General features: G+C 33.3%; 1 pseudogene; it reads right to left on the bottom strand.

Moving 5' to 3' along the window:
* Positions 1-32,780: 32,780 nt before the first annotated feature.
* LOC138397097 (small ribosomal subunit protein uS10-like) lies at positions 32,781-35,531 on the bottom strand (annotated as a pseudogene).
* Between the last annotated feature and the right edge of the window lie 36,558 nt (positions 35,532-72,089).

The following is a 72,089-nucleotide window of genomic DNA, read 5'->3' on the forward strand; positions in this document are numbered from 1 at the left end:
AAACAGACATCAAGGCATGAATAACATACTGGAATCCCATGCACTATTATCTCCTATTGAATGAAAATTGGAAATTAAGAAAAATACTTATATAGGTTTTTTAATCTTAAAATCATTTAAAACAACATATATTAAATGTGTTTTCTTAATAAAACTACAAAATTAGTGCTATGTTCAATAACCACTTATTTTCAGGAGAGGGTACACTTATTTGTAGAATCCTAATTTAACAAAATAATGTGTCAAAAGTTGTATAATATATTGTGCTTGTGAATATATATTTTCTTTTATGGACAGAGTAATACAATTTGTAACCTGGACAAGTTCAAAAATCATCCAAGAAGTATACTCCAAAAATAAAGTGGAAATTATCATAGCGACTGTCACAACCTATATCTAACAATAATAACTTGCTGATTCTTTGACTTTATTCAAGCAATATTTATTCAGTGATATTGTGTACCTGGCATGTGCTAGGGCTTGTGGACACATGAAAAGTACAAAGACATGCAAAATATCCCTACCTTCATTGAAGCTAATATTTTGGGAGGTAAATTGCAAGAGAAAGTGAATTCAGAATATATACATTACCTACAAATTGCTATAAGCTCTTAGGAGGACACAGAGTGTACAGGCAAAAAATGAAGGGTGGTCTACCTGCAATAATCTGACCAATCACATCTTCTTTGAGGAGGTTTTAAGCAAGCTAAAAATCTCAAAAATGAGAAGGACTGAGGTATATCAAAGTAGGGTAAAAAGAAAACTCTAGGCCAAGTGAACATTGGATGTTGAGAACCTGATGGAGAAAATATACAAATATATAAATTTCTGCCTTTATACAAAGCAGAAATTTGTGTCTATTTGTGGCTCATGTGAGTTTCTAATGGCCTCCAAGCTAGGAGCAAGGTGACTGCTTTAGCAACACCTGTATTCTTTGTGAATCAGAGTTTCATAATTATTTGAAAATATTTAAAAAACATTCAAAGTCTATTTTCATTGTAACTAGAAACATTAACATGATATATTTGCCAACAGAAAAAAAGGAATAGCTCTGAGGTGTTTTAAAATAAAATATTAGGCTCTGCCCTTCAGAATTTCCTGGTCAAACATCACATTCTCCCTCTCATGAAGGTTCAAAGACAAATGTCTTGAAGAGAATCCAGCCGTGTGCTTGAGTTCAGCTACTTCCCCTCAGCAGGACTTTGTTTCTTAAGCACTCTAGATTCCAAGACATTTCAAAACATTTTTCTTAACTCCCCTGACCCCCACATAGTCCCAGAACTCATAAAATGTCCTGTGGAGAGAATTGGTCAACCAGTTAAGGCCTCAAGGTTTATATGTTCTGTTATTCTGGCATTCTATATCAACTAAAAGCTCTGTGGTTTCTCCTTTTCCCAGCAGAATGGCTCTGCTTGAGCTAAGCCTGCTCCAAAGCCTGTGCCAAGAATCAGCAAATGTCCAAAGGAGTCTAAAAAAGAATGTAGTTTTTCAGCTCACTCAGGAAGAGTTATTCTTTTATTGCAATTTTTGTTTAGATTTCATTTCTTCTACAGCTACTCATGCCTTTGAAAATATGCTTTTTGTGTTTTGTACAAATTTCCCAAGTTTTTGCAGCAGGGACACTGGCTTACTTCTACTTACTAGAACCTACCTAGAAACGGAAGACTTTAGTATTATTTTAATTTGCTATTTTGGTGTGGGAGACTGAGATTCCATTGTCTGCCTCTTAATTATCCTTCAATAATAGCTCTCACAATTTGGTAGCCAGTGTGGGTATTCTGTTGTTGTCACATATTTCTATTGCAATTAATCTCTTAAGAACTCTTAGACATTGAAATGGACTTGAGGCAACACTCCGTTTATCACCTTATCCCCATAAAGCACCATTCTCCCTTTTGGCATTTTAATTCATCAGGGATTTCTGATGGTTCAGGACTAGCATTCCATAATCCATGAAATAACTAGGCATTTCCCTTTACCTAATGCACCAATACTCTGTTTGATGTCTATGAGTTCTTTTGGGGAAACAAACAGAAAAATATATGCTACTTTTTCATATGTTATCGTATGTTACCTCATTGACTAGATCAGCCTTATCCTCAGTGAAGAGGCTCCAGTTCTTGGGATACTTCACCTGACTGGAGTGAGGTGATATCTCATTGTCGTTTTAATTTGCATTTCTCTGATGATTAGAGATGTTGAGCATTTTTTTCATATGTTTCTTGGCCATTAGTCTATCTTCTTTTGAAAAGTTTCTGTTCATGTCCTTTGCTCACTTTTTAATGGAGTTATTTGATTTTTTTTCTTGCTTATTTTCCTGAGTTCTACACAGATTCTAGTTATTAGCCCTTTATCAGATGTATAGCATGCAAATATTTTCTCCCATTCTGTAGGTTGTGTATTTACTCCAATGATAGTTTCCTTGGCTGTGCAGAAGATTTTTAATTTTATTAGGTCCTATTTATTTTTATTTATTTTTTTTGAGAATTGAGATTTCTTTATTAATACTCTATATTTTACATACATGAAAATATTCCTCTTAACTTATTGCTACATATTGTTTTCTCATTAAATTTCTGTGATTTATATGATAGGCCCTCAATATGTGTTTGTTCAAAAAATGAATGATTGGCTAGTTCAAGCCTATGTATTGTTAAATTTTGAAACCATTTATTTATTTTAGTTGTTGCAATTTTATTTTCTTTGTAGCTATATGAAAGGTATTGGGTCTTTAATTTGACTGTCAGCTTGACTGTTATTGGTGTACAGAAATTTTATTGATTTGTATACATTGATTTTGCAACCTGAGGCTTTGTTGAAATTTGTTTATAAATTCCAGGAGTCTCTTAATGGAGTCTTTGTGGTTTTCTAGATATAAAATCACATCATCAGCAAAAAGCAATAATTTGCCCTCCTCTTTCCGAATTTGTACACCATTTATTTCTTTTTCTTACCTGATTGCTCTGGCTAGGACTTCCAGCACTATGTCAAATAGAAGTGGTGAGAGTGGGCACCCTTGTCTTGTTCCAGTTCTTAGGGGGAACGCTTTCAACTGTTTCCCCATTCAGTATGATGTTGGCTGTGGGTTTGTTATATATGACTTCTGTAATCTTGAGATATACCTCCTTCTATGTCTAGTTTTCTGAGGATTTTTATCATGAAAGGGTGATGAATTTTGTCAAATGTTTTTTCTGCATCTTGAGATGATCATATGGTCTTTGTTTTTGCTTCTGTTTATGCAGTGAATCACACTTATTGATTGACGTATGTTTGTATGTTGAACAATCCTTGCATCCTTGGGATGGATCCCACTTGGTCATGGTGGATTATTTTTTTAATGTGCTGTTGAACTTAGTATTCTAGTATTTTATTGAGGATTTTTGCATCTATATGCATAAGTGATATTGATTTGTAGTTTTATTTTTTGTTGTGTCCTTTCCTGGCTTTGGTATCAAAGTGATACTGGTTTTATAGAATGAGTTGGGGAGGATTCCATTCTTCTTGATATTATGGAATAATTTCTGCAGTATGGGCACCAGCTCTTCATTGTGGGTCTGCTAGAATTCAGCTGTGAATCCATCTGGTCCAGGGCTACTTTTGTTTGAAGATATTTTATTACCACTTCAATCTTGCTGCTCATTATTGGTCTGTTCAGAAGCTCTATTTCTTCCCCCTTGATTCTTGGGAGGTCGTGTATTTACAGGAATTTGTCCATTTCCTCTACATTTTCTAGTTTATGTGTGTAGAAATTTTCATAGTATTTAGAGATGATATTTTGTATTTCTGTGGTATCTGTTGTAGTATCTCCTTTTTCATTTCTGATTGAGCTTATCTGAGTCCTTTCTCTTCTATTCCTGGTTAAGTTAGCAAGAGGTTTATCAGTTTTGTTTACCATTTCAAAGAACCAACTTTTTAAAAGAAGATAGACAAATGGCCAATAGACATATAAAAAAAAGCTCAATGTCACTAATCATCAGGGAAATGCAAATTAAAGCCACAATGAGATATCACCTTATCCCACTTGGAATGGCTTTTAATAAAAAGTCCAAAAACAATAAATGCTGGTGTCAATGCAAAGAGAAAGGAAAACTTATACACTGCTGGTGGAATTACAAATTAGTACAACCTCTATGGAAAACAGTATGGAGATTCCTCAAGGAACTAGAAGTAAACCTGCCATTCAGTCCAGCAATCCCACTACTGGGTATCTACCCAAAGGAAAAGAAATAATTTCATCAAAAAGTCACCTGAAAATGTTTATTGCAGCACAATTCACAATTTAAAAGATGTGGAATCAACCCAGGTGCCCATCACTTTATGAGTGGATTAACAAAATGTGGTATATGTGTACCATGGAGTACTACTCAGCCATAAAAAAAGATGAATTGAGGCCTTTTGCAACAATTTGGATGGAAGTGGAGACCATTATCCTAAGTGAAATAGCTAAAGAATGGAAAAACCAACACCATCTATCCTCGCTATTAAATTGGAACTGAGTAGCACACATGTACACAGAGGGAAGTAAACTCAGAGGAAATCAACTAGTGCAAAGGAGCACGAAGGGGAGGTACAAAAACCTACCTAATATGAAAAGTGAACACTATTTTGGTGATTGGTGCACTTATATAAATTGCTCCAGTATTCCAAAAGCAATCCATGTAACCAAAAACATTTATACCCTTTTAAAATTTTGAAATTAAAAAATTAAAAAATATAAATAAATAAATAAATGGTAATTGGGATAGCCATCACCTCAGGCATTTATCATTTCTTTGTGTTAGGAATATTCTTAATATTTTGAAGTATACCCTAACTTATTATTGATTATAGTCACTCTGTTGTGTTATCAACTATTTTCTTTCTATCTTATCGTCTAACTATATTTTTGTACCTATTAACCATCCCCACTTTATCCCCCCATCCTTGCATCCTTCCCAGCCTCTGGTAACCATCATTCTACTCTCTGTCTCCATGAGATCATTTTTTTTTAATATTTCATTTCCACATAATCAGGACTAGATGTTTTGATGCCCTTATAGGAAGACAAAGATACACCAGAGCTCTGCCTCTCGTTGCCATGCAAGGACACATTAAGAAGAGGGCCCCTACAAAAACACATCAGTGATTGCACCCTGATCTTGAACTTCAAGCCTATAAACTGTGAGAAATAAATTTCTGTTGTTTAAGGGACCCCATCTATGGTGGTTTCTTACAGCGGTTGTAATTGACTAAGGTATGGCATGTCCATTTTATTCCTGGAGACTTCATAATCAATAAGATAGTTATAACCAAGATCAGTGCTGATCATATTCCTTATATTACCAAAATTAATAGACTGCTGCTGTAAAAGAACTGTCAGCTCTTTGTTTTAGTGAAAGAAAAAGAAGAGCAGTGGTCATTAAACAGAGCAAATGCCATGCTAAAGTGTAACTGTGGGGCATTACAAAATAAGGAGAGAGAAGAATCTCTTTATTTTTCTAACTTGTGGGTGGGAAGATCATTGAACATTATGTTGTCTGTGGAAACTGGAAGATGAAAACAGTCAACTTTTGTAAGTACTCCCATATTAGCTCTGACATCTGTCCCTGGAAAGGCAAGCAGGTATAACTCAAAGATAATATAGAAGCCTGAGGTCAGTTCCCTTTCAGATAATCTCTACTCTGTTTTCTAATATCTAGGACACCAGTCCTTCATTGCAAATTTAGAGGAAGGAAATGAATAAAGATGATTTACCATAACTCTGCTTTCAAGGGAAGGTGAAAAGATTCTTTGAGGTAAGTGGTAGAAGATTACAGAGATAATTAAACAAGGATAAACAAATAATATATAAAACGTGAATGGAAAAGAGATTGTTAGCAAAAATAAGACAATCCATATGTTCACTGACCTTCCTCAAGAGAGTGCCCAAGGGAGAAACTGGCTTAAACTAAAGTTTATAACTGTTAGTAAATCTGCTTTAAAATCTGTGCTATGTGAATCTCCTTTCAGACAAAATTGACCTTGAGATTCTTCTATTTGTGCATAAGTATTAGGAACAAATTGTGTTAAAATTAGCGTTCAAAGGTTAAAGAGTTTATATAAGTGAGAACATAATATTTCCACTGGTAAATTGGTAAGCAATTTATTTATGATATATCAGATAACAGGTTTATGTGTTTGAAGGCTGGTTTATATTTTTTAAAAAAATTCCTTTCATTATTATCAAAACTGTCCATAATTTCTTAGTGAACTAAATTAAAATAGACTTATGGCAATTAATGTAAACCATTACCATAAGTTTAGTGATATTATTGTGGTAGATTGCATTATGGTTCCCAATTATTCATGTCTCCATCTATCCATCCTCTTTATGATAGGAATTGTTTTCACCAAGGGGATACTATCAGATGTGATACAAGAAAAGTGCCTGAGTATGTCTGAGCAGATAGGCTTGTCCCCTAGTATTTCAGCTGAGCCCAGGCCATATGAAGAGCTAAGCTCATCCAGACCCACAGTGTGAAGTTGAACCACCTGGCCAAGCCCAGCCTAGATTTGTCGATTCGCATCAGAGCTGCAGACCTACCAACATGAAAACAATAATTATTGTTACTGTATGTTACTGAGTTTTGGAGTGGGTTGTTCCTAAGCATCATTAAGTCAATAGCTAACAGATCAAGATATTGGCACCCAGAAGTAGAGTGCTGCCATAATAAAAATCTGAAATATGTGGCATGGGCTTTGAGACTGGATATCAGAAGTTGAGAAAACTATTGTAGGGGGTTAGAAAAAAAAAAGAACAGGCAAGTTGTAAAACAATTAAAAAGGATCATGGAGAGCCTAGAAATACAGGAACATGCTGGATTTGAAAATAATGCTGTTGTTCATCTTTAGTCTCTTCAGTCAGTAAAAATTCAGAAGTTAATATACAGCCTTGGGGCAAAACTCAAAAAACTATCTGGCCCTTAAAATACTTCTTATAGAAATAAATAAACAAAACCATGGGCTTGACAGCCAAACCATTTAAGACTTATGAGCTAAATAAGGTGGCAACTACTAGATTCTTGTATCTAAGTAACAGACTCCTAAAAAGAAGATCAATGGGGTTCCACAAAATTTGATGAGAATCATATCTTTAAAAGATTTGTGAGTGAGGTTACTAGCACCTATGGTTGACTGGAATTGAATTGTTAAAAAAAAACAAACAAACAGAGTTTTGTATTCGCAAGAATGTTACCAGACTGTTGAAGATATTAAAAAGACATCCAGTCTACCATTTATTATAGGCAGAGAATAAACAGAAAATGCCTAAGAGGCAAGTGAAAAGATCCATCAAGCAGAACGCCTGCCAGGGAATGGAGTCAGGGTCTGTTCAAGAAAATTTTCTACTGTAAGATTAGGAGAATATGATGATGTCAGCCCAGCAGGATTTCAGAATTCCTAGGGATCGGAGGCTATAATACATCTCCCATTTCTCCTATTTTCAAATGGGAGTGTTTGTTTCAGTTATGCTGTCCCCACTCCACAGTCATATGTTGGGTATATGGGTGGAGAATAACTTGTCTTTTCAGTTAGTGGGTCCCCATATAAAAATAACTAATTCCAGACCCAATGTAGATCATCAGATCCTGGGTACCAATTGGTAAATCTTTGGGAACAGGTGGATGAATTTTGTGTGTAGAAGGATAATGAATAACTGTGACTAAGAGAGTAGAAAAGTGGTAGATTTAATTATTTTTTTTGCAATTAATAACCCTTCTCTGCATCAATGTCCTATATGTCTTGTGCCTTGTGACTTCCTTTATCCAGTTGGATATTAACAGGCATGAAGATTGAGAAGTTAAAATATGTTTATGTGAGTGGGCTTGCTTTCTTGCTCTGTTGGTTCTCCTTCAGATAATATTAACACTTGTGAATTGGACTTCAGTTGAACTTGTAGGGAGAAGGCAAGCACGCAGGAGGTTCACAACCGAGCCTAGCATTCAAAATGACAAACGTGAGAACAGATGCTTATTGATGTTTGCCTCTGAGTTTTAGGGTGGATTTTATGCAGCATTGTTGTGACATCGCTGATTGATACGGTTATAAACTGTGAATTTTATACTGGAGGCATAACTGCTTTTAGAGATAGATAAACATTCTTGGCTTAAACTAATAAAAGAGGACACTTTTTCATGTTAATAAAATTAAACATGATGATAAGAAATATTTTTGTTCCCAAAACTCAACATTTGAAAAAAAAAAATCCTCCCTCTTGGGTTATTTGAGAAAAGCTTTAGGACATAAATGGGAAGAAAAACTCAGAGAATCCATCTTTCCATAAATATAATTTGCTATTTAGTACTTTCAATATTAAAACTTTACAAAATAAACGTTTACTTATGGAATTATGTACTATTTATAACATAAAATTTAGGAAATTAGTGTATCTCAGTTCTTTGCTTTTCTTACCTGGTAGTAATTTGAAATGAGGAAAAATCTTTTTTGGTATAGTAGGATAGTAGGTTATTATGGTAAGTTTAAATTTTTGGCTTTGTATTTTAAATTTCAAGTACATAAAATTACCTCAGAAAGAAAAAATCATCTATGTCAACATCATCTATTCCTCTCAAAAATTTCTACATTTTTTTTCCTATGTGTACGTGGTTTGTGTAAAAGATACAAGGGTATTTATTTTATAGATTGTGGAATTATTTAAATATAATGTGAGATGGAAGTGAAAATAATAAGTGACCAATTATGCATCTTTGTTTCAAGAGTGTGTTCTTTTAAAGTAAACACTATTAACATTGTATAATTTATACTAGACTATAATTCTCTAAGACTCTCTTATTATAATTTTTAAATTGTAATATTTGGCACATTTCTTTCATAATTTTACATGTGATTTTAGTGTTATTTTCTGGTACTTACGACTAGTTTTAGAGAACTAAAACTATACAAAATAGACTTTTATAGATATATTCATAAAGCCTCAAAACTGCCTGGAAAAATAAACAATAATATTAAGAAATCATAAAATATATCTACTTTTAGGTCTTAAAAAAATGAATGCTCAAAAAGAATCTTTTAGCAGTTTCTCATTTTTCAATATGTTTAAAAAATTACATTAAGATTTTATTTATTGTATTTTTGTTGTCATTATTTCTATTGAAGAAACTGGGTTAATTGATATAGTGCTTTCCAAAGTCTGAATTTTGCAGATTACATCCTCACAGTGTACACCATCATGTTCTTCTATTTTTCTGTATTTTCTATGTCAGTAATAACATATGCAGAATATTAGATATTTTTGACAAGAATACTTCATAGAGTAATTTACTCTCTTTTACCATGAACAACATAATGGCTAGATACCATCTCTTTATAATATTAGTTACTGACTGTTAATGCCTAACTTCATTAAGATATTAGTGGTTGCAAAGTGGTGATATTTTAATCCTGTCAATCTTCATATTTTGTCTTGAAATATTACACAAAATGAATTTTCCATATTTTATATTTAAAAATGACTATTGGTAAACACAGGACAAATTGTTCAACTTTTCTTCTATTCAACAGTTTTAGAAATGATGATTAGTTCTTAACATATTTTATTTTTATAAATTCATGAATTTAAGTAAGTTTGCAATATTTTAATCAATTGCAGTAATTATCCTTAGTGATGCTCATTTTAGCTCATCTTTGGTTACTGGTATCCTCTACAAATTGGATTCTTAAGTGTGTGACACAATCCTAGTCGTATTTGTATTAATAGTTTATTTTCTATGTCATATGAAAAGATATCAGTTTCCTCTTGTACGTTTCAGAAATGTTGAAGCCAAATGATGATTTCATAATGAAATGCTAAAAGAAAGTGAATGTGGAAGTAAAAACTAGGCCTACTAACTGGAGACAGCTATCTGAAAAGTTTTGGCTTTTAAAAGTAATAGATGAACTTTTTGTTTAAGCTCCAACATATAGAGAATTACAGCAAACAAAAACAGTGAACAAACTGAAACCAATGACTTTATTTAAAGCATCAGAAACTGAAGTGTCAGGGCAAATCACAACCCTCAAGTCTAGACAGACAGGCAAATACAACATTACAACTGAGATCTACTTATCTCCAGCAAAACCCACTACAGCCATAAACTGGTAGTTTCCTTTAAATAGTTGTTTTGATGAACTTTTGGAGGCTGCATATAGACTAGGTTGAGGGTGAGAAACTACACAGTCTTGGTGGTTGGCAGCTTTCATAGGTTTTATTTCCCATCTAACTTCTCACAGTGAAGAGCCAAAACAGATCTGCTCATGGTTTTGGCAAGAGAAGATGAAGAAAAGACACAGTGAAGTATACATAGAGGGTTCTACATATCAAAGGAACACCCTAGAGGTGAAAAGACTATCAGAATGTTATCCTGCCAAACAAAAGGGTGTTTCTTTCTCTCTAGAACCCATTAGCCTTCCTGTCTCACCTAAGGATTAGAAAAATGCTAAGATATACTTGTGAAGGTTAAAGTACAGGGACATAGGACCACTAAAAGATGAAGATTTAATAGTAAGATTATGAAAATCATCCCCTCCCCCACATTTAATGACCACACCAATAGAACTTCAGTATAATAAAAGAAGATTACAGTTGAAATAGCATTAAAATTTGCACTCTACCTGATGAGGTGTTAGGAACCCCAGAGACAACAGCAGAAACAAAAACAAGGACACAAGAGGAATCAGAATCATTGGGCATCTACAGCTACTACATTAAACACAGCCCACCTCCTAGCCAGATTAACATAGAACCTCATATAAAATGCCTAATGATCTCAGTTTGTATTACTTGATACATTGTGTCCTATTTTCAAGAATAATTTCAAATCATGCTAAAAGACAAGATATAATACTCTAAACAGACAAAGAAAGAATCAGAACTAGATACAGATATGGTAGGAATATTGGAATTATTAGACTTGCAATTTAAAACAATTATGATTATCATAATAAGGGCTCAAATGGAAAAAGAAAATAATTTGCAAGAACTCTGCCTTAGTTCATTTTGTACTGCTATAATAGAATACCTGAAACTGGGTTTATTCTCTCACAGTTCTGAAGGCCAGAAAGTCCAGTATCAAGGTGGGGCATTTTTTCTGCTTTCTCAAGTGGCAGAGAGTGGAAGAGGGTGAAACCAGTTCCACAAGACTTTTTTATAGAGGTAATAATCTATTCATGAGTACAGAGCACTTTTGAACTAAACACCTCCTTATTAGGCCCCACCTCCGAACACAGTCGCATTGGTGATTAAGTTTATAACATATAAATTTTGGAGCAACAAAAATATTTGAACCACAACATATAGATAAGTAATATAAGCAGAAAGATGGCAATTCAAAGAGAGAAACAAAAGGAAATGTTAGAAATCGAAAACACTATAACTGAAATGAACGGTGTCTTTAATGAGGTCTTAAGAAGAGTAGAAATGAATAAAGAAATAAGCATTGAGCTTAAATATGGCTTAATAAGAATTTCTCACACTGAAACACAAAGAATATAATAACAATAAAAACATCCAAGATTGGAAGGACAATTTCAAACGATATAACACATACATAATTAGAACACAAGAAGATAGAAAGAACAAAGCAGAAGAAATACTTGAAGTAATAAAGAACTTTCCAAAATTAATGATAGACATTAAATCACAGATTCAGAAACCTCAGACAACACCATGCATAATAGAGAACAAAAAAAAAGTCTACACTGAAGGATATCATATACAAACTGCAAAAAACCAAAGACAATGAGATAACCCTGAAAGAATACAAAAGGGGAAAAATTACTTATAGTGAACAAAGGTAGGAATTAGAAGAAGCTTCTGGATGAAATTGCACAAGCAAAATAATGTGGAGTGAGATATTTAAAGGGTTAAAATTTAAAAAATTAAAAACCTCACCAAACTACAATTCTTTATCCAGAAAATTATCCTTCAAAAGGAGAAATCAAGACTATTTCAGACAAACAAAAAATGAGAGAATGCATTGCCAACAGAACTACCTTGAAAGCAATGTTAAAAAAGAAAGTTATTCAGTCAAGAAGTAACATAATGGTGACAAGTCGAATGGATTGAATAGTGACCCTCAAAGAGTATGTCCAAATTTAAACCCTAGTACCTGTGAACGTGACTTTATTTGGAAATAAGATCTTTGCTGATACAACTAAGTTAAGAATGTCTAGATCAGATCACCAGATCTAGATTATGGATGTGACCTATATCCAATGATTCCTACTTAAAGGAAAAATGAGAAGAAAATCTGAAACAGAGAAACACAGTAAAGGTCTATTTAAGAACAAAGGCAGAGGTTAGAGTGATGTGTCTACAAGTCAACATACCCCAAGACTTGCTGTCAACTACCAGAATCTAAGAGAGAGGCATGGGATAGATTGTCCCTCAGATCTTCCAGAGAGAACCAGCCATTTTGACACCTTGATATTAGATTTTTTTATCTCCAAAACTGTTAGAGAATAAAGGTTTTTATAATCCACCAAGTTTATGTTAATTTGTTTTAGCTCCCCTAGGAAACTAAGACAGATCCTGGTACTAGAAAGCAGTGTAACAAATATATATTTACAGGTCTGGAAGTGGTGTTGTGTTGGAATTGGATAATGGGTAGAGACTGGAAGAATTTAGGTGCATGTGATAGAAAATCGTAAACTCTCTTAAAAAGATGATTGGTGGAAAAATGGATGTTAATGGTGACTCTGGTGAGTATTCAGAAATAAATAAGGAACCTGTTATTGGAAACTGGAAGAATGGCAGTCTTTGTTATAAAGTGCTATAAGCTTGGCTGATTTTTTTTTCCTACTATTGCGTACAAAGTGGAAGTTGTAAGAGATCAAATCAGATATTTAGCTGAGGATATATTTGCAAGCAATGTTGAAGCTGACACCTAGTGTCTTCTTGATGCTGATAACAAAATATAAGGGGAAAGAAATAAAAGGAGGAAGGAATGGCTGAGCAAAAAGTAGCAAACATTCAATAATTTGGGAAGTTCTCATTCTATCCGATTGCAAAGGAAGCTAAAATTTAGGAAATTCACCTTTGGAAAAGGGTGCTCTGAAGAGAAGGCCAAAGATGTAGCTAGAAAATCATTTAATGAAGATTTGACAGGCATAAATTTAATTAGCCATCTGTGCACAAGTCAGAAATGCAGATGAATTTATCCAGAAGGAATTTCTAGAGAACTCTTTCCTAATGGCATGAACCATTATGAATTACACTGGAGACCAAAAAGAGTTCTGGGAATGTTACATCAGCAAAAACATTGATAGAAGGGACATAGGCTGGACAAAAATATATCCCTCATTCAGTTTGTTCCTGACGAGGAGTCATAATGATATTTTTACAATTATAGATCAGTTTTGATCATTTCTCCACTCAGAACCATGAAATATTGCAAATTTATAATAAAATTTTATATCTGATGATGCAAGTTCATCTTTGTTCTTCAGTATTTTCCTATTTATAGCTATTTCTCTTTTAATATAAATTTTAGAAAGATAAGTCAATTTCCACAATACATAAAATTGTATATGATCATCAGAGCAGTGGCACTTTCAGCAGCTTTGGAAAGTTGCTTAGGAGAATTTTATGGGCATTGGAAAGATTTTATATATTTCAGAGTTGGTTTTAAAGACAATCACTCTGCAATTCTATTTTCTATGACTTAGAAAATATAGACAGTCTTTTACTTCTTTATTATAGCTTTAATAAGTGTACTAGTCCCAAGAAGTAAGTAATGTGACCTTTTCACATACTTTTTCTTCCTGGTAGAAGATAATTTCTATAAAATGAAATGAAAATAATCAGGAAACTAAGTGTTCATTTTAGGTACCTGTTCATTTTTTATCATTATGGTACAAGAAAGAGATTATATGAAGATCAGTCTTTTATTTTAATTTAAATAAATTTTACTGGCAAATTGAATTTTGTTATGCTTCATAAGGATATATTTCATAGCAAACTGAATTGCCCACCTTTAAAAGTTGATATGTATCGGGAGAGAAACTTCATTTCATGCAAACATTTTAATATCTAGAAAGAAATGTAAAATTTACTCTTGCAATCATCTGTGGTTCTACTGCATTAAGAATTCTATTTATCTAAGCAAGTGGAGTAGTTTGCATTAAGGAATGTCCCTCTGTGCTTCCCTACAGTATTACATGTTAATATTTTTAATCCATTCAAAATCTTCCAATATTTTAAACATAGTCACATGCACTTATACTAGGGCTTGGGCATCCTCTTCATACTTTTCAAAACTGCAATGAATTTGATCTATCAGCAATAATTCTATAAGCTTTTATATAGTAGTACACACAGAATCAGAACTCTGGATGTTGTATTCTTAGAAATTTGCATTTTCAGCTCTAAATTATTAATCCCTTTCTTCATATTATATGTATAAAGCACTTTAAATACTTTTAATTTTTCTGAATTTTTAAGTCACTATTTTATTATGAAATCTCTAGCTTTTTCTTCATTTAAATGATGGTTACCTATTAGAAATTATATTGTCACATTGATTAAAATTAATATGACATTACAAATAATTAGATTTAAAAGCATGCAATCTTAATTTAAAAATGAAAATTATGCAAAAATATGGTTGATACTATGTTTACCAAATAATTAGCAAACTCTTCTGCAGAATATGGTTATTACATAAACAATTCTGACTGTTTCTTTTCCCATTCCCTGGTCAACAAGTGCCAGTTAATTCAGAGCAGCTGATTGTACATTATTGGGGTCATACACCATTTGTTGCCTAACAAACAATTTGTCTTTCTCAGTTTATTAAATCTAAATTTTGTTTGAGGCATAATATTCAGAATTAACACAAGCCTCTTGACTAACCCCAGGAATGAATTATTATTTATCTAACGCAAGCATGGTAATGTTATATCCTCTCTTAGTTACTGGTAAGATTGGAAGTGTGACCTGATACTGATCCATGAGTCACAGAAATCTGATGAATGGAATATTGAGGACAGTTATTTCTCGAGACAAGAGAATGTTTTCTTTTCTTCTTTTTGCTTTAAATGTGGTTTTATGAAGATGTAATGAAGCTTCAACAGCCATCTTTAGACCATGAGGTGACAAAACTAAGGGCAGAAAGATAACACAATTTATTAGAAGAATAATAACAGCCTGATTATTAACCAATGAATTATTGCATAAAAACTGGAAATTTATATTTAGATTACTTGTTAGATGAAATAATGAAATGTCCCTTTTGTTTAAGGCTTTGTTCCAGTACTATTCACTCATCCTATTTGATACAGGTTCTTTTATAATTTCAAAACTTGGATCCCAAATAAGTAAACATAATTAACAATGACTACTATTTAGGATAATAATACAAATAATATATATTACTTATTATACAGCAAGTAATTCAATATCAAGCTAGAACTTCATGCTTTGCTACAAATTTTCTATTACTATGATCTTTTGCAGTGTATGTACTAGAAATTGCACTTTAGTTAGAGCAGTGTACACAAAGACCTTTTAAAAAATTATTTAATATTTCCTTTGGTTTTAGTGTGTATTCATGTAACTTTTATTTTTTATCCAGCATTGATTTTCTGAACAACTAATAAACCATCTGTACTCTTTATACATTTCATAAAACATAATAATAGGTATTAGAAAAATGTTAGAAATGTTACTTACTAAAACACTTAAATACAGTTGAATCTCTGATTCAACATAACTCTGGCCCCATTCTTCCAAGAAATATGTCAGAGTAATGACAAATGACATTCAAAATTTGGAATCAGAAATGTCCACTATTGGTTAAGAACTTAATAGCTTGCATCTCTAAGCCAAATTTCATGAATGAACTTCACAAAGTTTGAGTGAAATTAGGAAGAATGTATTTACTTATTTTTATTTCCCCATAGGTTAGAGTCCTATTTATCAATATATCAAATTGCAGGAAAGCATGAATGTGGAACACTTTCCTTATCTCTGAGAAAGTGCAAGAAGTATCAGGTACAGTTCATCCCTAGAACTCTAAGTTTATCTTTTATATAATGTCCCCTGATCCCTCTGCTGTAATATGTAACTCTGAACTTTTGCTTTGGTGATCTTACATCTAGAATGTAATAAGCAACCTGCATTCCCTTTGTCCATTTCTCCTGAAAGAATTTGTGCATCTTTCTCTTTAGACTTTTGTCCTCCACAAGTAATTACATATTGATATTATGGGATAATTTCATACATACAGAAGTCATGAAATGCATTAACTGAAATAAATTATGAACCATGTAAAATACTTCAACTTAAGTTAGTCCTACTACTAATATGTAGTATCTTTGAATTTTCGAACAAATGAAAGACTAGTGTAATTCATACATTATATTTGTTCTGTGATTGAGCTGTTTTCATACTTATTTCTGATTGCATTCTATGTATATTGAGATTTTTTACCACCTCCATCCACTTTAAATACATGTTATATGTTTTTACTTTTAACTATACTTGCACTGCTACAATAGCTATTGACAGGAAAGGAATTTTGAATATTATATGAAAGTATTTGCATATCATATACAGCATTTTAATTTATATATAACATTGTTATTTTTAAGAGCATAGTTTGCATAATGTGATATGATAGTTCAGAAATGATTGGGGGAAATGCCTATGCTTTTGGGGACTGCTCAGCATTGTATTTATGGTCAAACAAAAACATTTTCAGGCCTGTTGCTTAGCAACCTGCATGCAAGAAAAATTTGCATCAGCCCTTACAGAATAAGGGCTTATGATATTAAATTCTTTAATAGTATTTGGTAATACATGTTACCAACAATATTGACTTGGTTGCTTCCTAATTTTATTTTTAATTTTCAGTTTACTTATTAAGTTTTATTAAAAAGCACATAAGAAAAAATACACTTAAAACCTGAGAAAGAGAGGAAGAGAGAGAGAGAGAGAGGGAGATGGAGAGAAAGAAAGGTAAGAATGGAAGAAAAGAAAAAAGAAAGATAAAGAAGAGGAGAAAGAAAGAGGGAGAAAAAGAGAGGGAGGGAGAGAATTAGAATCTCACCTTCAGATGCAAAAAGCCATTTTACTACCATTTTTGAAAAACAAACTCTGGTTGTAATTACCATGAAGGTACTATTTCCCCTCCTTTTTCTGGGGCAAACACTATTCTTGTGAAATGTGTCCTTAGTGAATTTGATATGGGGTAATTCAAATGAAAAAGACCCAAACAGATTCCTACAACTATGAGTGTGTGAATATTGTCTCTCTTACCAGACTTATTCTGTGGGGATACCTTTGACAAGCTATGTATTTCTACTTAAATCCCAAGATGAACATCAGTAGCATTGTTTGAGTCTCACAATAAATCACTTTCATTTTTATTTTCTCTTTAAAGGCTTTTAAAAAATCACAGGAGCATAACTAGCTAGAACAAACAATATTAAGCAATATTGTGAAATCTGATGATTGTCGTTTGCTCATTAATACCAGCAGATTATTTCTTTACATAAAAATAAGATTTATATGTTCTATTTCTTTTTATTATCTCTATTACTGTTAATGCTACCACTGTGATACTGGCTGTCTAAACTAGAAATCAGCTAATTGCTATTCACATTCATGTGCTCTTGCTGTTTTTCTGTAATAGGTAACCATGTCTTGCCTAATTTTATCTATTTTTTTCCCCTCAAATCAAAACCATTTTCAGTCTCAACTGTGTTTGCTTCAGTTCATACATACCACCATCATCTTGGCATTGCTTTTAAATTGATCTTTCTGTTCTAGTCTTTGCTATCCAATGTGTAAACATTGCTCACAGGGTGCTCATTCTGCATCAGTGATCATATCACTCCCTTATTTAAAACCTAGCAAAGATTTTCTATTACTTGTATAGAAAAGTCGGAAACTCTCAGCATGACATAACACATGACCTCACAGATAGGCTTTACTTACCACGTCTTCATATTCACTCCCTAATTTCTCCCCGTTACATGCTACACTAAAACAGTATTGAGAGAGTTATAATTTTCTAAATGTGCTGTTTTCATTCTTTCTCCCAATTAATTTAGACATATAGTCCTGATGTAATTTTCTTCTCTTCATTCTTTGGAAACCAATTAATTTTTGGCTCTCAAAATTACCATTGCTTTCCTTGAAAAGCCTCTATACAATTCTTCTTCCCAGTGGACATCCCTCATCAGTGTTAACACTGTAGCTGATAGATACTTTGGTTACTATATCATATTATTATTTTTTTTTTTTTACAGATCAGCAGCTTTTAAGTGATTAGCAGGATTTTTTCTCTAATTTTTTTTCCCCTTTAGGGCCTATTCTGGTGTCCTTTAGACTCTACAGCTTGATGTTTAACATATATTCAACTTCCCAATAATGTGATGTTGAAAAAATGAATTAATTAAGATATTAAATTAATGACTGAGTAGTAACATAAATTGTAAAAAGTAAAATGTATAGAGAAATCTGATCTCTGAAACATGTAACATTTGTTTTTCAGTGTAAAGAACAGTTGAATGAGATTTCCCTGAATCAAAATCAGGACTTGGCACTTATCTTCTTTATGCAAAAAATATTTATTGGCCACAAATTATATATCCTATGCAAAGTGAAATGGTTTCTACTACTAACCTATTTATATAATCCCTTAGGGAATGGTTTATGAGAGAAGAGGGCTGGGCTGGTATTAGCCACCATAAACCTGTTTTCTAAGATTGCAAATAGAGATACTTAACCTAGACTTGCAGAAATCAAGCACACCTCAAGGAACAGGTACAACCAATGTATGTTTAGATAATAATACTGAGTAAAATGAAAAAGCAGATGGAGGACATTTCAAAGAAAGTAATAGTAAGGGCAAAGTCTTGGAGGTAAAAGAGAGAATAATATTTGGAGAGAACTGCAAGTAACTAATATGTAGTTAGGCTTTTCCCCACTGCAAAGAAGCCATAGATCCAATTAATTTATGTGACACGAGTTATTGTAAGACTATATATAGAAGCAGAAAATTGTTAATTCATTTCTTAAGTGCATATTGAGAACCAGTAAAGCAACATGCAATGTGTTTAGTTCTAGGGATACGCTACAGCAAACAACCTTGAGTTTAGGGACTTATATTCTAGCGGGAGAGTTTTATATTTTATAGTCCCACAAACAGTTAATATTGCTGTGATAGAACTGGACAGTGTAAGGTTAGCATATAAAATGAGGGAACCTGAAACATAAGAAACTCACCTAGAAGTTGAAAAGCCAGGCCTCATAGAGACCTGAAATTGAATCAGAATTCAATAGTAACCTATTGTGCTGAAATTCTAGGATATGAGAAAAAAAAAATGAGTAACAGAATTTAGGGACAAAAATAATAAGTTGGAATTGCTTGTAGGGACATCCAAGATGATATCCTAGAGTGAAAATTTAGCTGATGTTATTTTTCACCAGCATTTAGATGGTAGAGAATATGGGGATGGATAAAGATAGAAGAAAAAAACCTTAAAATTATATTAGCAAATAATATCCAATGACTTGCTTCCATTGTTTCTGGTGAGAATCATTATTCAATATTTTCCATGTACTTTTGAAGATGAATATTCTCTTTCCTCCTTTTGTTACTTTTAGAATTGTTTCATTCCCATGCATATCTTCACAGTTTTATTTTAACGTGCTATTGTATGTTGTCCTTTACATGTATTTGCCTTGCTAAAAGTCACAAACTTCCTTGGCTCTCTAGAATTAAATTTTAAATAATTTTAAAAACATGATTATTAACTTTTTAAATATTGCTACTGGCACACTTTTATGGGACTTCCCATTTTATGGTGCTTCAATTATACATAGGTTAGACCTTCCATTTATATTCTTGTCTGTATTTTTCTATCTTTTCTTTTTGTGTACTTCATTTTGGGAATTTTTTTATTAACATGATTTATATTTTTCTAATCATATCTTATACTAGTTTTAGTCTTTTGTTGAAACCAAATATAGTGCTAAAATTATAGACTAAAATTATAGTCGTGTTTTTCAGATATAGAATATGTTTGATTTTTTTCTTCAATTTTAGATTCCCATAATCTAGTAAATTTCTTATTTTGTCTATTTTATTCATTTTTCTCCTATTTTTTAAACATTTAATTACTCTTATTTTCAATTTCTTGGCAGGATGCTCCAATGACCAGATACGCTAAAGTCTATTTCTTTTGTATAATTCTGTCTTCATGTTGTGTCACATTCAATGATATTACAAAACTGACTCATACCAACTTGGAAGAGCTGATAGTGAATAGCTCTTCCATTCAATGACTTCATGTTGATAGCATTAAATCACTCATAGTAGAAATATGTATATTATAAAAGTTAGAAAAAGCCATAAATCAAGACTCCCCAACTCCCAAAGCCACTATACATGGTCTAATATTTTATCATGTCTAGTAATTTTTCTTTATTGTTGAATGCCAAACATGGTCTATAAAAAGTTGTAGAGGTTTGAGATGACGTTGTTATTCTTCTTCATTATTTCCTCTGTGAGGCCAATACAGGGATGGTTGGTAACTAATCTAATCAGTCTGCCAGCTGAATGGACAGTGTATTGAAATTTTGGTAAGGTCTGTCTACATCAAGTTTCCCAGCTTCTCTGGTAGAACCCCTGTCAATTTCCACCGAAAGTTTCTGCCTGAACTCTCAGCCTTTTTTGTCTCAGCAAAGTCAAAGTGCTAAAAGACCCATTCCATTTTATTATTATGACTGTTTAAACTCACCTTTTTTAGCCTCTTACCCTTGGCAGCTTCACAATTCATACACATTGGGAGAATTGGCTATATTTCAGCCCAAGTCTGTGCCCCTCCCTTCTGACTTGAAGTTTTTTTTTTTTTTGGTATACCCATCATCTCAGACATTAATAATTTCTTTGGGTTTGGAACATTCTATATCACCCTACTAGTTATTTGAAACTATATAATATATTACTGTTAACTACAGCCATCCTACTGTGGTATTGAGCACTAGAACTTATTCCTCTCACCTAGCTGTAGTTTTGTGTCCTTTAAAAAATCTCACTAGAATCTTGACCCTCAATTTTCCAGCTTTGTTTCATCAATACCAAGTTTCTTCAATACGAGTCTTGTGATAACTCCCATAGTTTCTCTGTCCCCCAGTAGTGTTTCCCTATCCAGACAATATAGACTATTTTCACACATTTGTCCTGTGCCCCAAAGAGACAAATACTTACTTCTCTGTAGTTTTTTCCTTTCAAAAAATCTAGGCGTTTACACTCATTAATTCAGCAGCTCTCTGATGACTTTAAACAGACTTTTAAAATTTTTTATTTTTTGTTCTTCATTAAGATTTTCTAGTTGTCTTTCATAAGTATATTGATTTGTGATAAGACACTTGCTCTTATCTAGAAGATCTATCCTACTTAGCTAAGAATTGCTTTGAATTAATTTGATGTCTCAGTCTCTTTGTATCTTCAGGACTTAATGTGGCTAGCACATAAAGAGTGACAGACATATACTGTATTTCTTATTTATGTAAAAAGTGCCCTTTCAAAGTGATGCAAATTATGTAATCTAATGTCTTTCAATATTTCCCAGTGTTTCTTTCTTGACATATGTATCTAAAATACTGCCTGCCCAGATTTTTCACTTTTATTTAACAATTGCTACTCTCTGTTCTTGGCATAATTTGAAATTTTTTATGCTACATTTTTCACACTATTACTGTAATCTACTGAGTTTTTTGTTGTTCCATATAAATTTTAGGATTTTTTTTTCTATTTCTGTGAAGAATGCCATTCATATTTTGATGAGGATTGCATTGAATCTGTAGATTGCTTTGGGTAGTACGGACATTTTAACAATATTCTTCCAATCCATGTGTATGGAATATCTTCCATTTTTTGTCCTCTTTAATTTTTTATCAATATTTTATACTTTTATGCTATTGTTTTAAGGGTAATTTCAAAGGTTTCAATGAAGCATAAAAGATGTCCAGTTACTTCTTGAGAATATCCTCTGAAAACTCAAAATTTTGTGCTTAGGAAATTATATCATAATTATTTAATAACATATTATAAACATCAAATTTCTGAGTGAAGTATTAGGATTTCTACATTTCTGCTATATGATTAAAGATAAACAATTCATTCGAAATGTCATTATTAATAATCATTTTAACGTACAAGTTTAACATGTTCTTAAAATGTTTTGATCATATACTTAAGTAATTTTAATAAAATCAAATGTTTAAAAAAGAGTATTTAAAATATATTTCATTTAGTCTGAGAGTAACATGCTTTCTTTGTGATTATGTAGACTTCTTTTTTTAACAGATAAAAGTAGTCCACAGAAATAGTAATTTGAATATAAAATGACTCACTAAATATGAGAGTTGTTTTTCCTTGAAGAAGACAATGTCAGCTTAATAATGGATCAAATACTTTTCTTCCCTTTAGTTCATTACAAAACAAAAATATATTTAATTGCAAAGAAGCAGAGTAACATATTTTTAAACATATAATTTACTGTTGTAGAAAAAATGGAAAACAAAATAATTAGTTTTCAATTTTCAACTAAGCATTGCAAATAGTTTCAATAATTCACCAAGATATTGAAATAAATATAAACTATTCATGACCTTAAGAGCAAAGTGTGACTTATCTTTATAACTTTTCAATGCCTACCTTATTGTGTTTCTTGCACACAGTAGGTAATTATTAAACAGCTGTCGATGTGATAATAATTTCTTGGTTTTATTTTTTTATGAAAAAATAGCATTCACCTAATTTTGCTTTTGGATTTTAGTATTTCCATGGCCCATAATGTTATTTTATTATTTTAAATACAATCTCCTCTTTTTATATTATATATTCATAGCAAACCTACTTAACACATTTTTATTAAATCACATGCTATAAATTAATAAATATGATTTTATTATTTTAGTCATTCAGTCTTGCAAAACACTTTTGTGTCAGTTACAATAAAATATTATGGGCTATATAGAAAGTAGATAGCATTGGTAATCCAAGAATTCACGTTTTACAGATGTAAATTGACTCCATAAATTAATGTACTCGTCAATGTTCTTTGCAAACTTATATTTCCTCAGTATTTTCATGACTGTACATAATAAATGACTATTGTGTATGTGTATGCCTGAACTTTAACACCTTATAGTTCATGAAGTGCCTATAATTTTCTAGAGGAGAACTAGGTATTATATTTTTACAAATTTTTTTAAAATTTTATCTTCCAAATTAGCTGTAAGAATAGTATATTAAACTTTGTTTAATCTTTATCTAGATTCAATAGTTATTAATTTTGCTGCACTTATTTCTTCTCTCTCTCTCTCTCTCTTTTTCTCTCTCTCTCTATAAGTTTATTTTCAGGTAGGCATATTTTTTTTATTTGGTGGGACTATTTGAAAGTGAGTTCCACAAGTCATATTTACCTCTATTTATTTCAGTTTGTATTTAATAACAAGGCCATTTTTCTGCATAACTAATATACATTTAAATACTCAGAAAAATTCAAATTGATAAAATACACAATGTAAAATCCACAATTAAAATTCCCCCATTGTTCCTATAATTCATAAATACGTGGATTTTTTTTTTAATCTTGAATCTAGTCATAGATGATACAGGACATTTAGTAGCCCTATCTCTGCAGCCCCCTGCAATAATTAGGGCAACAGCAGAAAATTATCTCCTATTCAAGACAAACCACAGATAATAGGTAGTATATGGTTGCCATGGTGCAAGGAGCAGGAACACTGGAAAAGCCCCACTTTCAGGGCTCAGGGGCATAGAGTTTATTTTACACTGAGTTTGGATGAATAAAACCACAGGCAGGCTTTGGTGTTATCTTGCTGAACCTTAAAAAAAAAAAAAAAAAAAATCACAGAATTCCAACAACAAACAAGAGCACTCCATGACCACTATGGATGCAAATAAACAAACGAAATCAATCATGCCTGAATACAAACAAAACATGAACACTGTCCAAACAATAAAAGTGAGTTAACATGCCTTATTCTGTCTAATATGAATAACTAACTGTTGTTTACGTAATGATTTATATCTTTAACTTTTATTTAATTCTTCGTACTTTAGATATAAATTTAAGATAACAAAGTATAGAATTTCCACATTTCTTTTCAGCCTTTATTCCATAGCAAAGCCCAGCTTCATTAAGCCTTCCCTAAAATCAACTAATACAAACTCAAATCCTGTAGTAAGTCTTTTCTAACAACTCCTTGTTGGGGTACCCCTTTGTTCTCCATGGTACATTTTTTTCCACTGGTGAAATAAGCAATTTCACTAAAGAGGGTGTGTTAGAGTTCTCCAGAGAGAGAAATGTATTATTAGAAATTGTCTCACATGATTATGGAGGCAATCTCACAATCTGCTATCTGCAAGCTACAGACCCACTGAAGCTGGCAATGTAGTTATAGTCTGAGCCTGAAGGTCTGAGAACTGGGTGAGCTGATGATACATATTACAGTTCAACTTCAAGAGAAGACTGACATTCTAGCTCAAAAACAGGCAAGGAGAGCAAATTTTCCCTTAGTATCTTTTGTCCTATTTAGGCCTTAAATGGATTAGATGAGGATCATCCATGTTGGAGAGGGCAATGTACTTTGCTCAGTCTACCAAATCAAGTATCAATGCCATCCAGAAACACTCTCACAGGCACCCAGAATAATGTTTAACCAAATATCTGGGCATCTCGCATCCCAGGCAAGTTGACACATGAGATTAACCATCACAGGTATGCTCCTAGTGGCCTTTAGTCGGAGGGCATTAATATCAAATGGGTCACACACACACACACACAATAATAACAATAAGTTATAATTAATAAATAAATACAAAAGATGAAATCATAAAAACTAACCAACTAATTCAAATTATGGCAGGAAAAAATAAGGGAACAAAGAAAAGACAAATAGAAAACTAGAACAAGATGTAGGTTTAAATTTAACCATATTAATAACAATATTAAAGTTAAATAGTCTAAATATCCCAATAAAAGATATTTTCAGATTTGGGGGACACAAAGACAAGGCTCAAACACATGCCACCTACATGGAATCAATTTAAATATAAAGACAAATAGACTAAAATAAAAGTTCAGGCAAAGATAAACTTGTTCACACTAATCAAAAGAAAGCCAGATTGGCTGTATTAATAGTAGGCAAAGGAGATTGCAAATCAAAGAATATTATCAAAAATAAAGAAGATAATTTTATAATCATAAAGGTGACAATCATCAAAGGAATATTATAATTCTAAACATTTATGCACATAATAAACTACTTTAGAAACTAATAGACCTGAGACGAGAAATAGATAAATTCACAATTGTAAGGCAGAGATAGCAATAATGCTTTCTTGATAACTGACAGAATAACTAGACCAAAAAAGAGTAAGCATGTGGAAGACATATAATTAACACCATCAACCAACTTGATGTAATTGATATATATAAAACACTACCCAACAGCAGCAAAATATGCATTATCTTCCAGTACACATAGAACATTTATAAATATAAGCCATACTCTAGTATTTAAAATAAGTACATATCAATTTAAAGGGCTTTAAATTGTATACAGAATGGAAGTGCGGTTTCAGATCACAAGAGAATTATATGAAAACTGATAACAGAAAGACATTTGGAAAAATCCCCAAACATTTGGAAACTACTTAATAATCCCTGTGTCTGCAAGGAAATCAAGAAAGGCTTAGAAACTATTTTGAATTTAGTGAAAATGAAAGAAAATTAACATATCAAATTTTGTAGCATACACCTAAAGCAATGCTTAGGAAAAAATTAATAGCACTATACACTTATTTCAGGAAAGAAGAAAAGTCTCAAGACTTTTAGACTCCTTTTAAAAACATGAAAAAGAAAAAAAAATTAATCTCTAAGTTAGACCAATAAAAGAATAAATTTATATAATAACAGCAATTCCTGAAATAGAAAATAAAAAATAGAGAAAATCAATGAAATAAAAAAATACATTCTTTGAAATCATTAATAAAATTGATAAATATCCAGCCAGTCTGATCAGAAAAAAAAGATAAAAATATCCAGTATTATAAAAGAAAGAGGAGAAATTATTATTTGTTATATATATTAAAAGAACTATAAGGACTATTATTAACATTAAAAATAGAGTGTCAATATATTCAACACCTTACACGAAATTGACAAACTTCTTAAAAGAACCATCTACCAGCAATCATTCAGGAAGATACAGATGACCATAATATTTTCATGTTTATTAAATAAATAGAATTTGGATTTGAAAACCTTCTATTAAAGAAAACTCCAGGCCCAGATGGCCTCACTTGTCCATTCTGCCTACTTAAGGAAGAAATAAGAGAAATTCTACACAAACTCTTTCATACAAATAAAGAGAAGGAAATAATTCCCAATTAATTTGATGAGGCAGCATTATCTTGAAGCCAAAAACAGACAAATACAACACAAGAAAAGAAAGGCACAGAACAATACCTGTTATGAACATGGATGCAAAATTTCTACCTACATTTTAAAGGATCAGATGCAACAATGTATAGAAAAGATGAAGAAAAAAATAACAAAGAAATGAGTAAACCAGTAAGATATATAGAAAATTTTACTAATAATTAGAGGTAATTTCTGTGCAGGGAAAAAAAAAACAACTAAAAATATTGGTTTAAAAATATAAAATTAAAAATATCATGTTTTTCAATGGCAGAAAATATTTAATATAGCACAAATATACAGATATATTGTCTTGTTCTAAAATGATTTACTGTTACATTAAAAGATTCATTATAGTAACATGAAGTACATTAAATTATGCAAGAAAATTTAAAGAAAAATATGAAGACTTAGGGAATAAGCTTATTATATTATTGAATACTATAGTTTTTGGGGGGCAAAAAATATGGATTTAAACTTTATGGCAAATACAATATTCACACTGTATCTGAGGTGAATATAAATCAACTGTTTTAGAAAAGCACAGATAATCTTTGTGAAAGTACAAAAATTATTATTTGGCTTTGCCCCATAAAGAATATATTCTGAGCAATATTTTTAACCACATGCTTAGAATAAACACACATTGTTATTATATCCCTCAACATGTTCCCATCAAAGAACAATTTGATCATAATTAGATGGGAAGAATTGATACAAGCACCTAATTCTTAGGGGGCCTATCTTAAGCCAGGAGATATTTTATACCTTAGAGAGAAATGAATAAAGTGTACGTCTCTCTGATAATCCTTAATAAATAGGTTTTATCTCTGGACACTTTTTAGAACGACTAAATCTCTGTCCTAACCCATAGGGATATAACTGTTCTTTTTCCCCTTGAGAAAGCTTTCTTCATCTGCCTTTGTCTTCAAAATTGTAAGATCTGGAGGTCCAAATTGGGGTGAAGACCTACAAGAAATGGGTCAAAGAAGTCACTCAACTTGATTTTATTTTCATCCAGAGATTGGAGATCCAAATTAGTCTCTGTGATTCATGTATAGTCACCGTTTTGGGCAACTAAGTGGAGTCTGGGGCCAAAGCTCAGCTTGTGATAAAGTTAATACACTTGACAGGTACAGATGCATCTGTCTCCTTCAGGGAACTAACACAGTGCCCACAGAAAGCAGATAAGTTTTATTTCACTGTGTGTCCATCATTCTTTTCCTAGCAGACATGGCTGAATAAAACAATTTTATCTGCATTGAACTATAATTTAATTATTGGCCAATACTTTGTATTTTGTGAACACTAATGGTTTTGGTTTTCTCCCCTCCTTGTTTACTGTTTCATTCATGACTGTGCCACAAGAATCTCATAGTTATTTTAGCATAGCTAAAATTCAAGCATTTATCCAAAAGTGAAAATGAACTTTTGTAAAGCAATTAGCTCATTTTTAAATGGAAACTGAATCATTCGGCTCTTTCTACCAAACCCCCTCCCCCCCAAAAAAAAAGATTCAAACTCAAAAGCTTTTCCCTTAGGGTATTTTCTTAATCACTATTTCCTAAAAAAATATTCTAAGACAATATCCATTTTATTGAAATTTGTGATATAATCAAGTCCAAACCAGACAACTTTCTTTCAAAGTAATCTACTTCCAAATTACATCATCATAACTGTTCTGTAAATGGACCTACTAGTCTATTTTAAAAATAAAGTTTTCTAGCACCAATTCTAATTTTATACAGGAGTCTTTTAAAAATAGATCCAAAAACATGTCATATATTCTTTACAGTGAAAAAAGGAGATGACTTATAAAAGCTAAATAAATTGTACATTTCTTTGTGATGTAACATTTATCTATGGACCATCTTAACTTAGAGTAGACAAATATATGACCTCCCTTTTACTTTAACCTAGAGGCCAATAAATTCAAACTGAATTAACTTTCTTTTCAAAAAGATTGTTGATGCAACTCAGTAGTTAAAACTCATATTTACATATTACAATCAGTGGTTAGCTACACTGTCATATTTTTAAATTTTGAGGTAACCATAAGGAGGAGAAATGGAAAATTCATCTGAGATGAGCCTAGAGAAACCTTACTTTTTAATATATTTGGATGCAGAGAAAGTACATATAATTGTTTTCCTCTTAGTAATGGTTGAGCTGTCCAGGTAATGACACGAATAGTTGTGCCTTTTTTATGATGTCAAACAGTGTATTTTGAAGAGTTTGAAGTATTCCATTAGGGAATACATCCAATCAGCAAACCTTATACAATAAAACACAAATCGGTTTTCTAAATTTTAACCTTGATAATTGCTCTTGCATCCAAAACAATAACTCTTCCTTCAAAATAAAAATATTGTAATCTAGATTATAAAATTAACACATCTGATGCAGTAGTATCCATTGGAATTTATCTGTCACAATTTCCTGAACAAGCTTTTTCCCTGCCCTAAATCCCAAACTGTTACCAGATTTAATGTCATTTTTTTCACCAACCAATCACATATGTTTTGCTATTAAAAACATTACTCAGAAGACACAATAAATAATTTAACCTGAATTGGAAATGTTCTTTGTTCTAGGCACCATGACATATGCTGGGAACACAGAGAGAAATAAGGCATTGCCTCTGCACTGGGAGAACATGGCATCCTGTAAGGGAGTCAGAAAGATAAATAAACAAATGACAGTTAAGCACGATAAATGCAAAGCAGGAAAAGGGTACAGATATTGCCTGGAGAGTGAATGATTATTGCAACTTAAGAGGATCAGGGAAGACTTTCCAGAGAAAGTGATATGTGATTTGGGACTTAAGAATGAATAAAATATTCATCAGGTGGATAAAAAGGTGTTTTAAATAATGAAAGTTAAATGTTCAAAGAAATAAAGGAATTGATTATTTTTCTCTGTACAAAATTCAACCACTTTTGATAATAGAACCCAGGCTAATGTCACAAGTGAGATATTTACACCCTCATTCAGGTTTATTTTACCCCCATTTAAAGCTCCCATATCAGCTGTGTTGCATGATACTTGTGAGGCAATTCATAAACACTCAGGTTTTCCTCTGGGTACATGGTAGGATTGTACTTTCCTAACTTATTTGATGGTAGTTCCGAACAAGTGACTCCTTGATCAATGAAATGAAAGTAGAAGTAGCATGTGCTATATCTCGGCCAATGCTTTAAGATATAATGCATTATTTGCCACGTTCTCTTCTATCTGTCGTGGTGACAGATATTGAGCATGAGCCTGGGCCTGGATTCTTAGTGACAATGATCAGCAGATGCTGAACCTGCTCACTGATGACATTTAGTGTGAGGGAAAATATTCAGTTTTGTATATCAATAACATTTTTAATTGTTACCACAGCATAACCTGGCCCATTCTGGCTGATGATAATTTTAAACATATCAATATTAAGCATTTGCCACCAAAATAAAGTGGATAAATGATAGAGAAGTCGCTTCCATATATAAAATGTTTATTGTTGTATAGCGTATCTCAATATTATAGTGATTCTTCTCATAACAGGCACTGTACAGTTCATCTATTTATCCCTAAAATTCACATCCATCACTATTCCCCCTGCTTTAATATTCTCTCTTGATATTTTGCATTTTGTTCTCATGACAATTTATAATTGTGAAAATACTGGTGTGATTATTTAATCATTATTTGCCTCCTCCATATATTGTGGTTCCAATTAAATAATGCTATATAAGTATACTCCAGTGAACAGCAATCAGTATACTCCAGTGAATCAGAGTGTTTAATAAATAAGTGAAGGTTTAAAAAATATAAGAAATAACGGAGATACGACATCTCTATGGTTCTCCTGGAGAGAGTTGGAACCCATTCTATTAAGTGAAGTATCCCAAGAATGGAAAAACAAGCATCACATGTACTCACCGGAAAATTGGTTTCCCTGATCATCACCTAAATTCACATCTGGGAATACCAATCGAATATCAGACTGAGGTGGGGGTGGGGGGAGGGGATGGGTGTATGCCCACATAATGAGTGCAATGCGCACTGTCTGGGGAACCTGTCCCCCCAAGTCAAAGCCTGGAGCTTTGACTTGGGGGGACAGGCAGTATATGGGCAACGTATGTAACCTGAAATTCTGTATCCCCCATAATAAGATGAAATAAAAAAAAATAAAAAATAAGTGAATTAATGTGTGAGTATATGAATGAGTGCATATTTACTGACTTGACTGTCCCTTATAGCCTTGGATAAGGGGAAAGAAAACTAGTTTAAGTTGTTGTAAGAAAGTTTTGTTAACTAGAATTTAAAATAATTAACAAAACTAAAATCATCAACATATGAGCTAAAGGAGATATTTATAAGGACTTAATACAATCCCCCCATTTTATAGCTTAGAAAACTGAAATCTACATAGCTTTGTGATTTACCAGTGGTGACACGGCAAGTCAATGACATTGCTTTCAATTTCATGATAATAATGAGGATTTTCCTTCTTGGTGTGATTTCCACAAATTTAATGAGGACTCAAAATGAATAGCTGCCGTTTGTTAGTTGCATCATCTTGAACAAATATGTAACCCTTTGGGATTTTAGTGTGTTTTCATCTCTAAAAGAAGAATACCAATGTTATCAATGTTATCTACCTACATGGTTTGTTTTAAAGACCAAAGGAATTAACATGTGCATAATTAATAAAAAAATCCTTCATACTATATATGTGTGCACATGTATGTACATACATATATTATATACAACATTATACACACACTTTTGGTCTGATGAGGATGATGTTGATGATGGTAAGAAAGGCATATAATCAAGTCACAAAATGTGGAATCTTTAACAAGTTTCAAGAATCAAACTATTCTTCACACATACTTTAAGTCTTTAGGAATAGCAGTGAATTTAGATGAAATTTCTAAGACTGAAGAATTTTATGATATAGAATGGAAAAATTACAAGCATTATGGTTAAAAGGCAAATAAGACTACAAAAAGATAAACAGCTTGTTAAAATAGTCAACTTAACCACTAATTTTAAAACACATATAGAAAGGAAGTAGATTGATATCATTTAAATGGTAAAAGCCAAACTTTCAGACTTCAAAAACCAATATAATTTGAAAATTTTAGAACAAATTAATGACAATGTCCAGTTGTACAGAGATCAACTTTTAAACTTCCACTCTTTTTTTACTGATGTGGAACTAAATCCCAAGGTTTCTAAGGGAGTTGTGTAAGTTTGCATAGCATCTGGGAGGTGATAATGATTATAAATCTGCACTCTCCCATCCTTGGTCTCTTTCCAAGGGCTTTATATTGGTAAGTATTTTACAATATTTGTAATATAGGTTTACTAATTCAAACTTCCACCAGAAAATAAATATGCGGTACCTTTGCAGGTGATTACCTATCCCTGCTAGGTGTGAGTGTCAATAGATTCTTCCCATTTATTTTAGAGTTCATTTTTCTTTAAAAAAATATTTATTTATTTTTTTATTTCAGGATAGTATTAGGGTACAAACATTTTGGTTACATTTTATGACTTTGCCTCACCCAAGCGGGGATTAGAGGCATACCCTTCACTTCTAGTTGTGAGTTTAACCTCCGCCCCTACAGCCCCCTAATCCCTGGAGGATATTACTACCATGTGAACACCATAGTGTTGATCAGTCAGTGCCAATTGATGGCGAGTATATGTGGAGCCTATTCTTCCGATCTTGTGATACCTCACTGCAGAAGATGGCTCAAGCTCTATCCAGGCAAATATAAGAGGTGCTAGATCACCATCTGAACTCTATTTTAGAGTTCATTTTTAATCCATATCTTCTTCCCCTTTCCTAGACTACTGCTTATGCCACAATCAAAATAAGGAATAACTAAAATCTATCATATGAGTCTAAAAAAAAAAAAAAAACCTTAACATTAATGTTAAAAAAAACTTGCAGATAATTTGAAAAGTGGCTACGTGAGAGTATTTATACTCCAGGGAGATAAGTTTATTGAATCCATGCAGATGAGTGACTAGAATATGTTATTATCTAACCCACCTGTTCAAAACAAAGTTGCCTAAAATAGAATCCTGTAAAGGTAACCCCTTTTTACTCATTCTAATTAAAAATAAACATTTAGAGGCTTTTAAATCATGACTTTATGAAAATTATTACATAAATTGTTGGTAATGATTGAATATACAATCTGGAATATATATGAGGCGACTTCAAAAAGTTCATGGACAAATGGAATTCGACAAAATTTATTTTATTTTTATTTATTTATTTATTTAAACAACTGGTAATCAATTTCTTAAAACAGTTGACTTAAGCATCTGCAATAGTGACTTCAACCTCCACTCCTGGCTCAATACTGATAGAAGTAATCTGCTTAACAATCTCAGAAGGACTATGCAAGTCAATGAGTCACTTGTAGATTCTCATCTGGAAGCGGTCCCAAGTCTTAGAACCTTCACCACAAGGAGTTTTTCTTGTAGTGATTCTCAAAGTCTTAGTAGGCATCCGAACTGGTCCTTTCACTTTGAGGTTCTTTTCCTTTGCGCCTCTGATCAAGTCAGCACGCACCTTCTCCAAAGACTTTACGTTGTGGCTGGTTAGGGTAATTTTTTTGTTTGTTTGTTTGTTTGTTTTTCAGCTCATTATGGGGGTACAAAAGTTCAGGCTATATATATTGCCCATGCCTCCCCATCCCCCTGAGTCTGACCTTCAATTGTGTCCATTCCCTAGACAGTGCACATTGCACTCATCATATAGGTGTGCACCCATCCCCTCCCCCTACCCCATCCCCCCCAGTCAGAACTTCAAGCGTGTCCATTCCCCAGGCAGTGCGCATCACACTCATCAAGTAGGTATACACCCATCCCTTCCACCCAGCCCTGACCTCTGTCTGATACCTAATTGGTGTTATTCCCAAATGTGCACTCAGGGAAACCAGTTTGCTGGTGAGTACATGTGATGCTTATTTTTCCATTCTTGGGATATTTAACTTAATAGAATGGGTTCCAACTCTCTCCAGGAGAACCAAAGAAATGCCATATTGCCATTATTTCTAATAGCTCAGTAATATTCCATGGTATACATATACCACATTTTGCTAATCCATTCATGAATTGATGGGCATTTGGATTGTTTCCACATCTTTGCAATTGTGCATTGTGCTGCTATAAACATTCGGGTGCAGGTCTTTTTTATAGAATGACTTTTGTTCTTCTGGGTAGATGCCCAATAATGGGATTACTGGGTCGAATGGTAGGTCTACTTGAATCTGTTTAAGGTATCTCCACATTGCTTTCCACAGGGGTTGCACTAGTTTACAGTCCCACCAGCAGTGTATGAGTCTACCTGTCTCTCCGCATCCACGTCAACATGTATTGTTTTGGGACTTTTTGGTAAAGGCCATTCTCACTGGAGATATCTCATTGTGATATCTCATTGTGGTTTTGATTTGCAGTTCCCTGATGATTAGAGATGTTGAACACTTTTTCGTATGTTTGTTAGCCATTTTTATATCTTCTTTTGAAAAATTTCTATTCATGTCCTTTGCCCACTTTTTGATAGGGTGGTTCGATTTTTTCTTACTGATTTTCCTGAGTTCTAAATAGATTCTTGTTATCAGTCCTTTATCTGATGTGTAGTATGCAAAAATTTTTTCCCATTCTGTAGGTTGTCTGTTTACTCTCGTGACTGTTTCTTTGGCTGTGCAGAAGCTTTTTAATTTGATCGGGTCCCATTTATTTATTTTTGTTATTGCTGTGATTGCCTTAGGGGACTTCTTCATAAATTCTTTGCCTAGGCCAATGTCTGTAAGAGTCTTTCCTACATTTTCTTCTAGAATTCTTATAGTTTTCGACCTAAGGTTTAAGTCTGTTATCCACCGTGATTTGATTTTTGTGAGAGGTGAAAGCTGTGTGTCCTGTTTTAGTCTTCTACATGTGGCTTCCAGTTTTCCCAGCACCATTTATTAAATAAGGAATCTTTTCCCCAGAGTATGTTTTTGTCTGCTTTGTCAAAGATTAGATGGCTATATGAGGATGGTTTTATATTTGGATTTTCTGTTCTGTTCCACTGGTCTGTGTCCCTGCACTTGTGCCAATACCAGGCAGTTTTAAGAACCACAGCCTTGTAGTATAGTTTGAAGTCTGGCAAATTAATACCTCCCATTTTGTTTTTCTGTTTAAGATTGCTTTTGCTAAACGGGGTCTTCTCTGGTTCCATACAAAGCGTAAAATTATTTTTTCTATATCTGTGAAAAATGATGTTGGTAATTTAATAGGGATTGCACTGAATCTGTAGATAACTTTGGGCAGTATAGACATTTTAACAATGTTGATTCTACCGATCCATGAGCATGGTATGGTTTTCCACCTATTTACATGTTCTGCGATTTCCTTCCTCAGTGTTTCATAGTTCTCCCTATAGAGGTCCTTTACCTCCTTAGCTAAATATACTCCTAGGTATTTTATTTTCTTTGTTGCTATTTTGAAGGGCATTGAGTCCTTAATTTGGTTCTCCGTTTGACTGTTATTGGCATATATGAATGCCTCTGATTTGTGTGTATTGATTTTGTATCCTGAGACTTTACTGAATTCATTGATCAATTCCAGGAGTCTCTTGGTTGAATCCTTGGGGTTTTCTAGATATAGGCATAGACAGAGCCTATCTAAAAATGATACAAGCCATATATGACAAACCCACAGCCAACATCATACTGAATGGGGAAAAACTGAAAGCATTCCCACTTCGAACTGGAACCAGACAAGGCTGCCCACTGTCCCTATTACTTTTCAACATAGTCCTTGCAAGAGCTATCAGTCAAGAGAACAGAATCAAGGGAGTCCAAATAGGGACAGAAGAGATCAAACTCTCACTCTTTGCTGATGATAGGGTAATTTTTATTCGGTGAATCGCCACCTCCGGCTCCATGGGTGTTTTTCTGGTATCTTTAAAAGCCATGGCTGTGGTGCAGCTTCCTGACCGACTTGTTCCTCTCCGAGAGTGAACAGCAGCGAGTGAGGAGCAGAAGCGGGCACAACGCGGCTCCACCGCACGGGCCACCACGTCTTCCTTGAAAAGCTCGACAAAATTTTAAAATACAAATTTTATTTTACAACATTAACTCCATCAAGTACAAGATACTGTTTGTTGTAAGCAATGACACCAGCCATTTAGTCCATCCTTAAAAGACTGAGGTTCCTGGGAATATACCCATGTCAACACAGTCATTTTTATATTATTAACAGAAGAAAAATGGATGCCATTTAAATATTTTTTTAAGATTTAAGAAACAAAAAGAAGCCAGAAGGAGCCAAATCAGGACTCGGAAATGGATATCTGATTATTTCCCATTGGAACTTTTGCAAAATTTACCTTGTTCGATGGAAGGAATGAGCATAAGCATCGTTGTGGTGAAGGACTCTCTGGCAAAGCTTTCAGGGCATTTTTCTGCTAAAGCTTTGGCTAACTTTCTCAAAACATAATAAGCAGATGTTATTTCTCTTTGGCCTTCCAGAAAGTCAACAAGCAAAATGCTTTGAACATCTCAAAAAACTATTGCCATAGCCTTTTCTTTTCACTGGTCCACTTTTGCTCTGAGTGGATCACTTTTTTTTTTGTTGTTGTTTTGATGGCTACTCTTGGTAGCCATTGTTTTGATTTACTTTGTCTTCAAGATCATATTGATTTTTTTTTTTTTTTTTTTTTTTTTTTTTTTTTTGAGACAGAGTCTCACTCTGTTGCCCAGGCTAGAGTGAGTGCCGTGGCGTTAGCCTAGCTCACAGCAACCTCAAACTCCTGAGCTCAAGCGATCCTCCTGTCTCAGCCTCCCGAGTAGCTGGGACTACAGGCATGCACCACCATGCCCGGCTAATTTTTTCTATATATATATTTTTAGCTGTCCATATAATTTCTTTCTATTTTTAGTAGAGATGGGGTCTCGCTCTTGCTCAGGCTGGTCTCGAACTCCTGAGCTCAAACGATCCGCCCACCTCGGCCTCCCAGAGTGCTAGGATTACAGGCGTGAGCCACCGCGCCCGGCCAAGATCATATTGATTTAAAGTCTATTTTATGTGATATGAAAATAGCTACTTTCGCTTGCATTTGTGAGGAATATTTCTTTCCTCTCCTTTACCTTGATTCTATGTGAATCTTGGTGAGATAAATGGGTTTCTTGGAGACAGTATATATTTGAGTTGTGTGCTTTTTAATCCATTCAGCCAATCTATACCTTTTAAATGGTGCATTAAGACTGTTAATATGCAATATTAGTATTGACATGTGGGATATTGCTCTGTTCATCACATTGATTGTTACTTAGTTGCTTTGTTTTTCCCTTGTGCTACTATTTTGTAAGAGCTGTCAGTTTTAACTTTGAGATGTTTTTATACCATTGGGTATCAATTGTTCTGTTTGATGGATAGAATTCTTTAAGCATTTCTTTTAGGGCAGGTATAGTGGTGATAATTCCTTTAGTGTTTGCTTGTCTGTGAAATACTATTTCTCCTTCATTTGTAAAACTTAGTTTTGCAGGACACAAAATTCTTGGCTGGCAGTTATTCTGTTTAAGAAGACTAAAAATGGGGCCCTAGTCCCTCTGGTTTCTAAGGTTTTTGCTGAGAAGTCTGCTGTGAGTCTGATGGGTTTTCCTTTGTAAGTTACCTGATGCTTTCATCTTGCAACTTTTAGGATTTTCTTCTACAAGAAATTTACTTTGGCCAGACTGATGACTATGTGCCTTGGTGATGTGGTGAAGGAGCCCTCCTGCACCTCGGATTGCAATGTCTATGGGAGAAGTGTGGATCCCCAGGCTTCTCTCCTCTGTCCTTTCTCCACATGTAGGTGCCTTCCATGTGTACCTCCAATCCTGCAGAGTCAGTCACCCCACTTCCTTCTTCTTCAATTTGGGATCCTCCTATCACCTCTCTATTGACTCCCAATGCTCTCTCTTAGACAATTGATCTGAATGTGGATATCAACTCGCCACTTTCTGTGCTCTCCATGAGAGCAGCACGTGCCAGGCTTCTTCTAGTTCCCCACCTTGACCTCCTATAAGATTCTGCTTTTGGATCAAATTGGTAAAACCACAATTTCATGTTACAACTCTTTGAAGAAATGCTTCGGGATCTAGATTCTACTTTTTAAAAATTTCCATTGAAAGAGCTGCTCTGATCTATAGCTGATCTAGGGGCAAGGATTTTGGCATCCATTGAGCAGGAAGTTTGCTCAACTTTAATTTTACAGGTAGAAATATGTAACCAGAACCGTCTGAGATGCCTATGATGTCAGCTATTGTTTCTGCTGTTATTTGTCGGTCGTCATCTATTAGGGCATGAACAAGATGAATTTTTTTCTTCACAAACTGATGTGGGCAGTCTGGTGCTGCAGGCTTCATCTTCAACTTGTCTTATCACTTCCTAAAACAAGTTATCCATTTTTAAACTGTTGATTTCTTTTGGACATTGTTCCCATAAACTTCTTGTAAACCATCAGTGATTGTACCATTATTCCACCCAAGCTTTACCATAAATTTGATGTTTGCACATGCTTCAATTTTAGAAAAACTCATATTGCTCTGATAAAGGTGCTTTTTAAACTGATGTCTTAAACTTAGTGCCTCAAAGTAGTTGTTATTCAGACATGTTATAACAAGTTAGTGCTAGTTTATTTTGGTGAAAAAAAATTTGAACTCCGGGAATAGTTTTTTCATAATATGAATTTTCCATTAACTTTTCGAAGACCTCTCATATATACATGTATACACATACACACATGCATATATATCTTTATATATTTCTATGCAGATATGCTACATATGTATGCTACTTGTTTCTATTTTTTGTGTGTAAATGTGTGTGTTTGTGTGTGTATGTGTTTGTGTATATGTATCCTACTGTAGTTAATTTTGGCATGCTGTATAAAACTATAAATTTGAAATTTTGAAAAGATAGAACTCTAATATGTAAATTGTATAATCTTATAAAGAAGATATGGTAAAACAAAAGAGAACTTACAAAGATAAACCTTTAACATTGCTTTAAAGTATAGTTTCTGTTCTTGAACTTTCTGTTTCTTTATAATTCCATATCGGTATTTTTGCAAGCCTGATCTTTACCAATATGATTCTTGGAAATCACAATCCTCCTATCAGAAACATTATTTCTTTACCAGAAAACTTTAAGCCTTTGCTCATTACCTTAACTAACATTTCAAACAGTTTATTGTCAACAGTTTGACTGAAGAATCTACGTCTCTCCAAACAGTACTGTAAAGGAGTCCTGAATACAATTCCTGTTTATACAGATAGAGCAGTCCTACCTGTATCCTGGTTCTGAAGAGTCCCTAGTGATTCAAAGATTTAAGACAATTACATATGACAACTGGTCTTATAACTATACCCTGGTGATCTCCACAATTTAGAGGTGGATGTCAGCATTCATTTTTCACACCTGGAAGCATAACACCAAGCAATGTTATCTTTGTGTAATTTGATATTGTTTCTTTTCCAATTCTTAACTTTTGGACTGAAATTTTTAATGCTTTAGAAAACAGTAAATCTGTTTTCAATTTAAAATTTTCTAATTATAAGCATTTTTATTTAAAAATATATTCACTATATTGGATTTACAGCCCTTGATTTGAATTAATGTCTGCAGGTAATAGGATTTTCTTTTTAACATGTGTATCTTTAAACACAGCATTTTGATGTTCCAAGAATAACATGTTATAAAAGTTAGAACACCCATTACATACTTTTAAATTTGCACAATTTAATTTTAATATACCTCACAAAATAAGGATGAATTTGAGGCAATGCATTCTTAGAGATTATAAATCTATAATGAATGCAGTTTACTTCTTTTGTAATGCTATTTTTATTTTCTCATCATTGTCAGGTATTTTATTGAAATTATCTGTATACCTTAATGCAGTTTACTTCTTTTGTGATGCTATTTTTATTTTCTCATCATTGTCAGGTATTTTATTGAAATTATCTGTATACCTTATTGTAGTTATAAGACTTTGTGTAACATATGTCCACATTTATTTTTTTGCCTTTTTGGTCTTTTTTTTCTCCTTTACCTCTAGCTGTAGTGGCACCACTCTCACATAATGAGAACTTGGATAACAATCATTTACCTTCGTCGCAGTTCCCTTGTGTTCCAGCCCTATTTCTTGCATACTGGTAATAGACTCTGCTGAAATAATGAGGTGACAGCTCCATTGAAAAGTATAAAGCAAGGTTGCTTTCTTATTTCGTGCTTTTATAAACTAGGTAATTTATAAAAAAACAGAAATTTATTTTCTCATAGTTCTTGAGGCTGAGAAGTGAAAGATCAGTAGCAAGTTTGGGGTCTGCTGAGGGCTGCTCTCTGCTTCCCAGATGGCTCCTTGAATGCTGCATCCTCTGGAAAGGAGTATCTCTATGTCCTCACAAGGCAAAAGGCAGAACAGCAAAAAGGGATGAACTCTGTCCATCAAGCCCATTTATAATGGCATTAATCTGCTCATGAGCCTCATGACCTAAAATACCTCAAAAAAGCCACATCTCCCAATACTGTTGCATTGAGAATTAAATTAACAACATGTGAATTTTGGGAGCACATTAAGACCATGGCAAATGTATAGCTAAAATTTGAAACAACTGTGCATTTGGCTAATTCCACAGTAAGGCAAAATATTCTATTTGCTTTAAAAGGATAAAGATCACTGGAGTATGCAAGCAAAGAAATAGAAATAATTAATAACAGCTTCCATCATTTAAAAGAAAAGTCACATATACAAAAAACAAAAAAACTGGATTTCACCAAAATGTGCCCCTTTATCTCCAACACCATAGTGATATAAAAGTCCTTCTGCTTCCTTTTCTAAGGAACTGGGGACATAAAAACAAAGAAACATACACAACTATTGCTTAAGTCATTGAACCTAAAGGTATGTCTTGATTTATTTTAATGGTTTAAGCTTTCTGAATTAGATTAAAACTTTTCCTACTGACATGCCATAGATGAGAGCTTATGAGAATAAAAACAAACTATGGTCTTTCTTTGCACATGGTCTAGTATGTTAATAATTATGGAATAATATATTATGGCATGCTCAGAAAAAATTATGATGTTTTCATAGTATTTTAAATTAAATATGAGATTAAAGTAATAAGCATGTGCCATGATGCCTATTACGTGACAGAACACTAGAGAGATGCACAAGGATATTTTATATATTTGGCAGAAGCCATGTGAAAAATATGGTAGAAAGCAAACTAGAAATTTTTAGAAAATATTTACTATGATATTCAATAACTATGGAGGTTAATTCATTACTAAGAATATTTCAAATAGGTCTATTTTATTATAACACTTTAAAAAGTCTTATATGAAATAAATGCATAAAGTACAAACAAGAAAATGACAACATATGAGTGAGAACATATCTTTGCTATTATTTCTTTAAATAAACTTTCTACCACACTCTCTCTCTCCACCCCCTCTTTAATGCTAATAACTCTTAGATTTGCCTTTTTGAGGCATTTTCTAGATCTCGTAGATGTGTTTCATCCTTTTTTATTCATTTTTTTCCCTTTTTTTTTCATCACTGTGTATTTTCATGTAACATGACTTCAAGCTCACTAATTCCTTCCTCTGCTTGAGCAATTCTGCTGTTGAGAGACTCCGATGCATTTCTCAGTTTGTCAATTGAATTCTTTGGCTCCAGAATTTCTGCCTGATTTTTGTTATTAATTTAATTTCTTTGTTAAATTTCTCTGATGGGCTTCTGAATTCTTCCTCTATGTTGTATTGAAATTCACTGAGCTTCTTTAGAACAGCTATTTTGAATTTTTTACCTGAAAGATCATGTATCTTCATCACTTCTGGAAATGGCACTAGTATTTGGTTCATGTGGTGAGATCATGTTTTCCTGAATGTTCTTGATGCTTGTGGATATTTGTCAATGTCTGAGCATTGAAGTGTTAGGTATTAATTCTAATCTTCACAGTGTGGGCTTGTTTGAACCCATCTTTCTTGAGAAGGCTTTCCAGATAATAAAAGGGATTGAGTGTTGTGATCTAAGTCTTTGTTCAGTGCAACCACATCATGAGTAAGCAATTTTTCTTTTAATTTTATGTTTTCAGTATTTCATTCTTGAAATACTTTAATGAAATATATCTTTTAAATCATTCTATGGAATAGAATCATTCTATGTATAGGATTTTATTTTATTCCCCTTAAATTATGTTTGGGTTTTACATGTTATATTCTTTTTTATTTTACATTTTCACTGTTGTATATTTGCCATTATTTTTACTCTTACGAATGTTTGGAAGGCTTCATTCAAGTGTTTTATATTCTCTGATTGACTAATGATAACTACTTGACTTTTCTTTCTATAACAGAAAGGAGTCAGCTTTTCTTCCCAGTTGCAATGAAATGAAAGGTCTGTGTAATTTGCATTCTGTTTGTTTTTTGATAAGGCAAAAAAGAAGGAAAGTGAAATCTCAGTGAAAATAGTAATAATAAGTTAATATTGACTGAGTGTTCACATTGTGCCAAATACTGTTCCAAGTACTTTAAATAAATAGTTTAATCTTTGTGACGCTACTATGAGCTTAGTCCAATTATTTTCTCTTTTATATAAATAAGAAAACATAAGCATAATGATAGCAAATAACTGTCCTAGGCATTATAATTAGTAAAGGATCCAGATAGCATGCAATTTTCTTTAGAGTGCATAGTCTCTGATTACTCGTATGAGATTTTGTTAAAATTTCTAATTTAGATTTCTCTCACGTAATGGGGGGACGTCTTAGTCTCATGAGGTTGTACTCCAAAGCATTAAATCATCATATCAATTTAATGTGTACTTCATCCTAACTTTCATGAAAAAATATCAACCCTTATGTCTGATATCAGTTCACTTCTTTTCTTCGGCAGCAGTTCTAATTTCTCATGCATCAAATTAGTAAAACACAAGATCTCTCTTCAATTTGCTTTCAACCATATTTAGTGACATTAATAGAACTCTCAGTCTTGTATTGACTCCTCCTAAACACCTTTAATGGGATAATAGGGTTTGATTATTAACCCTATTCATCCTCTCTTTTTGCTCAAGAATATTCCACTGTTTTGATTTCTATTTTGGTTTTCTTTTTTATCATGTCCATGTTTTGAAGTTTTTGTGTGTGTTGTCCTATTCAATGAATAGATTCTGCTGATAGTAAATATTTTCTGGCAAAATTTGATAAGAATTGGTAAAAAGAAATACCCTAAGAAATTATGAAACTCCTATGATATTCCAGAAACCACAGCCTTTTAATAAGACTTTCCTCTCAGAGGTTAGACAGGTATTCATTTTATTTTTTAAATTTTCAGAAGAATTCCAAAAGGTCTAAGATTTATTATTTTGCATTTTGTTTTATTTTGTTGACATGTACTACAGACAGCAAAAATAGTAATGTTTTATAGATGTGTAAAGCACAGTAGTGATACTGCCCTTTTTGTATTTCGATTGATATTTTAAAAGAATAAGAGCTTTTCAACATCCTTTTTTCCCCCTTCACTTATGTTTTCTTTTTAATTTGTTTCTTTTTCCCTTTTTTACAAGGGCCTTTTGAAATATATTTTCCAAAGAGTGGAAATGGTCTCTGATAGCTTGATTGACACTTCTCTAGGGAGTTACTGTTCTTAGGATACAGCCTGGACATTATTAAACTAACAAATAAAACATTTCAAGATATACCATAAATTTTGGGCCCAAAGCCCAGTAGCAGTTACAGTGTTTTGGCCATGTTGTCTCTCTAAAAAACATGTATGAGAATTGTTCCACATAGAAGAAAATTGGGATGCAGAGTCAGTTAGTTTTGTTTTGTTTTTCACTCAGTCATTAGTAGCACAAAACATAGTCTTTCAACACAATTTCAATGTAAGTACATTTTAGCTTATACTAGTGCTTGACCTAAATAATTTGATTAAGCAATTTTTTCCTCTCATTTCACTTTGTGAAAGCTTCTGTCATAAGCTCTCTATAAACAGAATAGAAAATCCTGACATACTGTATTTAAAGTCCCAAATTTCATATTCTCTTATTCAATTCTCAAGCATATCCTTTTTATATTTTCACCCACCAAAGAAATAACAGACAATTTTAAGAATTTCATATTCACTATTAAGTGGAAAACTTGTTTTGTTTCTTCTCAATTACCTTCAGATTTTTGAGAAAATTATACTTTTGCTTTAAGTGGAAGAAAAAAATAGAAAACATCTGACTTGACCTATTTTGTTTAAATTTACTTTTTAAAAGCAGCAGCTCAAATATCACAGGTTTTTAGTGTTTCCTGATCCCTCCAGAAAATAAGCCGATCCTTTCTTTAGCTTCCCAGAGCACTTGGTTAATATTCCATTATAGTAATTGTTGCATTCAACTAGAATCATCTGAAATATATTATCTTAAAATTGTCTCAATCACTGTAATTATACATCTCATTCTTTTCAAGAGTCCTATAAACTGAGAAATAAAGATCTATTAGGAACGTGAACCCAACAATTGGTGTTATTACTGACAAGGATAATAAAAATCAATTAACACTTTCTGTGCTCTTGTTTTATAAGAATTAACCCTCACAACTATCCAACTTTCTAGTAACTCTCCCATGATGTAGATAATATTGTCACCCCATATTATTCATGAATAAACAGAGTCATAGTAACCTGTCCCAGCCATGTACCTAGTAAATTGTGAAGCTAGAATTCAAAGCTAGGCAAGCTTAACTCTAAAACTAGGTTCTGTATATCAAATGCCTTATGAGAAAATGTCAGAAGCAACATTAGAAGTAACACTAGAAGAAAATGGAAATTTAGCCAGCAAAAAAGCATATTATAGACAAATAAAAGTTTCCCCAACATTTTGTTGATTACACTAAAATATACATAATATAAATTACACTAATATGCATATATACCTATCTACATGTATTTATACAAACATATATACACATATATATGTACACGCGAATGTGTGTATCCATTATATATATTTTATATTTTTAGAAATATAAAATTTATACATATTTTATTATATATTTTAATATTTATTATACATTATATGTATAAATATAAAAATTAAAAGATAAACCTCTAAGAGAAAAAATGCACCAAGAACTATGCAAATTCTTCATGAAGAAAACAATTAAAACCTCTTATGGGATATATAGAAAGAACTTGAATAAGTGGAATGCTCAATGTGTTGGATAGAAAGACTCAATAATTTAAATATTTCACGTATCCCTAGATTAAATATTGCTACTCTGTTGTTAGGGTACCCAACAGCCAGTTTGCCCCTTCTCCCTTGAAAACAGAAACCAGTCTCCCTCAAGTATTGGGCTGCCCTGTGCTTTAGTGAAGGCTGAGATTTTTCACATCTTAGAAGGGAAATCTTGATTAGTACACTTGCCAGTGATTAGTTCAAAAAAAGGCATCTATGGGATTTTCACAAATGAGATGAGGCCTGCAGGAGAGCTCCTGGAAACATTTTCTTCACTCTAAACATAAGGGAGAAACATTTTATTTTCTTGATTTTGGACTTTGGGTGTGCTTGAATAAGACAACTGCCACGTGAACATTGGGGGTAAACTTCAGATCAAAAGCCAGAACAGGCCGGGCGCGGTGGCTCACGCCTGTAATCCTAGCACTCTGGGAGGCCGAGATGGGCGGATCGTTTGAGCTCAGGAGTTCGAGACCAGCCTGAGCAAGAGCGAGACCCCATTTCTACTAAAAATAGAAAGAAATTATATGGACAGCTAAAAATATATATAGAAAAAATTAGCCGGGCATGGTGGTGCATGCCTGTAGTCCCAGCTACTCGGGAGGCTGAGACACGAGGATCGCTTGAGCTCAGGAGTTTGAGGTTGCTGTGAGCTAGGCTGACGCCCCGGCACTCACTCTAGCCTGGGCAACAGAGTGAGACTCTGTCTCAAAAAAAAAAAAAAAAAAAAAAAAAAAAAAAAGCCAGAACAGCCAGAATAGTAGAACAGAAAGAAGAGAGTCCAGAAAACATTAAAAATAACAGAAAAAAATATATATATATTACTAGTTCAAATATGAACTAGTAATTTAGCTAATTTAAGCTGCATATATTCTGTATATCATGCCATATGGGGTTATAAATACTCTATTTTACATATAATTAATCTTGAATATTTAATCAATTACACTTAAAGTAGAAAGCATTCTGATATATTAATCTATATGTATAGGTTGCCACATAATATATATACGTTTTTAACTAAAGATAATTTTAACGTTCATGTGGACATAAACATGCAAAAATTGAAAAAATTCTCAAAATTGAGGTTAATTGGGTGGTACTGAATTGTTCTACAAGATGTTTTTAAGTATATGAAAAAGCTAACAGAATTTTTAAGTGTAATGCTGATGAATGACTATAAAATCTTAAAACCAAAATAGATATTTCAGAAATGAACCCAAATGTATGTGACAATTTAGTCTATCATTAACATGGCATAATAGATTTTAAAGAAAATATGCAGTATTTAGTCAATGGTGTTTAAAACACATATTATAAAAAGTAAACACCATATAGTCAATGATTAAAAGTAAAATAATTGAATGAATATTTAAAAGTAAAAAGTAAACAGTAAGAAAAAGTATGGAATTTCATTTTATTTTGAACAAATTGGTAAATAGTTACTGGTTAAAATATATAAAAGGTTAAAATAGTAAATGAAATATTTAAAAACAGCAAGTAATTTTTAAATGGATATAGTTACCTCCCATCCATTGTTAGTATAATTAGTACAACTTGGAATGCAATTTAACAACATCCGTCAAAATTTTAAATGTCTACACACGTTGAATCAGCTCTCTCACTTCTGTGACTTTTTCTTTATATATATTTGCAAGTGTGCTTAATAAGAAGTTGAATAAACAATGTTTTTTATTGAATCTATAAGGGGTGATATGGCACAACTCAGCATATGAACTAGAGGATGTACTGTTATACACAAGAAACAAGATATTGGTGGGTTATAGACAACTAAAAACCTGTTTTGCCTCACGAAAAACATTAAAAATAGCAGAAAAAATACATAAGGTGTTATTAATAATTTCATACATTTAGAAGACATATTAAGACAAACACAATAAAGAGGAAAAATATAGCTCTTTCCTTTATTCCTTTTTCCTTTATTATCGTTGATGTTTATACCTTTTGATTTCTGTGCTGAACTGTGTAGCCAAAAAAGCTACTGCAAGTGACCACTGATACTCTGGAAAGAAAATTTAGTTTTGTTTTTAAGGTGATGTGATCAGATAGACAGAGAGAGAGAGTGAGTTTGTGCTTTCAAAGATCTCTAGAATGAGATTCTCTTAAGAAGTTAGAAGCGTATGACAAATAAAATAAAGGCATTGGAATGCAAAAGTTAATACTATTTATGTTTTGTTATTCCAAAGAGAAAAAAAATTACAAAAAACACTTAAGTTCTTTCAAGTCCTCACATTCTACTTTCATTTGCCTTTGTTACAAACAGTCCGAGGAGAGGAATCTTAAAATTCAGTTATCTAGCTTAAGACTTCACATGAATATTTTTGACTGCATACTTATTAAACCTTGGTACAGCAATCTTGTTTGAAAACTTCAGAGCAAAAGGCACTTTATTTTCCAGTTATCAAGAATAAACACTTTGAACTCTTCAGCACTATAAATATTCTCTGCAAATGTCAACACTGGTTTCTAAGTTCTCTTTGCTCCTAAAGTGATGAGAAGTTACAATATACACAAGTGACTTTTTCCTGAGCCACACTAGTAGCTTATTTGGCCTGGTAACCTTCCCCTCCACAGACATTACTATAAATCACAATGAAGATGTCAAGTCCAGAGTCAGGGTTCAGTGTCATCATTTTCTCTTCATAATGGAAGAGCCTAAACACTGTGTTACTATGATTTCCATCAAATGGAGTATCCCTGCTATCCTCCACAATGAAACATAGTTTTGCTCTTTCCTGAATTGATACCTGATCACTTAAACATTGAGAAGGGACAGAGATCCTCTACTTCACCTTCTCTCTCTCTCTCCACTTCATTTCACATTTATCTATGTTTTAAAGTATAGGGTATGTTTTCAAATCAATATATTCTGGTGTTTGGGGGAGGAGGAAAGATAGGCATTTCTAAATATGTTAAGAAATTTTAGAGTAAGGTAAATGAGTTATATTGGATGTAATTTCCCTTAATGTAGTCACTTTTCATCCATCCTTGACTAGTGAGTGCTGAATTTAGGGAATGCCTTTAACTCTTGTAGGGAAGCATTTTGGGGCTAGGATCAAGAAAGCTACTAGACACATGTAGTATGGGCCTCCTCCACAGAGAAGAACCAGAATAGTAAGCAGATTCTCAATAGTAAGCACAACAGGTCACCTATGAGAGAACACTAGGATTCGCCAGGGAAGTAACAGGAAGCACCAAAAGTGGGTAAGGTGAAGATTTAGGGAAACTTGCCCAGCTATGGACTGGTGAACAGCCAGTAGAAGCTCCTGGAGGCAGGGAAGCAGTAAGAGAGAAGCACTCAGGGCTCTACTCTTCAAGACAAGCTTTTATCATCTTGGCTGCAAGAGAACCCCCATGGCCCATGCAGGTCTTTGGCCTAACATAGGGAGCTGCTTGGCCTTTGCATAGAGATGTTACTCCAGAAAGGGAACCCCTGCAGAATCCCATAGGCATTCAAGCCTAGAGCCAGACACCATTATGAAAGCCTAGATACTGGGGAACTATTAGGTTTGTTCCAGGTGGGAACCTGAAAAATATCATAAAGCCTGTGAAACGAAAGCCATGGGAGTCTGGAGAGTCCAAGGTTATAAATCAGAAATGAAAAAGGAATTCAATGAACTCAGCAAGAAAAAAGCAAACGATCCTATTAAAAAGTGGGAAAATGACATAAACAGACATTTTTCCAAAGAAAATATCCTCATGAACAACAAACATATGAGAAAATGCTCAACATTACTAATCATCAGAGAAACACAAATTAAAAACACAATGAGATACCATCTTACTTCAGTTAGAATGAACATTATTAAAAAGTCAAAAAAACAATAGATGCTCACACAGATGTGTTGAATAAGGGAACAACTGCTTGTTGGGATGTAAAATATTACAATCTCTTTGAAGATCACTGTGTTGATTTCTCAAAGAACTAAAAGTAGATCTACTGTTTGATTCTGCAATCCCGCTACTGGGTTCCACCCAGATAAATTGAAATCATTATATTAAAAAGATACCTGTACTCATATGTTTATCACAACACAGCTCACAATCACAAAGACTTGGAATCAGCCTAAATGCCCATCAACTGATAGGCACTCCACGCACACCCTGTAGTCCTACTCGGTGATAAGAAAGAATGAAATAATGTCTTTTTCAGCAACTTGGATGAAACTGGAGGCCATTATCCTAGCTGAAGTAACTCAAAAACAAAAAAATAAATGGAAGATATTCTTACTTATAAGTGGGAGCTAAACTATGGCTACAAAAGGCACACAGAGTGGTATAATGGACATCAGAGACTCACAACAGGGAAGGGTTGGAGGTGGGAGGGATGAAAAAATACCTATGGGGTACAATTATAAAGGAGCTGAAAAATTCCTATTGCCTAATGACTTTATAGCCATTGTAGCACAAAATATTGCCCTTTCTATGTTTAGATATGCTGTCATACACAAATACAATTATGTTAAAATTGCCTATAGGATTTAACATAGTAACATAGTGTATAGGTTTGTAGCCTAGGATAGCAGTAGGCTATACCACATAGCCCAGGTGTGTTTTACTTCTTAAAACATCATCTATTTCTCTCTTTTGTAATTTTGAGAGTAATATGTCATTATTATAAATAGTTTTTAATATATAGGAGGTGTATATGAAAAACAAAGCACTCATAATCCTAATCCCTAGAGGAATTAAGTGTTCTCATAACTATTCCCTTTCAATATTTGTTATTATAAAAGTATCAGTGTTACATGGGCATGTTTAATTCCAGAAATTATCCGAACTATGCAGTTACAATTTGAATACTTTTTTACTTTAGAAAATAATCCCATGAAGGATTCCTTTAAAAATAACAAGTTGGTGGTAACATAAATTAACATGTAAGACTAAAAATAAATCTTAATCACAGAGTATGTTGATATTATTGCATACCTTAAGCATCAGAGCAAGGATTACTGATTTAATTTTTAAAGAAGTAGTCAACAAAAGTAATGACATAAAATAATCAAAGATATATGATATATAAGTGAGCAAATTAGATGAAAAGTAAATATTTAGAGAATAAATTAATGAAAAATACATACGTACTCAAAAATAAATAGTACAATGTCAGAAATTCAAAATTAAGAGAACATATTTTCAAAAATAGTGCAAAGATTTAACATCATATATCATAAGACAGATAAATATATTTTTCACAAAAGTAAGATAGAATTTTATTACATTTGTGCATGAGACAAACATCACTTTTTAAAAGTAGATAAAGCCTTTATTGTAAGTGGGAAATTTTAGTTTTTATTGCCTTAATCAGTGATCCATTTGGAATTGAGAGCTTGGAGACAGCCATAGAAAAAGGCACTTAGATGAAAAATAATTTCTTTTTTTAAATAACACCATGAAAGTCAGTAAATTTCCTTCCTACAAACATTATAGAAAGCAGAGGGGCATCACCTTTATTACTTCTCTAGTAATTGTTATGCCTCACAAATTTAGGCAGTAACAATTGGGACCCTACATTCCAATAGTAATAGTAAAACTAAAGCAAAAACATTATGGAATTCTTCTTAAGAAGCTGAAAACATATGGATTTTTTTTTTACTATGGGGCTGCCTCAGTACTCAAGTGACCTCTGTTTAGGAGCTATGGTAGAGTGCAAAAAATTACCACAACTGTTTTCAACATTTTTCATTACAATGTGGAGTCTAGTTTTATTTTTTCCCCTCCTTAGATAATATATACACCTGATAAAACCAAACTTCCAATGTAAAAAAATATATGGTGATTTTCTCCTCACTTATTTTTAGGGAACACGTCTGTTACATATTTTTTTAACTTAAGGGCAAAGCTTTGAATGGCACTGAGGAAAAAAGCATGCTCGGATCGATTTTATTGATCTGAGAACATGATGAAATATGAACTCTAAATCAGATTTCAACTGATTATCCTGGCATCTCCAGTCCTCAAAAGTCTTATGAAGCATTAGGTATGTTGAACATGAACTTTTTTTTTTTTTTTTGGTTTCCACATCAGGCTTGGATTGATTATAGTGAACTATTAGCTTAAATTTATCCCAACATTAAGCTTTTGCAAATGGCTATACCTCTGTTTGGAATGTTCTTCTCTTGTATCTATTTGGATTTGCCAAGAAGCAGATGCCAAGACACAATAATATATATAAGAGATTTGGAGAAGAAAGAGTAGATATGACTATAGATGATAAAATGGAAGGGAATAGGAATAGGCAAGTAGACTCTTCAGATTACAATGCAAGTCTGCCATCTGCGAAAGGAGAAGGTGAAGGAAGAATCAAATTGGAAGCACCTCAAGCAAAAAGTATAATTCTAAGTCTTGTTTAGACCAGTGGGGAATGCTCAAGCAAAATTTACTCTGGGAATCTATGTCAGACAGAAATGGGCTGGCTTTAGTAATCTTCTGAGCTCAATCTTTGATAGGGAACAATCATGGCCTTGGCTGAAAATTGGTGGTGCAACCAAAGAGACAGCAGCTGGGGCTGTCATTCAATTGTACTCCCCATAGTAAGCACTGTTGATGAGATTTAAGGAACACACCTATGCTACTGCCAAAGTCCTCTGCTTCCCCACACAAGTCTACTTCTTTATGCAGGTCCAGGGAGCAGCTCCACCATGGTTCCTGTGGGGCTCATTTCATATAGGAAAAGTTAGAAAAGGGAGATTATTGGTGAAAATGACATTCCTCCATCCCTGAAGGTAGTTTTTTGTTTGTAACTGGTACTCATCTTCTTCTTCTTCCTTCTTGTATCCTTTTTAAATTCTCCTCACCAGTTGCTATCATCTCAGCACCTAGTGGTATGACCCGAATCTTCATTTCTGAGGTGACTGAGCTCTTCTCAGTCTCATCTTGCTACACATGTATTTCACAGTTACAGTTGCTCCAGGGATTACACCAAGAGGCACCCAAGTAGATCACTCATGTTTCATACATATTCCTGTATGGCCTTTTGGCTGTCCAGAGTCAGTTACTCTTGCCAAGATGGTAATTTCTCTTTTAGTCTGTTGGTTTCTCTGACACAGGAAGACCAAATTGCCTTAAATGGCAGCCATAGTTTTAGTTCCATAGGCTGTGTCTTCTGGCACTAATGTGTGTTTTGGGAGGGATAGGAATTCCAACTCCACATAGGCATAGTTGTAGGGACAGATAGCAAAATTTCCTCCAATAGATCAATGGTAGTGGCAGTAATAAGGATCATACTTGCTTCTACCCATTGGTTCTTGGACCTATGTTTTCTTCCTATTAGGAAGATATCTCTGATTAAATGCATACATCGTTTCCAGAAAAATGGTGACTTATCCATTCATAGTATTGACTCAAACTGATGCTTCAGTTCTGCTTTCCATGGGCTTTTCCAGTGATCTATAATGCAAGATGCTTCTGAATAGTACAATATGTGACATGATGAGTGGATGTATGGACATGGGTCTCAAAACCACCACACCTCCTTTGCTGTAGAGTGGACACTCTGGTCAGATGTTATGCCGTGCCGTATTACATATCTTTGAATCAAATATTCCATAAGTCCCTGGATAGAAGTGCTGGCTGAAGCTCTGCAGGCAGGAAATATAAACTGATACTGAGAATAGGCATGTATCTCAGTAAATAAAAGAACTGCCCCTTTAAGGATTAAAAGGGCTCTCTGCAATCAACTTGCTAACAAGTAGAATTTTTTATTCTCAAGGAAATAGTACCATATAAATGGTTCAAGACTAGCCTCTATGTATGGCAGGTTGGACATACAGAGGTAACAAAAGACATATCTACTTTGATAAGTAGAAGTCAAAGCTGATGGGCCCATGCATAACCATTGTGCCCAAATGCAGCCTCTATCACTATAATTGAGGTCACTCCATTCGTGCGCTGTCATCAAATGGCAAAGTAATTTTGTCTACCCTGTTGTTCTGTGTCACTTCTGCAGTTGATGTGTTCCTATGTGTGTTAACATGTAATAAAATAGACTTGGTATTTCAGACCCTCTACTGTATGTGTCTATATATACAAAACTACCCTAGAATGTCTTGCCCCTAAGCTTCAAATTTTCCCCTTCCAAGTCTTTAACACAAAATCCCTAGCCATTTTTCACCATTCATGAATATTTATATTCTAACCTCAAATCATGTTTCCTTCCACATGAAGTAGGAAATCAGCTCCACCCATAGGGAAGATTTTTCCTTGTCATTAACTTTTACTGTCACCCTTGGATATGGATGCAATGCAGTAACTATTAAGTTTAAGGATTGCACCCACATACTGGGCTGACCCATCCATAAATCAACTTTTGGCATTTTCTTCCTCCTTCAGCTTATCACATGGGACACTTGCAGGGCCATAGGTGGGATCTGGAAAAAGGATGTGATGCAGCCTGAGTTAGTGACTCAGAGTTCTGGGTGGTTTGCTCATGAAGCTTACTCATATCTTCTGGTTCTTCATGGAGCGAATTCTATATCTACCGTTTCCAACTTATGGTGTAGTACTGCCAGACCCAACAGACTTTATTATGTGAAAGTTTTGATGGAGTCCAGATCATAATTAACATTCACACAGCACTATGGTTTGGATATGGTTTGTCCCCACTAAAACTAATGTCGAAATTTGATCCCTTATGTTGCAGGTGGGGGCCTATTGGGAGTTATTTGAGTAATAAGGGAAGACCCCTCATGAATGGCTTAGTGCCTTCATGCAGTAAGTGAGATTTCCAGCTCTCATAAGACTGTATCTGTGCTCTGAGACTATTATTAGTCCTCAGAGAGTATACTGTTATAAAGCAAGTTTCTTCCTCCTATTTGGCCCCTCTTTGCATGTGTCCACTTCCCCTTTGACCTTCTCTGCCATGTTGTTGATGCAGTATGAAAGCCCTTGCCAGAAACCAGGACTATGACCTTGAAAATTTCAGCCTACAGAATGGTGAGCTACATCATAAACTTCTTTTTATAAATTTCTCAATCTTAGGTATTTTTTATAGCAACAAAAAACAGTCTATAGTTCTGGTTGTTTGATGTCTAATGCTCAAACATTTCATATATACTAGGGTACAGTAATATCACATCAGGAGCTCTTTCTCAAAAGGTATATAATTCTCCACCACAGGTGGCATGGCTGTACTCCAAAAATCCAAGGGCCTTTATTCTGATTCTCACACTGGGGTTTTCCAGAAACGCCACAGTGCATTTTTTTCCATCCCTGATGGAAATGCAATAGGATCTGTCAGATTATGAGGTTCAGGTGGCAGAACTGCATTCACAGTAGCCTGGACCTTCTGCAGAGCATTCTCCTGCTCTAGACATCATTCAAAGCAGGAAGCTTTTTTGTTCCACCAACATATGGGGCCAAAGCAGTATATTCATAGGTGTGAAACATGTTGATTATAGAACTCAAAAAATCCTCTAGAATGGTGCTTTCTTCCCTGCAATAGGAAATAAACTTTGTCATACTTTTGAACAAATACCTTGAAATGCTCTGACTATAGGAACCATAAAAAACTTCACTTATGGGAATGTTTCTAAACCTTCATAGAGTATATTTCACCCTCTGAAATACATATGCTTATCCAAGTCTCTAGTGTACTAGCCCCTTTTCACTGCCGTCATTCTCTTTGATCAGCATGATGTTACCGATTTAATGGATCGATATAATGTTCTATGGGATGTCTAGACAGTGCAAATACCTTTGGACTATCTTATGACAGAGTGTATGTATGAAGTTAACTAATTCTGAGGTAAAACTACAAACTAAAATTATTGTCAGTTCTACATGAATGTAAAATCCTTATGATCCTCTTTTGCAATCAAAATATAAAATAAATCATTTTCCATATGAATGACTCCATAACATGCACATAGTGCTTTATTAATCTGTTCTTGCAATGATTCCCTGACTGCTACAGCATGTGCAGTTTGGGCTATTTACCTGAGCTTGGTTAAACTGCTCTGCTGCAAACCTTTCATGAAAAAGAAAGGATCACTCAGAGAGCAGAGTCAGGAGCCAAGAGGAGTAACTGAAAACAACTGCTATGAAAATAAATGAGATACTTTTGATCATAGATTCCAGGCCAAGGTAATAGAGGAAACCTATAGCAATGACTACTTAAAAATGCTTGAATATATATTGATAAGTAGATGGAGGAATATAGGGACAGAGTAGGGGAGAGAGAGAGACAGAGAGATATTATATGCATATATCACCTTTCAAGAAAGAAAAATTGTCTAAGCTTAGTCAAAAAGGGACCCGAAAACGATGATGGTAAAAATGTGAATTTAATGACTGCCCTGTGGACTGTTTTCAGGATCCCCAGAGATTTGTCTTACGTATTATTTGTTGATACTTAGTACTCTCTCATCCATCATAATAGTGCACAGGATAAAAACACTGAAAACTGCATTTCTCACACTTCCTTTCCAGCAGTGTTCTAGATAGATCCCAACAATTAAGGAAACTATGTTGGGACATGAAGACATAAAGATAGAGTCTTCTTACACCTTTTGGGCACCCTCCCGTGAATCAGCCATTTCAGATCGGTAGGAATAGATTCTAGCCCTTCCAACATGCTTGAAAGCCTGATATTTCCTGCACCAAATCTTGTATTTAAAACATTCACACTGGTGTTTGTTTTCTTGACCAATTTATAACTGACACAGTATTTGATTAAGAAAAAGAATCCTAAAAATTTCAAGATAGAAATGTGAGATTATTTGTTTAATTGGGTCAGATTCAAAAGCATAAAAAGTAGAAAATGGGATGCTGCCTGTTCATGGCATGTAGCTTCAGTTATAAAACAAATTATTTGACTTATCACCTTTCCAGACACTTTTGGAGAAAAACTGGCTTTTGTATCAGAATATTATAGAGAAAATGATGAACACAAGTACAACTTAGAAAGCCCAGTTTTGTTGCACTAGAGGGCTTACGAAAAGAAAATGACAGACTCAAGAACTCAAATTGACAAGTCAAAGACCAGACAATTGCTTTACTACCTAGGTAGGATTTTTGATCTATTATAACCATAGGACCAGTGATCTGAAAACCAGACACACATTTTTACCTTATGGTTTGCAGAATTATAGCACATGAATTCAAAGTATTTCCAGGTCTTTTATTGAAAATAAAAATATTTTATCTAGAGAAAATGGGAGCCTTAAAATTGGATTGAGTGTGTTTGGGAAGATTTTTATGATTTTAAATAACTTTATTTTTTAACAAAATCAATCTTTCCTCCTCTGATGTGGAGGTTAGCCTCTCTTTTTTTCAATACCCCCAAAAGACTTAATTTGTGAAAGTTACCTTGGAGAAGAGTTGTCAAAACCTAGGGATTATGTATGAGAATGGATTCCAAAAGTGTTAGAATAGGGAAGAAAAAGTACAACACTGGATCAAGCTGTATTTATGATAGTGGCTTAGATTAAATGAAGATACAAGACCATAATATAAAAGAATTTACTCAAAATTAGGAGGCCAGGAATTTGGGTGTTATGTGTGACAAGTTCAACCACACACTAAAAATATAAATCTGAGTGCTCTTGAGACATCCTTATCAAGTATTAAAATATATATCAGTAAAGAGAGCTCTAGCATTTGTAGAAAACACAATAATTGCTATATTTTGAAAACCAAAGATTATGGTGGAGATGTCAGTATTGAAATTAGCTTTCTGGGATTTGGAGTGGGTAATGAGATCCTGGAGTCATGCAATTCAAGTGACAGTGTTCATAAACGTAAGATAAAGTAAGAACATTATAATAATGGGCAGCAGAGCAAATTATGATATGCAATGTTATGGTATATTGACCCTATTGTCAATGGCTGTTTAGTAAAACATTGCTCAATCTGTATACTAAAAGAAAAATCTAGACCTGGTGGAAGAGATCTAGCATGAGTTACCAAAATGGTGAATCAATGTCCCACACTGAATTTCTAGTCTTGAGCCTATCAATATATGCAAAGTCTCTTGAATAATATAAAAAGGCTCTGCATCACCTTTAGAGAGGATCCTGCAGCACTCCAACAGTATGTACTTTATTCCTACTCAGCTTTCCTAAAGTAATCTTGTAGCATTTAACATGGTGACTGATAACTGTACTGAGGGAAATCCCAGAAAAAAACAGGATGTCTGGTCACAGATTATAAATTCACAATAATCCCTGGGTACTTTAAATACCCTGGTGATCTAAAGTTATAGAGAAAACTTATGAAGGTCAAGTGATTGATAGAGTCATGACCTCAATTCATTTTACAATGGATCTGTATCCATATCTTTTGATTTTCCCCCAGTTCCTGAATAAAGAGTTTAAAATAGCCTTACTCAGCAACTGGGTGAATGGACAATTGGCTTGCTGAGACATAGATTAAGAGCTATGTTGCAGGATGACCCAAGTGGAAACCACTGGATATGCCACTATATAGAAAAATAGTAAACTAAGAGCAAATATTGCATTCCCGGGGTAACTGTTGAGAATTGTATAATCGTGGTGTAATTACAAAATTTGAATTATAAAATCAAATTTGAAACAGTGAGGGGAAAAAAGAGATAAAATACAGAGCAATAACAGATTTATACGGACTTCTTGTTAGCAATATGCCAAAGACAGTGTAATAATACCTTCAAATGCTAAGTGAAAATAAATATTTATCTAGAATTAGATATGCAGCTAACCTTTCAAGAACAGAAATAAAATATGGATTCTTTAAGGAAAAAAAAAAAAAGCACAGAATGAGTTTATTACCTTATGCCTTAACAAGAACTCCTCTAAAGAATGGCATTTAGGCAAAAAGAAAACAGAACAAAAGAAAAGTATAGATACAGAAAGGAATGTTGAGCAAATCATTTTATGGAGGGCAACTTTACATAATCGTTTAAGGCTGGAAACTCAGACTATTTCTCTTAGGATGCTAAATATGGTTCTCTTATAGTGTGAACAATTGATGTGGAATGAGCACGTAAATGTAAAAGAGAGGCAGCTCATCTTATCCATAGAATATCCAACATAATGAAATCTGCTTTGTCATTTAATTTCCTACAGTTTAATTTTCTATGCATTTCTCCACTTACCACTGAACCCAGTGGTTTTCATTCCTCTATGCTACCACTGATAACAGAGTACTTCCTAGTGTTGTTGACACCTCCTCTTAAATTTCCTGAATCTATATGTGGCACCTCGCTTCACAATAATGCCAGTTGGAATATTCCTTTTGCCAGGTATCTCAAGTCAAATCACCTTAGCTTTCCCTATATATCCCAAAAGCTTAGGAACATAAGGAGAACCAATATGTCAATAGTTGATGTTTTCCCCCAAATCTTGTCTTTTCATAGCTTTTGGATTATTCAAGAGTGAAGTAATTTTCTTTCTTCAAATGACTACACACACATCTTTTTTGACAGCTCTTGCCTGAATTACCATAGTCTAATTTTTCTCCCTTTTCTTCCAATTATTTCAAATTTAAATGGTACTTGATAATTTTACTTTTACTATTAATACTTATTTGTTAAGTAACTTTCACAAAAATGGAAGTTATAGTAAATGAATATAAGGGAAACAGCTATAACATGCTATATCATGTGCTAATAATTTGGGTTTTTTCCTGTAAAGAAAGCATACAGGTCTATAAAATACTTTGTATATTTTGTCACTTTTTTTACAACATATATTTTTGAATTGACCTTAATTCTATTCTCCCAAGTTTAACTCTCTATGTAAGCTATTCATTACTCATTATTATTTCAATATTATTTTCAAAATCATTTACCACAATTCTTATTTTAATTGAATAAAATTCACAGTCCAGTATTAATTTAGCCAGGGCTGATATTCAGAAGAAAAATATACATATAGGTCCTAGGGAAATATGGATTATAGCATTATTTGACAGAACACCAGCTACTTCATAGGGTACATTGAGTTAGGGATAATGGAAAAGTGGAGATAAAGAAAGGAAATCTGACCTGGGACTTATGTTTGAGAAAATATCCAGCTCACTCATTCCAAACATTACAACTAAGCAGTGAAAATTGGTCACTACTCCAAGGGGAAAAAAACCTATGCCCTATTGTTAGAAGTTTAATATTTTTATCATTTTAACAGAGGTACAGTGAATCTATAAAATGAAGGAGACCTTATTACATAAAGTTTTGGTTGGATACACAAATTATGAGTTTTCAGTAATTTGATGTTATAGTTGCATAATTATAATAATGTCTTGAGTTGATTGCTTTGGAAGATGGATTATGATGTATCTAATTGAGTTAAATCCTCTAGATAAATTTCATTAATTTGACTTGCTGAACATTAAAGGTTGTATAACTTGAGATTAAAAAGGCATTATCATACCAGTTATTATAGTTTGATGCAAGATAGATACCACTTCATTTTTTGGAGAGTCAAGCACTAACCAGGACAAAAGGTCAAAAATACAGTAGAAGTAATTATTTTCACGTGCACAATCACTAGTGAGAGCATGAACGTAACTACCGTATCTCATTCTCTAGCTACACTGTGTTGCAGGGTCATTGTCGTATATCTGAAATGAAGCATTGCAAGATATTTCACATGGTGAGGTCTTACACTACCAGCTAAGTTATTAAGGAACCTCATAAACTTCTTACATGAAAGATATATTGAGCAGTCCATCTTTAATATAGAGTGTTCAGGATTGAAATATCAGCATGCATCCTGATCACTGATCTTTGGACAGGCTATTAATTATATTGTACAGATAATATTTTTCAACATGCTTACAGTGCAAGTCTTTTTTAAAAATCAGAGATCTATTATTGAATAACAATATTTAAATAGCATATAAAATTATATGACACTTTGTAAAATCATATCCTAGAAAAGGGAGCTCTTTCTTCAATGCCAATTTCATAAAGATACGAGATCAAATTTAATCTTGAAAGTTTAATCAAATCTGTGAGATATCCTTTAATTAGCCTTCTTTACTTGTCAATTTATGATCATTCTTTACTATTCTTGGAGCACAAGGTACTTGATACCTATGGTTCTTAATTGTTTCTTTCTAAAATAATAAGGAAAATTAAAGACTTTAATGTCACTTGAAAAATATAAAATGTAGGCTAGATTGACTAACACATATTAGTGCCATTAAAAAACAAACAGAGCAAGAAGAATAAAACATTCATTTCCATTGTGCACAGTTTAAATGATATTGTTATTATGGATGCCTCAATAGATTTCAAAAGCCATATCACCTATATAATGTTCTAAGTTATCTTTATACAAGAATCATAGGCATTTTTACAAATGTTGTACCATATTATTATATATTGCGGCATGGCTTCTCTAACTATTGTATCAGCACAGCTTATACAAATTTACATTCCAAATGTGTATTACCCTATTATGAATCCCAGCATTCTCTATGATCAATGAGAAATATGAATAAAAAGGACAAAAAGCCACTGCCATTATCATATAATTAGCTTTTGGAGATTTCATCCAGATTACTTCCAATATTATATAATAAAATAAATTTTGCACTTTTGGTCAGAACAAATGCTATGTGGTTTTGTCAAATTAAGTATCTATTTTATGCATCTTCATTGTTTTTATTCAGCTATATATTAATAAATCCATTTATTCATTAAATGTTTATTCCATAGGCAATGAAAAAATAGATACTATTCCTTACACTATGGAGCTTATATTTGGGTGAAACTTAGAAACAATAAATAAATAAGCAATATATATAATAATGACAAGTCATGAGAGATTTTTAAAAATTAAATAGAATAGTGAAAGCAGTTGGAGGAATTCATAAGTGCAATAGGATAGGATATCTAGATCGGGCAGGTATCTCGGTTAAGTTGATATTTGAATAGAAAATTTAAAAAGTAATTGAGTGGATCACACAACACTTTAGACTATTCTAGATGGAGAAAGTGACAAATGCAGTGCTGAAAGGTAGAAACACACATAAAATGATGAACGAACAGCAAGAAAGAAAGTATGGATGGAAAGTGAGCTAGAGAAGGAGAAAAGGAAATTAGATGTGGGAATAACAAAGGGTTAGACTTTCCAGGGTGCCATTGGCCATGATAAAGAATTTGAATGTTATTCTTAATGAGACAAAGAGCCACTGGAAGTTTCTGAGCAAACAGATGACACTATCTGACACACATTCCAATGCATATTTGCTGCCCAACGTAAGGATGGAGGTCAAGAGAGGAAACAGACAGAAGAGTTACAAGGTCTCTGGCATAACCTAAACTGAAAAGCAGTGGTTTAGAACAAGGAAATTGTGATGGGAAGGTTGGACTAAGAATATATTTTGACTTACTAACAGTGGGATTTGTTGATATATTGACTGTGAAGTGCTAATATGGGATGAGAAATAGAAAGGATAAAAAGGCACAGCAATTATTATGTAATTATGCAAAAAAAGACAAAAAACATAGAAAACTATCTTGACAAATTCAGGAAGGCTGTTAAATGCATAGCCAGCTTGGAACACAGGTAGCCTGGTTTCAGAGCAGATGATTAAATCGTGCCTATACAGGTGGGATATGGTAACTCAAGGGTGAGTGTAGATAGTGAACATGCATATATATCTAAGTTAATGAATCCTGAAATTTCTTTTAGTTATTTCAACTTATATGAAAAGTATCATTTAAATCCAAACATATCCAATGACTACCAATATACATCTGAAAAGTGTGCAATTTTCTTTTCTTTGTGCATTCAGTTATTGAGCATTTATGCACAAGGATTTCTATTAAAATTATAATAGATTTTTTTTAAAAACACAAGGAATGAAACCCTTATTAAGAGAGATAAAATACATCCTACAGTGATTATTGGTATTAAGTTGAATACTTAATCTGAGAAGCCATAGACTATTCCAGATTATTTTGGAACTCAACTTTCAGAAAAATTTTGTGACCTAAGAGGGGCTAAAGCCCTTTGTACACTTTTGTAAAGTTGAAGGCTTGTGGTAGGCAGACTCTAAGATTGTCCTCAACGACCACTGCCTCCTGATATTCACTCCCTGTCTAATACAATACCCTTGGATGAGAACTGGACCTAGTAGCTTCCTTCTAAGGACTAAAATGCAATAAAGGGGATGGGATGCCACTTCTGAGATTAGGTTACAACAAACTGAGACTTTCATACTTCTGGAGTCACTTCTCTTTTGTTCTTTCTTGTTTACTCTCTTCCTTGCTTTGATGAAACCAATGTAAACTGACTGATTTGGCAGATGCCTATTTGGTAAAAGATTGAGAAAAACATTGTACCATAAGCTTAGAAGGAACAGAGAGTACCAGTTCCACAATCACCAAGGAAGTGAATCCTGTGAACAATCTTCTAAAGAAACTTGGAGGCGATCTACCACCAGTCAAGTCTCAAAATGACTTCGGCCCAAGTCAACACGTTGATTACAGAATTCAAAAGATCCAGCCTTAGGACCCACATAACCCTTACCTGGAATCCTGATCCACAGACATTATGAGATAATATTGTTTTTTTAAGGCATTAGGTTTAGGAGTAATATGTCATGCAACAATAGATTACTAATGCAGGGCTTGTGTATCTACTCAGTGACTTTTGGAAAAAATATAAGAGGAAACTCTTCACTACTGTGTAACAAACTACCCTCAAAATTTAGTGACTTAAAACAACAGTAATTTTATTGTAGCTCAGTATTTTATAGGCCAAACATTATGGAAGTTCTCACCTGAATTCTTTTTCTGTTTCATGTGCATTGCCTGGTGTCACTCAGTTGTATTCAGTTGTGTATGTTATGGTCTGGAGAGCCCAGTATGACTTCTCTCACATGCCTCGTCCCTTGTTTGTGATGGCAGAAAAACTGGTCTTACCTAGGGGGCTCTCTCCCTCTCTGTGTGCTCTCCTGACCTCACAATATTTCTGCAGGAAGGTGGTTGGGCTTCTTACACGGAGACACAGAGAACCAAGGAAGAGAATGCTGCTGTTCTAAGCCAGACACTGGCATAGCATTGTTTCTGCTGTTTCTCATTGTTCCCCATTGATCAAAGAAGATACAGAGAGTACCTCAGAATCACACTCTGAATGAAAATTTATCTAATTACTAGACACCTTCAATTACTCACAGACAGTTAGGAGAATTAAAGTTCTCCAGGAACAAAGCTGACTACTCTGTTTCTAGGTTGATTGATTAGGTGGGTGCTAATCCTTTTGATTGTGAAAGGGAATTCAGAATTAATAAGAAAAATTTTAGTTTAGATGAAGGAAATGGACTTAGTAGTCATATAATTTGATTTTGCTTCAAGACCATATTTGGTACATAATTCTACCTTTTTATGGTATACAGGAGAGAAAAGCATCTATATAGTAGTAAATTGGGAGTCAGGATGTTTCTGTAGTTTATTTCTTAGTCACACACATTCCCACTCTCCCTATAATTAATTGGATATTAGAAACAAGTAGTTTCTTTGACAAAAAATAATAGTTAAGTCCAAATTTTACCAAAACTTACCTCTGTTAAGATATATGTGTTTTATACATATATGTATTTAAATGCAAACACAGAGCTTTAGAGCAGAATAATTATTTACTAATAGTAAATAATCTTTCTAGTTCTCCATGTCCAAATTTCCCCTTTAAGTGAAGTGATGAGAGCCAGATGAGATGTCACTATACACATATCAGAATTTTTACTATAGACAAACAACATTGAAAATATTAATGTGAGTCTTGAATAGAAAAGGAACAGCTGTCCCTTCTCCCTTACTGAGAAAGACAGAGAAAGCTTTTGCTCCCTAATGTAAACAAATTTATGTTGGTATGGATTCTGGTTTATGAACCTCGGAAAAATGAGACTGGTGTCTCTAACTTTAAATCTAGGGGATATCAAAATGGCTTCAGTTGTCATCTCAACTTGAGTATAAACACATACCTCTGGAGTAGTGAATCTCTATGGAGTTCTCACCGAATAGATATTCAGTTATAGTTTAACTTCTAAGACTTCTCTCTCAGTCTGTCAGTAAAATTTGTTCAGGAAAAAAGAAGTCTTAACTGAGCAAAAACATATAAATATTTCCTCTATATTCCACAATATTTCAATTCACTATAGAGGATCTCAGAAATTTATTAATACAAAAAACCCTACATAGTCTCAGTAAGATTTTATTCTTATAAGTATGTTATTAGCTCTAGTTTGTAAAATTTATAGACTATTTTTATTTTTAATTTTATGTGTCTGTATCACTTAAATTTTTTCAATGGTTATGTATCATCAGACTTGAAATAGCTGAAATATATATATTATTTTTCTGGGTTTTAATCATATTTTACTCTCCATTTTTTCTGGGACATAAAAAGTAATTTATAAACTTCATCACTCAAATATAGTTTATGAATTTTCCATGGATTTCAATAATTAATGTACTGCCTATATACAAATATGGAACTTTTATCATTTTCCTCGGTATGCTCAAGTTGCACAGTAAACAACACTGCATTCAGGCTCAAGACAGCAGAGTCACTACTCCACCACATCAAGATTCTCCACTATGAAAAGTTGGCATTGTTTGGTAGAGTCCATACAGTTTTCAGGAGACTAAGAAAAGGGAAGAACAATAATTCAAAAACCTTTTATTGACCTTTGAGACTAAAATTGAACACTCTCTTTGAAGTCTTTTTTGAAATTGTTTTATATTTAGGCCCTTCCCTAATCCCCTCTGGGGGGTTATTTCTATATAAAGAGATATTTCTAGATGAGATAGAATATTCAAAGTTTACATACATGTGTTCTTGCCAAAGATCTTGTAGAACATAAGCATTGAATTTTATCAACATTAATATGAGAGCATCCTTTAAAGTATTATTTATTTGACCCAGCCATGTATCAAGTAGTAGATGACAATTTTCAGAGCCTAAGTAACTATTCATCACATATGGCCAATACTAGAAGTAATGAGACACAATTATGGTCTATGACTTTGGTGTACAAGTTCCTGATATAACTTCACACTTCATCAAAAGATATTATGTGACAGATAAATTCAGCCCCTTATGCCAAAAAAAAAAAAAAAAATCCATCAGTTGCCCTTGCCTGAGAGTAGCTTTTCCAATTTCTCTCAATGAATTTTTACAAAACTGAGTATACCTTTTGCATATCTTAATTTTCATCATAAATGGTGGGACTTTATCTAAAACTGTTTAGGCAGAGGACTCCAGACATAATCCCAATACTGTACATGGACCCTAAAATAAGGAGAGAGACAGCTCTAAACTTGTTTTAAATAGAAATCATACATGCTCAAGCATTATTTTTATAGAATAATAGTAAAGCAATTTTAATTTCCTGTTACTTGACCCTTATTAATATGCTTTTGAAATCTTTCAGAAATCTCTTCTCTTTAGTAAAGAACTTGGGAAGCTATACTACAGCTGTCAGATGACCAATTGCATGGAAAATTGAAATAGATGGGGAAAAGTGTTTCCACTGAACGATTTTCACCAGAGTGTGGTAATCACCTTGGTAATGTTTGGCTAATGTCCTTCTTTTCTCCATTACCTTCCATCAACTTCCATCATGCTTCACTTCCTTTCTAGGACTCAGGGTGGTTCTTACTCCTCCCTTTACCAATTTCATTTGGTACCAGTCAATTTCACACCATTCCAACTGTTTTTCCTCATCAGTTTAGGCTATCTTTCCAAATATCTTATATTATAAGAGAGCTATACCAATATTTCATTTTCTCATTCAGGTTTTTAAAGCATCCTCAAAATCCATGAACAAGGTAAGAGCATATAAGAAAAGAGATCTAAAACCCAATACAAGAAAATTAAAAATGTCTATTAAGATAGCAGCCCAAATCAAACATACAAAGCAAAGAAAAAAATTTACCAATCCTAGTTAAACTGAACTCTTCAAAGCAAAGTTATATTAGAGAGTAGATGGCAGCCTATTGATCCTTTAGACCTGAATTCACACTACCCAGTTTATCCTGTATAATCCATAGGAGATCTAACAGGATATTCTAACCCTTGGCCCAAATACTGCAATATAAAAAATCTCTACCCTTAATAGAAGGTTAGAAGAGTGTGTTAAATTTATATTGCCAAAAGGTAAGTCTTATTGAATACATTGATTCATTGATCAAATATCTAATGAGTACCTAAAGGTACTAAAAAACATATGTTTGACTTGAGAATACAAAAATGCTACAGATGTAGCATATTTCTTATATAATTTAATCCTGTACTCGATTGTAAGAGTTAAGGGGACAAAGATTATGTTTTGTATTCTCAAAATTTAATCAATAAAATCCACAATATCAACAGGCTATAAAAAAGAAAAAATATATAATCATACCAAGTGAAGTAGAAAAAGCATTTGCCAAAACTCAACACCAATTTATGATAAATACTCTCAGAAACTAGAAATAGAGAAGAACTTCCTGGACAACTTATTAAAGAACTCCCAGGGAAATGGTGAAAAATTGAGCCCAAAGGTAATTCAGTAGAGAAAGGATAATCTGTCTCTTTAATAAATGATGTTGGAATAATTATACATACACATGCCAGAAAAAAAAATACAGACTTTACACCTTCCACATAAATTAACTCAATATGGACCATAGACCTACATGTGAAAAAAAAAAAAATCTGTAAAACTTCTAGAATAAAGTATAGGAGAAAAATGAGGTAGCCTTTTGGTTGGTGATGAATTTTAGATATAATAACAAAAATATTAATACTACCTATGAAAGAAAGAATGGATGAGCTGGACTTTATTACAATTACAAACATCTGCTCTGTGAAATACACTTGTAAGTAAATAAAAAGACAATCCATAGACTGAGAGAAAATATTTGCAAAACACAAATATGATAAAATACTTTTATCCAAAGTATGCAAAGAAATTTTAAAATTCAACAATAAAAATCAAACAACCCAATTTAAAAATTGGCAAAATATCCAAGTAGATATCTTATCAAAGAAGATACACAGATGGCAAATAAACATATGAAAAGATGCTTAACATCATTATCATTTAGGAATTGCAAATTAAAACAAGGATGTACCACTACATACCTACGAGAATAGCTAAAATTCAAAAATTTGAATGTACAAATTGCTAGTAAGAATGCAGAAGAACAGAAAATATCATTTATTGCTAGTTGGAATGCAAAATGGTACAGCCACTTTAGGAGACAGTTTGGCAGTTTATCATCAAGCTAAACATAGTCTTAGCACACAGCCAGAAATAGCACTTATATGTATTTATACAACTGATTTGAAACGTATGTCTACAGAAAAACTACACGTGAATGTTCATAGCAGCTTTATCTGTGGTTGCCAAAAACTGGAAGAGACCGACATGTCTGTCAATAGGTAAATGGATAAACTGTACAACATTCATACAATGGATTACTATTTGGGGATAAAAGCTATCAAGACACAAGAATGCATGGATGAAAATGCATATGGCCAAGCGAAAGAAGCAAGCCTGTAAAGGCTACATATTGTATGATCCAAAATATATGACATTCTGGACAAGTAAAATTGTATAGATGGTAAAAGCATCAGTGGTTGCAAGGGGTTTGGTGTAAGGAAGGAAGATTTGGATAGGTAAAGTGCAAGGAACTTTTTAGGGTGGTGAAACTATTCTGTATGGTACCATACTGGTGCTTATATACCAGTATGTATTTGCCTAGGGCCATAGAACTTTACAGCCTAAAGAGTGAACCTTAATATATGCGAGTTAAAAATCATTTTGGAGATCCAAGGACTCCAACATGTAATGAAGAATGTAACAAATCAATCTAATTGGCTTATAAATGTACAAAACAACTTCACTGAAGTGTTTAGGAAAAATAGATACTAGCTTAGATATCTTTAGGAGTTCATAGAATTTGTAAGACTGAAGCAAAAAGAAAGTGACAAAAACTGTACATAATGACTATGGTTTATAAAATTGTTTCCCATGATTCATGGGGTTAACAGTTTTGATACTGATATACATATATACTAGAATGGAACAATTAACTAAATGGGTGGTGAAGGGTGGGAGTAAGGCATCTCACAGAGCCTAAGTTTAGAGACAAACAAGAGGAGGAGTTTACAATGACCCATATAGTAATAGATTTGGGTGGAACACATCAATATTAAATCATATTTAGCTTAATATAGGTACAGATGGTAACATATAGCAATGTTTATAAATATGTACATATACATTGGTTAGTATATACATATATATTTCTTATCTCTGTCAGCTGAGAGGGCTTCCAGGGAAAGAAGCCTCAGTTGGAACAAGAACATGTAACACCCTGATCTTGCTTTCTAGTTCTATTCTCAAATAAAAGGAGCAACGATCTTTGAAGAAATGGCTAATTCTAAGCCTAGGAGAAGATATAGAGAAGATGATCTTAGAAGACCTTTTGGTGCCAGAATGTAAAACAAAATAACTATAACACAAATTATAAAATAAATATGATGTCTTCTTTTTTTCTTTTTTAATTTTTAGATTTCAGAATATTATAGAGGTATAAACAATTTGGTTATATATATTGCGTTTGCACCACACCATTCAAGGTAGAGCTACAAGGGTGCCAATCCCCCAGACAGTGCCATCTGAACCCATTAGTTGTGAATTTACCCATCCCATCCACCCCCCCCACCTTCCCAGCACCCAGTGAATATTACTTTCATGTGTGCACATAAATGTTGGCCAGTTAGTACCAATTTGATGGTGAGTACATGTGGTGCTTCTTTTTCTAGTCTTGTGATACTTCACTTTGAAGAATGGGCTCTAGCTCCATCCAGGATAATACAAGAGGTGCTAGTTTACCATTGTTTTTTATGGCTGAGTAGTATTCCATTGTATGTGGAATACATATACACACACACACATATACATATATATGTCACATTTTATTAATCCACTCATGTATTGATGGGCACTTGGGTCTTTCCCACATCTTTGCAATTGTGAATTGTGCTGCTATAAACATTTGAGAGCAGATGCCTTTATTATAGAATGACTTTTGGTCCTTTAGGTAGATGCCCAGTAGTGGAAATGCTGGATCAAATGGTAGTTCTATTTTTAGTTCTTTATCTCCATATTACTTTCCATGGAAGTTGTACTAATTTTCAGTCCCACCAGGAGTGTATGAGTGTTCCTATTTCTCCACATCCAACCCAATGATTTTGTATTGATATAAATAAGTTAAAAATTAAAATAATAGATGGAAGAGAAAAGATAAATTTCCATGCAGAAAAAATCTAAATAATTTATGCAGATCCTCTGCCCTTAGAGAATAAAAGCATAATTCCTCACTCCTTGAGTATGAGCTGTGCAGCAATGACTTCCATTTAAATATTGTCGTATGGAATGGGTTTAGGAAGAGTAACTTAAAGGTAGAGAAATCTGACAAGGACTACTTCAGCCAGATGATCAAGGTCAAAATCAACATTGATAAGTCTTTTGATAGTATGTACCCTTACCACATGAGATGATGAAAATGGCATTTTAATCCCACTCTCATCATGGAAAAAAAAACATGAGACAAATTTTAATTGGGGGACCTTCTATAAAATACCTAACCTGTACTCCTCAAAATTCTCAAAATCATCAAAAACAAGGAAAGTTAGAAATTGCTAAGAGATGTCCAGGGAGACATGACTAAGAAATGTGATGTGATATCCTGAAACACATAAAGAGCATTAGCTGAAAACTAAGAAAATCTAAGTGAAGTATGGATTTCAGTTAGTAATAATGAATTATTATTGTCCCACTAATTGTAACAAATGTTGCAAATACATATAAAATATTAATAATAGGGGAAACTGGGTGTGGGGTATGTGAGAATTCTCTGTATAATCTTTGTGATTTTTCTGTAAATCTAAAACTATTCTAAAATTAAAAGTTTATTTAAAAATAAAAAGTTTATTTAAAAACATAAATAGGCCAGGCGCGGTGGCTCACGCCTGTAATCCTAGCACTCTGGGAGGCCGAGGTGGGCGGATCGTTTGAGCTCAGGAGTTCGAGACCAGCCTGAGCAAGAGCGAGACCCCATCTCTACTAAAAATAGAAAGAAATTATATAGACAGCTAAATATATATATAGAAAAAAACTAGCTGGGCATGGTGGCGCATGCCTGTAGTCCCAGCTACTCGGGAGGCTGAGGCAGGAGGATTGCTTGAGCCCAGGAGTTTGAGGTTGCTGTGAGCTAGGCTGACGCCACGGCACTCACGCTAGCCTGGGCAACAGAGTGAGACTCTGTCTCAAAAAATAAAAAATAAAATAAAATAAAATAAAAACATAAATAGTAAAATGGTAAATGAGAATTCCAAAAAAGGACTTCTTCAACTGTGGTATTTTCTTATTGCACCTTTCATAAATATCTTTGATCTTAAAATAGTATTTAACTAATGTTACACATATTCAACAATCTATAAAGCCTGTCATTTCAGGATACACAAAAGTTTACAAAGCAAATTCAGGATGGGAAATTGGCAAAATTCTCATAAAACGAAACTGGAGGTATATATCCAGTAGAGAATCAAAAACAGATAAGATTAAAATACAAAAACAAGTTTCAAATCCTTGATATTATGGATAAAAATGAAATTTAGCATTATAAAATTAATTTATTACTTAGGTGACTTATTATATTACAGCACATAATTTCATAAAGGTGTTCCAGAAATAAGCAAACCCCTTATATATTACATGATTAAATAATTTATATAAATAAAATTGTTATATTCTGTATTCTACTTCTGTAGGGTCACTGTATACATTAATTTAATAAAGATTTTGATCAATGTCACAATAACTATATTGACCAACTATGTCTATATTTTATCCAGCATTTCCCAGAAATATTTGATCATGTGAATCTGTTTTGTTTTACATAAAGCCTTGATATTTCTTACAAAAGGAATATATCCACAAATGCATCCTGCAATTTTGTGCATGAGTATAAGAATATGACCACATGAAATCAAAATTTAAATATAAAATATCTGGACATATCATATCTTTTGTATTTTCAAGGTAGATGCCAAAGATGAAAAATAAAGATGAGAAATGAACATTGACTAATCTTTTAAGGCCTTTAAGGAGGCCCATTTTGAATGAAGACAACAAGTTATTTATAAAACTATCTGTTAAATTAATTTTATACTTTGTTTCTATCTATTAAATTAACTTTATACTTTGTTTCCATTTTAATGTTCTATGAAATTTTTATCACACTTTTGAAAAATGTCTGTGCTCTGAAATAAATGATATATGAACAAGACTTCATGTCCTATAATTATTCCTATTATAAAAGACCCTCAGCATTAAAGTAATCAAATATTCTCCATTCATAGTCAGTTGGCCTTGGGCTATGAGGAAAAATTAAACTGGGCAGCAAATAAATGTGCTTTTTAATAAGATAATACATATCATAATTTCTCTAAGGAACTATTGATCTATTGCTGGAAAAGCAGAGAGATTAAAACCCCACAGACTCTCAAACCAATAAACAAATGCAGATGTGTGTGGAAAAAAAATCAAATTTCCTTCAGACTAGACATAATAACTCTATGATGAAAAAATATGTAAAAACTAAAAGGCAGAGACAATATGTCTTTCATGAAATCTATTATTCTCTATGATTTTTTCTTGTCAGATCATTTGAAATGTTTGCTTATATATTACTTTGAGGTTTTAATAAACATTTTTAAATTTTTTTCTAATTTTATATAAGACAAAAAAAAATTCTACTCAAGAAGTGGTTTCCTGGGAGTGGCCATTACTGACCATTTATTGAGTAGCTACTGTATTTAAACAAAATAGCCCTGCAAACCAAGAAGCCCAAGGTACCATCCTGGTAACTCAAACAGTGAACAACAAATGTCAGTGAGAAATTTACCTCTCTTTGTGATACTTCAAAAGGTCAAAAGGATTTTATTGTAAAATGCCAAAGAAGCATTACATTAGCCACGGGAGAACAAATTTCTCATCCACAAACAAATTATGTAACCTTGGGCAAGTTATTAAAATATTGTGAGCAATCTGGACCCTCATTATTGCTTTTGAACCAGCAAGGTGTTGCTAAATGTGGTAAAGGTGGCAATTAATATAATTTGTAAAATTTTAGTGAAATAATCAGTCCATGCTGCCCACTGGACTCATTTAATAAACAATGTGTAATCTCAAAGTGGCTCAAGGGAGAGAATTTAATATACATTTTAATATAAAACATACTGAAGTAATTATGCATGAGACTAGTCCTAGGTATGTATCCTTGATATAATCCTTGTTGAAGGATTTAATCCTCAATGAAGAGCAAATGAAAGGA

Source organism: Eulemur rufifrons, chromosome 16, assembly GCF_041146395.1.
Source record: "Eulemur rufifrons isolate Redbay chromosome 16, OSU_ERuf_1, whole genome shotgun sequence".
Taxonomy (NCBI): Eukaryota; Metazoa; Chordata; class Mammalia; order Primates; family Lemuridae; genus Eulemur; species Eulemur rufifrons.